The sequence below is a fragment of the Mytilus edulis genome, chromosome 10 (assembly GCF_963676685.1).
Source record: "Mytilus edulis chromosome 10, xbMytEdul2.2, whole genome shotgun sequence".
Lineage (NCBI taxonomy): Eukaryota > Metazoa > Mollusca > Bivalvia > Mytilida > Mytilidae > Mytilus > Mytilus edulis.
This window is the reverse complement of record NC_092353.1, coordinates 65,195,216-65,257,419: the sequence shown is the minus strand read 5'-3', so window position 1 is coordinate 65,257,419 and position 62,204 is coordinate 65,195,216. Positions and strand designations below refer to the sequence as shown.

Genomic DNA, 62,204 nt, shown 5'->3' with positions numbered 1-62,204 from the left:
GACCCAAAATTTCCCCCGGGGAAAAACTGACATTGGGGAAGAATGGCTATATAACACCGGCGTCAATGAGACAGCCAGCAAGTGACAGAAATAACCAAAAAGACATGCCCTTTGTTTGACTGTAACCAGATATACATGTGAGATTCACTCACGGGTGAAAGGAAGAGTGACCCTTCACAATCTGTCTTACATTTTTTTCTCTCTTTTAAAATAAAACTGTAAAAAAAACAACAAAAAAACTTTCGAATGTAGAATTCATAAGATAAAAATATTCCCTGTGGAACACCCCCCCTTTTTTTGTGCTCTCCAATTTCAACTCTCAAATAAGGATTTCGAATCTAATTAAGATTAAAACCTTGCTTTCTAACCGATCTATTCATGTACCGGACCGGGACCTTAGTTTATTTAAGAAAAAAAATCTACAGTGCTGTTATACACATGCATGTTGTTTGCTTTGAGTTCCCGCCCTAAAAGAAAGATGTAGCCCAGCTAACTCCAAGATACTATATTCCTGCATCATGTGATTTTTGCCATTTGATTTTTACATTAGAATGAATTCCGAATTTTGGTAAGTGTAACTATATATATATATACAATTCAAAACACCGAAACTACAACACAAAGTCCGAAGGCACATAAAAGGAAAAAAGGTTGGTTTTTTTTTTTTTTTTTTTTTGGCAAATGGTGCCAGGGTAATCTTCCCTGTGTTCGTAACATACACGAAGAAGATGTGATATGAGTGTCATTAATACAACTCATGACATTTACCTATTATGGTCCGATAATCTAAGTACATTGCTAGAATCACAATTTGTAGAAGTAAACCAGTATACGGTAGGTCAAAATACATTCTTCAACACGGAGCATAGGTGAAATATTTGCCACTGCCCCTTGACCGTCTGTTCTATAAATTCTAGCCCTGAGTTTTCTATCTGTTACATGCAAATTAATCCTCGCTAAAACTTCCGGTGGACCTCTTACTAGTCACGATATTTTAGTGTCTTTTTTTGTGTAAATTGCTTGAAGATTTTGTGGTAGGTTTGTTTGTTATTCTGTATAATTTAGTTTTCTGAATGCTATATACATGATATATAAAAACAATATTATTAGAATGTATTTTATTACATAACATTGTGTAGATAAAGTTGATAGATAAGTTGCAGATCTTTATTTGTTTGTGACAAATGAAAGAGAAATATTTTGAACTATTTATAATATTTGATTATAATTGAAAATAAATATACAGTGGGTAACATAATATTTAATTATTTTAAGTGGCTAAATCATATAATATATGCTTAATACTGTTTGGGCTTCCAGATTTGCAAATCCTTTAGATAATATTCTTTTTTTTTATTGCTGATTCTAGCAATGTACTTAGATTATCGGACCATAATAGGTAAATGTCAAACTTCAAATTTTTCAGTTCTTTGACCACATTTATTTTGTGCCACAAACCTATGCTGCATCAAATTTTTGTATGTGTATTCAATCACAATCCAAATTCAGAGGTGTTTTAATCTGGACCATAATAGGTAAATGTCAAACTTCAAATTTTTCAGTTCTTTGACCACATTTATTTTGTGCCACAAACCTATGCTGCATCAAATTTTTGTATGTGTATTCAATCACAATCCAAATTCAGAGGTGTTTTAATCTTAAATGATGTGTCCGTATTTTCTCAGCTGTTCAGGGTTCGACCTCTGCAGGGAAATCTGGTTTGTTGTCTCTCGGACAGCCTTTGTTTGTATATAGATTAGACCGGTGGTTTACATGTTAATTGTTTTACACTAATCACTTTTGGGCCATTCATTGCTTACTGTTCGGTGTGCGGCTAAGCTCCTTGTTGAAGAATGTACTTTGACCTATAATGCTGCGGTTTATTTTCAAAGTACAAATTGTGACTTGGTTAGATGAGTTGTCTAATTGGCACTCATATCACATCTTCTTATATCTATTCTGAAAATGCTTTGAGAATATCTGAAGAAAAGATAGGGTCATTTTTCGGCCAGGCTAGAATATAGAATAGCAAAATTTCATGTAGATCCCCTCAATAAATGCATTAATTCAGAGTTAATACCCCTTAAACTGCCAAGGTAAAAACATTAAAAATCAAGCAAAAGTAAATGCCGCATTGAGTTATCTGTATTCCTCGTTATTTTTTGCTATTTTGATCGACTTTACTTTTACAATCCAAGATGACGAAAGACATTGTTGCAATCTTATTGAAATCTCGTTCTTGAATTATTCCTAAAACACGCGACACGAATTTCTTAGACAAATAGTTTTTCAATCAACCAAAGCAAAGAAGTTGAATATATATGCTTTTTTATTTATCTAAATAGACAGAAAAATTCCAAATTTACAAATTTGGCAGCTTTGGAAAATTGACACGAAAAAGTAACAAAGTTTTTATGTTTGTTAAACCTATTGAAACGGTCTACTTCATCTTATCTGAGTATGAAAAAATGGATCAATTGTAGAACTGTGATTTATTTCGTGATGAAAGCCTAGCTAATCATTGGTAAAAATTGATGAAAAATAGGCTAAAATTTAATGATTATCAAAATTGGGTACTTTTAAATGGCCGCAGCAAAAAATAAGAAAGAAGTGCACCACCATGTATTTTTTCTATACCGATTATTATTTTTTAAGTTGTGGGGATAAACCCAAAAATAAAGATTTGTAAAAGGGCTATACAAATCCTTGCCTCCCCCCCTCTTCCTCCCCCCAAAAAGAAAGTTTAATTCTAAAATAATTGGCTCTTCAATTTCAAACTGTCAAAATAGAAGCAATTTGGGTACCCTCACGTTACGTCTCGTTTCATATATTGTTTTTTTTTTCCTGAGGAACCTCCACTCCTAAAAGATGCAATACCAATTTCATTTTTTGATTTTCAGTGTCGGGTCGGTTTTGGTGTACATTATTATAGCACTAGCAATGTAAAAGGGGAAGTAATATTGTTGTCTATTCGTAAATATGGCAGACTGGGAAGAGGTTAAACGTCTTGCAGCCGATTTTCAGAGGGCCCAGTTAAGTGTAGCGAAACAAAGGTACAAGCTTTACTATAAATTCAATCAAACGTTCAATAAAAATTCAAATTATGACTGTGTCATAAAAAAAAATCACCAAAACAAACGAAAAAAACACCGACGTATGTTGCTTGCCACGTACAGCCTACGGTAGCACACCACAGTTAGAAAATAAAATTAAAAATGAGCCACAAAATGTTTTATCATATCCTATTCCTGGATTTCTAATACATAAACCTAACTGTTTGTGTTGTACATGTGCATATGCTTGTAATTGGTATCTTCCATAGAGACATTGATTTTCAAAAGTTAAAAGGGTGAAAAATAATTCCTTTTATGTGTATCCATGGCAACATTCTGCATTTATTTACCATAAAATATTGCAAAAAGGGGGGTGAACATGTCACATATCCCCCCAAAATTTGGATCAAACTAGAATTTCAATGCCTTTGAGTGATACCTTTTTAGAAACTGTTGTCATACATCTTCCTAATGATCAAATAAAAAATGGGTGTCTTTCGCCTCATTTTTTCGTAAAATCTAATCACAAAGTTCGTGCGATAAAAAGTTGGAAAAAAACATTACAATAATTGCCGGACCAATGTATGGTACGGACATGCAAATACGGACTGTCATACAGAAAACAGCCTATATTACATACATTACATAATCTTGATGTTCATATAAACCCCATATGAAGGCTATTTTGACACTCAACTATCCAAAAATGAATTTTATTGCACACTAGCTCTCATATTTGAAAAATCCACAGGGGCCAAAATGTGAAACTGCACACCTAACTGTGGAGTGCTACCTACTACGACGTCAGTACAATCAGATGATTTATTTACTATAAATTTATTGTTTCAATAGTAAATTTACTTTCTTGTCCCTATCTCTTCTTCTTGTCACTAATATTTCAAACCATAATGATGTTTACCAATTTTTGTATGCAAAAACTATCATGACTATAAGTTATACCAATTTACAATGTATATCTACATAATGATCTGAAAAAGATGTTAACATAAATCATTTTTAGTATGACAATATTTACCAATAGTTCAGCAAAGCTGGAATTGTAAGTATTGCCATTGAATAATGAATTTTACACATTTATCTTTTTTTGGATTTTTAATAGGCAAAAACTTAAGTAAACTTGTAGAAAGAAACTGAAGAAGAAAAATAAACTGATTAAGCTAAAGGTATTCAGACATTTACATGTGTTTAAATGTAGATTTGATATGCATATCAAATGTGTATTAATAAATAAAATCTTTTTGTTTAGACTTTCAGAAAGGAATGTAATTGAACTGGTCTCAAAACTTGTGAATTTAAAGCTGATAGATGTTATCTACACATTAGATGGGAAAGAATATTTAACTCATCAGGAGTTGTATAAAGAAATAACAGATGAGTTACTTGTAAACGGGGGTAAGTTTTTCCAGTGTCCAGTTTTGATTCATCTGGCTCTTGTATAAACATGTTAATTCTGCATACTCCATAGTATTAGTTGATAAATGGTAAGAAACATGGCCTATTAATAGGAGATAATTAGATACAGCAGACCTGTTATGTTATCTCTGTTACATGATGTTGATAAATGGTAAGGAAACATGACTTAGACAGGAGAGAATTAGTTACAATACACCTGTGATGTTATCTCTGTTACATCATCATATTTAATTAAACTGTATCAGTGTTATCTAGTCCTGACTCATGTTAACTCATTCAACAATTATGTTAACAACAAATATGTAAACAACAAATATTGCCATTAAAAAAGAAAGTTGTATTAGATATTGTGCATAAATCATGTATAATAACATTTTTGTTGAGCCTTCAACTTTTGTTAAAAAAGCGAGACATAGTGATCCTTCATTCTGGAGGCGACAGTGGGGGAGACAAATATTCACTCTGTGGTTAAAGTTAAAAGTTAAAATCTTAAACTGTCCTGGATTTCTTCCAAACTTGGACAGAAGCTTGTGTATGATCTTAAGATAGTATCCAGAAATAAATTTGAATAATCAAAATTCTGTATTTTATTTATAAACAGACTTAGTTATTCTACCAGGAAACATAATATTCACTCTGTGGTTTAAAATTTAAAAATTTGAATAACTTTCTTAAACTATTCAGGATTTCTACCAATCTTGGACAGAAGCTTGTTTATAATCCTACGCTAGAAGAAAATTTTATTAAAATTTTGTACCTGTCTATCAGTATTTTACTTATAAATGGACTTTTCTTCAAGTTAACATTACATACAGTCTGCAGTTAAATTTTTTAAACATTTATTAAATTCATAAACTATCCTGAATTTTTACCAAACTTGGACAGAAGCTTCTTACAATCAAAAGATAGTATTGAGAGGAATATTTTTATTATTTATTTCCTCATTTTTGTCGAGCCTATGATTAACAGCAAAAGTAGATGAGACACTGATTTCCGTGGAGCCCTCACAAATTTTAATGACATACATCCACCTTTGAGATTTTAAAACTGAGGAGATTTCTTATACAGACATAATAATAATACCTCTTAAAAATGAGGGATGGATACACATTTTTTTATGCACATCTGTCTGAAAAATTTTGCATCTTTTTGTATTTGTTTTTAGGTAGGATAAACCTGGTGGATTTACAGCAGCTATTAAATGTTGATTTCAGTCATATAGAAAGTAAAGCATCAGAGATAATAAAACATGAAAAGAACAGAAGTTTAGTGCTTGGACAGTTAATTGATATGTACGTATATGTATATTACTCCATTACATTAGTCAAGCTGAAAGTATATATATAAAATAAGAAGATGTAGTATGATAGCCTATGAGACAACTCTCGACAAGAGACCAAAATGACACAGAAATGAACAACTATAGGTCACGGTACAACCTTCAACAATGAGCAAAGCCCTTACCGAATAGTCAAGCTATTTAAGGCCCCAAAATGACACTGTTAAACAATTCAAACAAGAAATCTAACAGCCTTATTTATGTAGTCTGTTAATGTTGTCTTGCTTGCAACAAATGTTGCAGAATGTTAGACGTAGAGATGCTTATCTGTAACCAACAGCAATAGCACAGTGCAATACCAGTAAAGCTTCATATTTCAGAAGGTAGAAGGTAATCCTTAACTTCACAGGTTTTCATCTGACAATTGTCTTTTAGATTTGGTACAAGTAGAACCATTATAAGAATTTATCTGACCTTGACATCTGTCTCAGTCAATTTTTATCAAAGTTTATTTTATTTATGGATGTCTTGGTCATTGATAATGAGGGAAAGATCCATATAATTATAATGTAAACAAACAAGATCATAATTTGGAGAAGCAAAAATGTACAATGTCTAACTGAAATCAACGCTATAATTAATCTCCAACCAATTCAGTACTGTTGATTCATTTATTTCTGTGGGTACCAATTTTCGTTCATTGAGGTTAATTTGCATTTTCGAGTATAATTAATCTGTGATTTTGGCAAAGTCTGTATATGTCTTTCATCATCTTGGATTGTAAAAATTGAATTCTGTAATAAAAGCTTACTGTAAGCAACCATGTAGAATGCATAACTATATATAAAAATAAGAAGGGGTGGTATAAATGCCAATGAAACAGCTCTCCATTAGAGTCCAAATGACATTAACAACTGTAAGTCACCGGACAGCTTCAACAATGAGCAAAACCCATACATCATAGACTGCTATTAAAGGCCCCAAAATGACAAATGTAAGACAATTCTTACAAGAAAACTAAAGGCCTAATATATGTAAAAAATGATCCTGCCTGTTCAACAAAACTTCATAATCCCCTCTGAAACGTGAGGACTACCTTGTGTGACAATATATGGTTTATGTACATAACATATTTGAAGTCACAAATCTGAGATATGCAATTTCATTAAAAGGTGAGCAGCGTGATATTGACCATGTTGGCAGTGGGACAGCCAATAATACTTTTTTTTTTCTTTGGCATATATACATTTTTTGTACATTGTTAAAATAGAAAAAAACACTTAAAACTGATGTTATATTATCTTTCAATTAGGTTCTTTTTTTTTTTTAGATCCTATCTTGACAAAATAGCTGAAGAAGTAAATGACAAACTTCAAGACCAAGGTCATGTGACCATACCAGAACTTACCAAGCTATACGATCTTCCTGCTGACTTTCTGTCTGAGGTATGACAAGAATGTTAGGATACCTTTGATTTAAGGCCTTCAAAACTAAATTTTTTTAAGGGTTGCATGGTCATTTATAAGATACCTTTCTTTGATCTAAGGTGGTACCCAACACCCTGACAATATTGAATTGCCTAGTTTAATTTTCAAAAATTTTTGACAAAATGTTTACTTTGACCATTTGACAAAAATGTAAAAATAAATTTCAAAAAATTTGAACCTACCACTTTATCAGAAAAATTTCATTGGTTATATAGCAGTTTGACAAACACTAATTTTGATCATTGAGAAACTTAATATTTCCTTAACAATACAATGTGATTAAAACGTTTAGCTGATTTTTACAGAGTTATCTCCCTGTAGTGTTAGGTATCACCTAAAGGCCCTCAAAACTGTAAATCTGTTAAGAGTTGCATGGTCATTTAGCAATAGATTTGTTAATCTTTTATTCCTCTTCTTTCCTATGTCATCAACTCCCCAACCTGGATGTGGCCAAATTAGCTATACAACATTAATACATGTACTACTAAATGTACTTCCCAGTACTTCTCATGTCTATATAAACTGTAAATTTAGAAATTATTGTTTGCATTTAGTATTGCTATTTATGAAGAATGGACAATAATGTCGGATTTATTATTGCGATTTAAGAAAATTCTACACACAGATGCAAATATTTGAATTAAGAATGCAAGTTCTTATAACTGCGATAATGTCAATCAATCTTTTTTGCAATAGGTCAAACAATTTTTACTGTACAAGTTGTTAAGTCAGGTTGGTAAAATACATTCACACAAATGGACTCATGCATCCAACCTTCTTCTTTTCTAACATTGATGCCTCCCAGCCAAATATAGGGGACAAGGGCATTAAGTTTAACCCTTGACTGACCAGCCTTCAATCTTTCTGTCTTCATGTCCTTTAGTCTTTTCTTCTTCCTGTCCTTCTGTTTTTTCATCTTTCTGTCCTTCCGTCATTCATTCTTTTCATCTCCATCCTTCAGTTCTTCAGTCTTTTCATCTTTCTTTCCTTCCGTCATTCATTCTTTTCATCTCTGTCCTTCAGTTCTTTAATCTTTTCATCTTTCTGTCCTTCCGTCATTCATTCTTTTCATCTCCATCCTTCAGTTTTTCAGTCTTTTCATCTTTCTGTCCTTCCGTCATTCATTCTTTTCATCTCTGTCCTTCAGTTCTTTAATCTTTTCATCTTTCTGTGCTTCTGTCATTAATTCTTTTCATCTCCATCCTTCAGTTCTTCAGTCTTCAGCTTTCTATCTTTCCCATTTTTGTTGCAAAGCTTTCTTTAAGTTAAAAGGATTTACTCAATTAAATAATTCAAATTGTAAAAATTGATAATTTATTTTTAGCATATACACCATCGTGTTGGGAAGATTATTCATGGACATGTAGATGCCTATGACAGGGATGTTATATTTACTGAATCATTCATTACACGCATGAAGGCACAAATCAGAGGAACATTCAGTGCCATAACCAGGTAAATACTATTCAGAAATTATTGCAATATTTTTATTAATGCAAAAAATGTGTCAGTGTTATAATCGCAATAATTTAAACTGGCATTTTGAAAGTTTTTATATGAATCACACAGGGTTTTGCTTAGTATCGTAAATATTTAAATCGCATTTTGGTCTAAAATGACAAAATTGTAATAATGAATGCATGCAATAATTTCTGCATTTACAGTAGTGCAGGATTTTAATAAAATAGCTTAAAAAAAATTAATTGAAAAAAAGGTCTATGGGATTAACAAATAGTTGTGTTTCTATTATAATCTAAATTAATCAATTATTATAAGATTTCCATCAAATAATTACTGTGGAGTTTATTTTTTGTTCTTAGATACCAATTTTCATGGATATTTGATTTTGTGTTTTTTTCATGATCTGTATACAATCCTATAGAAAATGTGTACCTGTTGAGTATTTGAATTAGTGGTTCAACATTACAATGAATTCCATGAAAGTTGGTATTCTATCAATAACAAAAAGGGATGTCCAGTATTGATCAGAAGTACAGAGTATTGAATTCCAAAACAAACATCACTTATGGGTTTCCTGTATATTGCTGTCTTCTTTATATTAAATGTCTCTTCTGAAGAACCTTTTTTTTGGAAAATTAAAAAAAAGCCATTGTGATATTCTCTATATGATATCATTGCTGGTGAGAAAACAGTGCTTTATAACAAATAGATTGTTTTACTTTCAGACCAACAGTTATACAAAGTATAATGTCCAGACATAGTTTTCAGGAAAGATTATTTTATTGTAAGTATGATATCTTTATAACACAGTGTGTTTGATTAGAACTGACCGAAACCATTTTAGTTGCCCCAATGAGGTGACAAGATTCAAGGGATTTGAGAACAAAATACCACATACAACAAAATCTTGCAACAATAACTATATACAATTGGGAATTTTAGAGCTAAAAATTGAGAAAAAAAATGAACATTTCTCTTTTGGACAGAGTTCAAAATTCAGACCCAAATATGAGGGTTGGAAATCCCTGGTATTTGAATTAAGTTACATGAATTCATTTGGTCATGGTGACAGAGACTTACGATTTAAGCTATTGAATAATTCCAGTGCAAATATTTCTGGTAATTCCATTAAACTATTTCTTTTACTTTGTGAACAGTAACACAAGGAACAGATTTAGGGAAGGGAGTAGAAGTGATCCAACAAAACAGCTCTTGCATCAAAATGTGCTTCAATTTAATTGATGTTTGTTTTCACAAGCTTTAGTATGCCTGGTTAAATGCAAAGTGACAGTGGTCATACATTAAAAAGTGTTGGTTATATCTGAGTTAAAACTATAGAGGCTAGAACTAGTGACTTTATTGCAGGTAGTTGACATTCTATACTTCAATTCCTATCATATTATTATGTACTATTATTATGTACCAGATGTATTTAAACTTTGAACAACTGTCTTTTTATAAACTTACATATACATTTTGGTCATTAAGATTAATGCCTGGAAATATTTTCATTTCATTAAAGCTTATATCCTAGGATTTAAGAATATTGTCTAATATCATTATTGCTAAAATTTAAGCTTAAAGCCTGCTCTTGTTATAATTGTTATATACATGTATGTATGTTAAATACAATCTGAATTGATGATTTGTCAGCCTTTATTTCTCACCTACTTTGATCAATTCCTTTCTTTAGCATGTTTAGAGAATAACGTGGCAAATCTTCAGATTGTTCATTGTACATATTTAGGTCATAATTTAATATGTATATTTTATAGCATTATTAGAAGATCTAGTAAATAAAGGTCGACTTGCAGGATCAATCTCTGGAGGGAGACAAGAGAAAGCTTTGTATATACCAAATATCTACACTAAATCTCAAAACGAGTGGGTAGATTCCTTCTATAAACAGAATGGATATTTAGGTAAGTATCAAACATGACTAAGGTACAGATCGACTACAGTGTTATTAATTCATAATAGTATGCTTGACCTCATATGAACATGATGAAATAAAACAAGACTTGAGATAAACTTTAATAGAATAACAATCCAATCAAACAAGATAACCAAAATAGACACTTTAAGGTCATCATACATGTACAGTTCAAATGGATGAGCAAATATCAACATGGTATGTCTAGCTTTGAATCAGCCTAAAGTTAGAGAAATTCTAATAACAATGAAAGTTGCCACATGTCAATGATAACTAATTAGCCTTCTCTAACTTTTTTCTCCTTATCAGAACATTTGGTACGTTAGAAATCTGCCTAAACTAAGAATGTTGTTCTGGAATTTATTGAAAACCAGATCTGATGAAAATAGTCTGACCGTCTGACATAGCTATCAAGTCACCCTTTGTCAGATTGGATCTTATAAGCCTGGTAAAATTGGCTTTTATACGCCCTTTTACGGGACTTATTATGGTATACCGTTGTTCGTCTGTCAGTCTGCCATCTGTCCGTCCATTCCAGATATGTCAGACATTAACTCAAAAACACTTTAACAATTTGAATAAAACTTTGGTGAATTGTTTATATCTATTGACATGAGCTCCCTTTTGAATTTTATAAATTTTAGATTTTATGTTTCCTAGTTGGGGTTTTATTCATTAAAAAAGGTGGATTTTCCAGTTTTTGGATAATTACTCAAAACCCCTTTAACCAATTTGCAAGAAACTTTGATGAAATGTTAATATCTATTGACATGAGCTCCCTTATGATTTTGACATTAAAAAGGGGGTGATCTTTAAGTCCACTGGTCCAGCCGGCCAGTACACAAAAAAGCTTAAATTTGAACCCTAGTTTATGGAATAACTAAAAGGTGAACATGTCTGTTTCCAGGTATCATCTTACTTTGACCTCATTGTCATGGTTCATTGGTCAATGTTAAATTTTTGCGTTTTGGTTTGTTTTTCAATTACCATATATTGTTACGGCCAGAAATCGCCTTTAAATTGTAGCCAACAAAAGACACAAATCAATACTAAAATTTAACAATATTTATTATACAAAAGTTTACAAGAAGTATTTTACAAATATTACTGATAACTTAACTGTCAAAATATGAGTCCACTCTTTTATCTTTATCTGTATCCGGAAATCTTTCGGAATCCAATCTGAATATTATGTTCACTACTAAGGTCACAATCCAGTATGATGTTGTTTGTAGAATAAAAGTGTCAATCCAAATGCTGTGAATACTAATGTCTATCAATGTCTATGTCCAAGTTTAATTATGAGAGTTTAACTTTAGTGTCTGTATATATAGTGTTGTCATGGAAAATTCTAGAACACTCTATAATGGAACATTGTGGAAAATCCTGGAAAGTTACAATGGAAGTTTCTGGAATAACGTAGAAGTTTAAATTACGCATCTTTTATAAGGATCATTCTAGAAAGTTCCAATCATTCTGTGATTGTTCCAGTGATTCCTAAACTGCACAGTTATAAGATTATTTGGTAAACAACTATCAGGCCATACAACACAAATTAGGCCAACATAAATAAACATAATAATTACAATATCATAACACCTCCCCCCTTAAAAGAAGTTTTAGTGTAACAAAAACTTATCATGAATAATATGAACAAAAATACATAATATATACAAAGTGATTTAATAAGCTCTAGATAAAGCATCAGCTATTACATTATCTTTACCCTTAATATGTTTTACAATTACATCATATTCCTGTAACAATAAACTCCACCTAGTCAACCTCTGATTCTTGTTTCTCATTTTATGCATGAAGGTGAGAGGATTATGATCAGTATAAACAAGAATAGGATATACAGTGGGATTCAAATATACATCAAAATGTTGAAGTGCTGACAACATTGCAAAACACTCTTTTTCAATAGTTGAATAATTTTTCTGATGTTTATCTAATTTCTTAGAAAAATATGATATAGGTTTTTCAACATTATCATCTGTCTCTTGATATAAAACAGCTCCTATTCCTACATCGCTTGCATCAACGGCAAGTTTAAATTGTTTTTCAAAATCTGGAGTAATCAGAACTGGACTATTAATTAAAAGTGATTTGCTATTTTCAAAAGCTTTTTGACAATTTCCGCTCCAGATAAATTTAGAATCTTTCCGTAAAAGATGAGTCAATGGTTGAACAACAGTAGCAAAATTTGAACAGAATTTCCTGTAAAATCCTATCATGCCTAAATATCTCATAAGTTGTTTTCTATTTGTAGGAGGTGGAAATTTGGAAATAGCTTCCACTTTAGCCATAATAGGTTTTACTTGACCTTGGCCAACTGTATGCCCTAAATAATCAACAGTGGCCTGACAAAATTCACTTTTACCAAGATTAACAGTCAAATTTGAATATGACAATCTATCAAAAGTATCATACAAATGTGTTAAATGCTGTTCCCAGCTATCACTACATACAATAAGATCATCAATATAAGCATAACAACAGTCTAAATCTTTTATAACATTATTGATCATTCTTTGAAATGTAGCTGGAGCACTTTTCATGCCAAATGGCATTACAGTATATTGAAATAAGCCATCTGGTGTAACAAAAGCTGATATTTCACGAGCTCTCTGTGTCAATGGAACTTGCCAATAACCTTTCAATAAATCAAATTTGCTCACAAATTTTGCTTGACCAATATTGTCAATACAATCGTCTATCCTTGGAATCGGATAGGAATCAGATTTTGAGACTGAATTTACTTTTCTGAAATCAGTCACGAAACGAAAAGTTTTATCTGGTTTTGGCACAAGGAGACAAGGAGAGCTCCATTCACTGTTACTCGGCTCAATAATATCATTGTCAAGCATATATTTAATTTCTTTTCTCATAACTTCAAGTTTGAGTGGATTGAGCCGATAAGGATGTTGCTTAATTGGAGAAGCATCTCCTACATCAACATCATGACAAACAGCAGTGGTTTTGTTTGGCACATCTGGAAAAAGATTTTTAAAAGAAAATACCAAAGTTTTTATTTCTTCTCTACGATCAAAAGACAGATGTGCAAGTTTTGAATCTACATTTGACAAAATTTCTGAATTTTTCAATCTAACTGTCTCTTCCATAGTTTTACAACTAAAAGTTGGTTCAATTACATCTGGTTTGTCATGATTGTTCTCAAATTTAACCATGCCTAAAGTGGCAACTGGTTTACTATCACATAGTACATTAGTACGCTCAAAATATGGTTTTAACATATTAATATGACACACTCTATTTTGTTTGCGCCGACCTGGAGTTTTTACAATATAATTCAAGTCATTGATTTTACTCTCTATTGTATAAGGACCACAATATTTAGCCTGTAAAGGATGTCCAGGGACAGGCAGAAATACAAGTACGCTATCACCAGGCTCAAAAACTCTGTCCCTGGCATCTTTATCATACCATATTTTCATCTTGTTCTGTACATTTTTTAAGTTTTTCTGAGCAATTTGACAAGCAGTATACAATTTTTCTTTAAATCTAGATACATAGTCTAAAAGATTCAAGTCAGTATGTTCAGTAAGCCACTTTTCCTTAATCAATTTTAACGGTCCCCTTACAGTATGACCAAATACCAACTCAAAGGGACTAAATCCAAGGGATTCTTGAACAGCCTCTCGAACCGCAAAAAGGAGAAAGTGAACTCCATCATCCCAGTCTCGGTCAAATTGAAGACAAAAAGTTCTAATCATGTTCTTCAATGTTTGATGAAAACGTTCTAAGGCACCTTGAGATTCTGGATGATAAGCACTTGATCTGTACTGAGCAATCCCTAACTGGTATACGACTTGCTGAAATAAACCTGACATGAAATTTGATCCCTGGTCGGACTGTATAGACTTAGGAAGTCCTACTAATGTGAAAAATTTGATCAAAGCTTTGACGATTGTAGGTGTCTTGATATTTCTGAGCGGAATAGCTTCAGGAAAGCGGGTAGATGTACACATGATTGTCAATAAATATGCATTTCCAGTTTTGGTCTTTGGTAAAGGTCCAACGCAGTCAATTAGAATTCTGCTGAAAGGTTCGCCAAAGGCTGGAATAGGCAGAAGTGGTGCTGGTGGTATTTTCTGGTTAGGCTTACCAACAACCTGGCATATATGGCATGATTTGCAGTATTCTGCGACATCATTTCGAAGTCTGGGCCAGTAGAAATGCTGCAAGATCTTAAGGCAAGTCTTCTTTATACCTAAGTGTCCAGCCAAGGGGGTGTCATGGGCAAGACCAATAATTTCTTGCCTATAAACTTTAGGCACCACCACTTGGTACACCACTCTCCATTCCTCCTCTGGAGTAGCATCAGGAGGCCTCCACTTCCTCATTAAAATGCCGTCCTGATGGTAAAAGCATTCGGCCACTTTGTCTGCTTTCTCCTGTGGTTGAGCTCTCTGGCTGAGCTCTCTGGCTGAGCTGAAGAACCTCAGGGTCTTTATGTTGTTCTTCAGATAAATTCTTTCGGTCTAATGAATGGCTGTTTACATCTGGCCATGGCATAATAACATTTTTGTTAACACTAGGTGGTTTTATAATTGCCTTTTCTGAGTTACCAGGACCTTCAATGTCAGCTATGAAAGTGTCAGAAAGGTCCATGTAATCAAACTGGTCTTCTTGCAAATTCTCATCTTGTTGTTTTCTAGCCATCGCCCTAGTAACAACACAAGCTGGATACAATTCAGCATCATCTTCAGGTGATTTAACATCCACCACCGGTTCACTGGTAACAATTGGTTCAGCAACCACTTTGTTCCTAGCTAGATCATTTCCTAGCAATAAGGTAACACCCTCAACAGGGAGATTAGGACGAACACCTACAACAACTGGTCCAGTTATTAAATCTGACTTCAGATAAATACGATGGAGAGGAACATCTATACAACCCAACTCTACACCTTGTAACAAAACGGAGGCACCAACAGAAGTATTCTCGGACAAAGGCAACACACCTTCTAACAATAAAGTCTGAGAAGCTCCAGTGTCCCGTAAAATTTTAATAGGCTGAAGAGTGGTATCATCAACAATAGCAACAAACCCATCAGACATAAAGGGTTTATATTCCTCCATATAATCACAAAAACTGGACTTAAAATCCTGACTCGCAGGACATTCCAATGTACTGGTAATATAAGGTGTCGTACAAGCACTGGTCTTCGGCTTATTATCTCGTTCATTCTTCTTCTGGAGTCTAAAACAATCAGCCATCAGGTGACCAATCTTCTTACAATAAGCACAAGTCAGTGACTTCTTCTCAAAAGTATCAAATTTTGGACTAGACATATTATAACTGGACTGACTCTTATTCTGTGGAACAGGCTTACTATCAGTACGCTCAGTGCTTTGATTTTTGTAATTTCCACTGGAAGTATTAACATTTTGACTCTTGAAACTTCTTTTATGTGAAAGAGTATAATTATCTGAAATTACAGCCGCATCATGTATTGACTCAACAGTTTTGTCGTCTAAATGTGTTTTTAATTCTGAATGAACACATTGTTTAAACTCTTCTAATAACATCAATTGTCTTAGTTGATCAAAATTGTTTTTTGTTTTCTTTGAAGTAAGCCATTTATCAAATAGATCTTCTTTTTCCCGAGCAAATTCCACATAGGTTTGCGAATCAAACTTTTTATAAGATCTAAATTTCTGTCTATATGCTTCTGGTACTAGCTCATAGGCTTTCAAAATTTCCTGTTTCACAGTGTCATAATCAGAACTTTTTTCTGATGGAAGTGCGGAGTATATTTCAGCTGCCTTACCCTCAAAAACACTTTGCAGCATCGTAGTCCAATACGGCATTGGCCATTTCAAATTATTAGCAATTTTCTCAAACTGTGGAAAATATTTATCAACTGTTTTTTCACAAAATTTCGGAACCAAACGTATATTTTTTGCTGCATCAAAATAATCTGATTTCGACTGGACTTTAGTGTTGCTTTCTTCTTTGATCATTTCAATTTTCAGTTTTTCCATCTCTAGCCTTTCTCTCATTTCAAGTTCTTTTAATTTTAATTCATCTTCTTTTATTTTCTCCCTCTCCTTCATTTCCAGTTCTTTTAATTTAAATTCATCTTCTTTTTCTTTTCTCTCTATTTCCAACCTTTCCTTCATTTCCAGTTCTGCTTGTTTTAATTTAAATTCATCTTCTTTTCTTTTCTCCATCTCCTTCATTTCCAATTCTTTTAGTTTGAGTTCATGTTCTAATTCAAGCTGTTTTAATTTAAAGGCGTCAATATTTTCGACCTTAAGTTCAAGAGCCTCTTCACCTAAAATTTCTGCGTCAACTAATTTGTCTATAACCAAATTTTTTATAATTTGTTTTCTCATAGATACTTTAAAAACTAATTTCAGTTCTTTAGCAAGCAACACTAATTCCTCTTTCTTTAAATTATCAAAACTCTCCAGGTCTGGCGTTTTCAAAAATTTACCAGCATCAAATGCCATTTTGTAGAATTTTGTTGGCTAGTTATAATAAAAATATTGAATAAATTTTGAAAAAGATATTTTCGTTCTCCCGGACGAGCCCCCAATTTCTGTTACGGCCAGAAATCGCCTTTAAATTGTAGCCAACAAAAGACACAAATCAATACTAAAATTTAACAATATTTATTATACAAAAGTTTACAAGAAGTATTTTACAAATATTACTGATAACTTAACTGTCAAAATATGAGTCCACTCTTTTATCTTTATCTGTATCCGGAAATCTTTCGGAATCCAATCTGAATATTATGTTCACTACTAAGGTCACAATCCAGTATGATGTTGTTTGTAGAATAAAAGTGTCAATCCAAATGCTGTGAATACTAATGTCTATCAATGTCTATGTCCAAGTTTAATTATGAGAGTTTAACTTTAGTGTCTGTATATATAGTGTTGTCATGGAAAATTCTAGAACACTCTATAATGGAACATTGTGGAAAATCCTGGAAAGTTACAATGGAAGTTTCTGGAATAACGTAGAAGTTTAAATTACGCATCTTTTATAAGGATCATTCTAGAAAGTTCCAATCATTCTGTGATTGTTCCAGTGATTCCTAAACTGCACAGTTATAAGATTATTTGGTAAACAACTATCAGGCCATACAACACAAATTAGGCCAACATAAATAAACATAATAATTACAATATCATAACAATATAAGCAACAGGTCAACTATATTTCGTATATTAAATAATTGTAAGATGTTTATGTCTGGCTGACAGGAGTTATCCAACCTTGACCTCATTGTTATGAATCTTTAGAAATGTTAAGATTATCTAATACTTATAATGAAACCTTCAACTTTTTGACTTGCCATATAAAATCAATAGTTTATTATTCAGGTTTATTTAAATTGCTAAGACAAAACTCTGTGTCAACAGTTTTTATACGACCGCAAAAATTAAAATTTTTCGTCGTATATTGCTATCACGTTGGCGTCGTCGTCATCTTGCGTCGTCCGAATACTTCAGTTTTCGCACTCTAACTTTAGTGAAAGTGAATAGAAATCGATGAAATTTTGACACAAGGTTTATGACCACAAAAGAAAGGTTGGGATTGATTTTGGGAGTTTTGGTCCTAACATTTTAGGAATTGGGGCCAAAAAGGGCCCAAATAAGCATTTTCTTGGTTTTCGCACTATAACTTTAGTTTAAGTGAATAGAAATCTATGAAATTTTGACAAAAGGTTTATGACCACAAAAAGAAGATTATGATTGATTTTGGGAGTTTTGGTTTCAACAGTTTAGGAATTAGGGGCCAAAAAAGGGCCCAAATAAGCATTTATTCTTGGTTTTCGCACAATAACTTTAGTATAAGTAAATAGAAATCAGTGAAATTTAAACACAAGGTTAATGACCACAAAAGGAAGGTTGGGATTGATTTTGGGAGTTGAGGTCCCAACAGTTTAGGAATTAGGGGCCAAAAAGGTGCCCAAATAAGCATTATTCTTGGTTTTCGCACCATAACTTAAGTATAAGTAATTAGAAATCTATGAAATTTAAACACAAGGTTTATGACCGTAAAAGAAAGGTTGAGTTTGATTTTGGGAGTTTTGGTCCCAACAGTTTAGGAATAAGGGGCCCAAAGGGTCCAAAATTGAACTTTGTTTGATTTCATCAAAAATTGAATAATTGTGGTTCTTTGATATGCCAAATCTAACTGTGTATGTAGATTCTTAATTTTTGGTCCCGTTTTCAAATTGGTCTACATTAAGGTCAAAAGGGTCCAAAATTAAACTTAGTTTGATTTTAACAAAAATTGAATCCTTAGGGTTCTTTAATATGTTGAATCTAAAAATGTACTTAGATTTTTATACGGCCGCAAATTTTGAAAAAAATTTTCGTCGTATATTGCTATCACGTTGGCGTCGGCGTCAGCGTCGGCGTCGGCGTCGTCGTCCGTCGTCCGAATACTTTTAGTTTTCGCACTCTAACTTTAGTAAAAGTGAATGGAAATCTATCAAATTTTAACACAAGGTTTATGACCACAAAAGGAAGGTTGGTATTGATTTTGGGAGTTTTGGTCCCAACATTTTAGGAATTAGGGGCCAAAAAGGGCCCAAATAAGCATTTTCTTGGTTTTCGCACTATAACTTTAGTTTAAGTTAATAGAAATCTATGAAATTTTGACACAAGGTTTATGACCACAAAAGAACGGTTGGGATTGATTTTGGGAGTTTAGGTTTCAACAGTTTAGGAATTAGGGGCCAAAAAAGGGCCCAAATAAGCATTATTCTTGGTTTTCGCACAATAACTTTAGTTTAAGTAAATAGAAATCAATGAAATTTAAACACAATGTTAATGACTACAAAAGGAAGGTTGGTATTGATTTTGGGAGTTTAGGTCCCAACAGTTTAGGAATAAGGGGCCAAAAAGGGACCCAAATAAGCATTTTTCTTGGTTTTCGCACCATAACGTTAGTATAAGTAAATAGAAATCTATGAAATTTAAACACAAGGTTTATGACCATAAAAGGAAGGTTGGTATTGATTTTGGGAGTTTTGATCCCAACAGAATAAGGGGCCCAAAGGGTCCAAAATTAAACTTTGTTTGATTTCATCAAAATTGAATAATTGGGGTTCTTTGATATGCCGAATCTAACTGTCATGACTGTGTATGTAGATTCTTAACTTTTGGTCCCGTTTTCAAATTGGTCTACATTAAGGTCCAAAGGGTCCAAAATTAAACTTAGTTTGATTTTGACAAAAAATCAATCAGTTAGGTTCTTTGATATGCTGAATCTAAAAATGTACTTAGATTCTTGATTATTGGCCCAGTTTTCAAGTTGGTCCAAATCGGGGTACAAAATTAAACTTTGTTTGATTTCATCAAAAATTGAATAAATGGGGTTCTTTGATATACCAAATCTAACTGTGTATGTAGATTCTTCATTTTTGGTCCTGTTTTCAAATTGGTCTACACTAAAGTCCAAAGGGTCCAAAATTAAACTTAGTCTGATTTCAACAAAAATTGAAATCTTGGGGTTCTTTGATATGCTGAATCCAAAAATGTACTTAGATTTTTTATTATGGGCCCAGTTTTCAAGTTGGTCCAAATCAGGATCTAAAATTATTATATTAAGTGTTGTGCAATAGCAAGTCTTTTCAATTGCACAGTATTGCGCAATGGCAAGAAATATCTAATTGCACAATATTGTGAAATAGCAAAATTTTTTTTAATTAGAGTTATCTTTCTTTGTCCAGAATAGTAAGCAAGAAATATCTAATTGCAAAATATTGTGCAATAGCAAGATTTTTTTTTAATTGGAGTTATCTTTCTTTGTCCAGAATCAACTTAAATCTTTGTTATATACAATATACAATGTATATTCACTTTTTACTACCAACTGATAAATTATAATAAATAACATTCAGTGATAACAAGCAGTTTTTTTTACATCTTAATATTTTATGATGTATTTAAATGAGTAGTTATTGTTGCAAACTCCATTAGAAATTTTAATTGAGATTAGTTTTGGAATAAGGGAAAGGGGGATGTGATTAAAAAAATTGGGTTCAATTTTTCTCATTTGAAATTTCATAAATAAAAAAGAAAATTTCTTCAAACATTTTTATGCCCCACCTACGATAGTAGAGGGGCATTATGTTTTCTGGTCTGTGCGTCCGTCCGTCCGTCCGTCCGTCTGTCCCGCTTCAGGTTAAAGTTTTTGGTCAAGGTAGTTTTTGATGAAGTTTAAGTCCAATCGACTTCAAACTTAGTACACATGTCCCCTATGATATGATCTTTCTAATTTTAATGCCAAATTAGAGTTTTTACCCCAATTTCACGGTCCACTGAACATGGAAAATGATAGTGCGAGTGGGGCATTCCTGTACTGAGGACACATTCTTGTTTTGAGAGGATTAATATTCAACAGCATAGTGAATTGCTCTAAGAGAAAACAAAAAATTTAAGTTCATTAGAACACATTCATTCTGTGTCAGAAACCTATGCTGTGTCAACTATTTAATCACAATCCAAATTTAGAGCTGAATCCAGCTTGAATGTTGTGTCCATACTTGCCCCAACCGTTCAGGGTTCAATCTCTGCGGTCGTATAAAGCTACGCCCTGCGGAGCATCTGGTTCTCATTTGAAATTTCATAAATAAAAAAGAAAATTTCTTCAAACATTTTTTTGAGAGGATTAATATTCAACAGCATAGTGAATTGCTCTAAGAGAAACAAAAATTTTAAGTTCATTAGAACACATTCATTCTGTGTCAGAAACCTATGCTGTGTCAACTATTTAATCACAATCCAAATTTAGAGCTGAATCCAGCTTGAATGTTGTGTCCATACTTGCCCTAACCGTTCAGGGTTCAACCTCTGCGGTCGTATAAAGCTACGCCCTGCGGAGCATCTGGTTGATTATTGGCCCAGTTTTCAAGTTGGTCCAAATCAGTGTCCAAAATTAAACTTTGTTTGATTTCATCAAAAATTGAATAATTGGGTTCTTTGATATGCCAAATCTAACTGTGTATGTAGATTCTTAATTTTTGGTCCCGTTTTCAAATTGGTCTACATTAAGGTCCAAAGGGTCCAAAATTAAACTTAGTTTGATTTTAACAAAAATTTAATCCATGGGGTCTTTTAATATGTTGAATCTAAAAATGTACTTAGATTTTTGATTATTGGCCCAGTTTTCAAGTTGGTCCAAATCAGTGTCCAAAATTATACTTTGTTTGATTTCATCAAAAATTGAATAATTGGGGTTCTTTGATATGCCAAATCTAACTGTGTATGTAGATTCTTAATTTTTGGTCCCGTTTTCAAATTGGTCTACATTAAGGTCCAAAGGGTCCAAAAGTAAACTTAGTTTGATTTTAACAAAAATTGAATCCTTGGGGTTCTTTTATCGGTTGAATATTAAAATGTACTTAGATTTTTGATTATTGGCCCAGTTTTCAAGTTGGTCCAAATCAGTGTCCAAAATTGAACTTTGTTTGATTTCATCAAAAATTGAATAATTGGGGTTCTTTGATATGCCAAATCTAACTGTGTATGTAGATTCCTAATTTTTGGTCCTGTTTTCAAATTAGTCTACATTGAAGTCCAAAGGGTCCAAAATTAAACTAAATTTGATTTTAACAAAAATTGAATTCTTGGGCTTTTTTGATATGCTGAATCTAAACATGTACTTAGATTTTTGTTTATGGGCCCAGTTTTCAAGTTGGTTCTAATCAGGATCCAAAATTATTATATTAAGTATTGTGCAATAGCAAGAAATTTTCAATTGCACAGTATTTAGCAATAGCAAGAAATCTTCAATTGCACAGTATTGTGCAACAGCAAGAAATTTTCAATTGCTCAGTATTGCGCAATAGCAAGAAATCTTCAATTGCACAGTATTGTGCAATAGCAAATATTTTCAATTGCACAGTATTGCGCAATAGCCATAATTATCTAATTGCACAATATTGTGCAATAGCAAGAAATTTTCAATTGATTGGAGTTATCTTTCTTTGTCCAGAATAGTAGTTGAGTCAACTTAAATCATTGTTTTATACAATATACAATGTATATTCGCTTTTACTACCAACTGATAAATTAAAACAATCTTTACCATTCAGTGATAACAAGCACCTTTTGTTACATTTTAATATTTTATGATGTATTTAAATTAGTAGTTATTGTTGCAAACTCCATTAGAAATTTGAATTGAGATCAGTTTTGGAAAAAGGGAAAGGGGGATGTGAACAAAAATGTGGGGGGGGGGGGGGGGGGGGGGTTAAATTTTTCTCATTTCAGATTTCATAAATAAAAAGAAAATTTCTTCAAACATTTTTTTGAGAGGATTAATATTCAACAGCATAGTGAATTGCTCAAAGGCAAAAAAAAAATTTAAGTTCATTAGACCACATTCATTCTGTGTCAGAAACCTATGCTGTGTCAACTATTTAATCACAATCCAAAGTTAGAGCTGTATCCAGCTTGAATGTTGTGTCCATACTTGCCCTAACCGTTCAGGGTTTAACCTTTGCGGTCGTATAAAGCTGCCCATGCAGAGCATCTGGTTTTATTATGTGAAAAATAAACTGTAAAAGTTTAATTGCAATCAGTCAGGAATTTTAAGAATATAAAATTAATTATTCTTTCAGAATATGACTCCTTGATCCGACTTGGAATAGCAGATCCAAAGTCTTATATAAAAAGAAGATTCAAAGATGAAGCAATGACATATCTTGGAACATGTTGTATTGGAGCTGCTATTAAAGATCAGGTTGAGGCTAGTGTAGAGGAAGCTGATACTAATGATACATGGATTGATATAATGGTTTGTATTTATAATTGGATATAGGAAGATGTGGTATGAGTACCAATGAGACAACTCTCCATCCAAGTCACAATTTATAAAAGTAAACCATTATAGGTCAAGGTACAGTTTTCAACACGGAGCCTAGGCTCACACCAAAAAGCAAGCTATAAAGGGCCCCAAAAATTACTAGTGTAAAATCATTCAAACAGGAAAACCAATGGTCTAATCTATATAAAAACAAGAAACAAGAAACACACTTATGAATCACATCAACAAACAAATGTTAATGTCTATAAGTGTAGTTAGAAATGTAGAAATCAATACATGCACAAGATACCATTCCCCTCCCTGTCATACAACAAAATAGTGTTTACAATTATTAAACTCTCTCTAAGCTATCTCAGAATAAATGTGTAGTCTGAATTTCATAGTACATATATTAACTTTAGATGACAACCTACATAAGGGGAAATAATAGGAGTTAAAATACCGGCTCAGATTCCTTTATAAATCTGATTATTTATGTATATATATTTCCAACTGAAAAGTTCAATTGTTTACTGCTGTATGTTTTATGTCCAGTATTTTATCAAGGATTTTAAGATATTCTCATTTAAAAATAATCTACGATATGTCAGTTTTTTAAATCACAAAGTTATGGTATACTTGTAAGTCCTTTACCAATTTGTTTCCATTTGTAATGAACTGTACAAGAACTACAATTTTTGACAGTTATTGTTAGAATTTCAAATTTTATGTATGTATTGACTTACTGTGGATTCATTTATTTTCATGGATATCAATTTTCATGGTTGAAGGAAAACTTGCATGTTCATGGATATTTAATTTTGTGCTTTTTGCTGAAGTCTTCATACAATATAAAAAAAGAAGATGTGGTATGATTGCCAATGAGATAACTCTCCACAAGAGACCAAAACAACACAGAATTAGCAACTCTAGGTCACCCTACAGCCTTCAATAATGAGCAAACCCCACACTGCATAGTCAGCTATAAAAGGCCCCAAAATGACAATGTAAAACAATTCAAACGAGAAAATTAACAGCCTATTTTATGTAAAAATTGAACCAAAAAAAACCAAATATGCAACAAATAAACAAACGACAACCACTAAATTACAGATCCTGACTTGGGACAGACACATACATACAGAATGTTGCGGGTTAAGCCTTTAGAAAATTTGTCATTCATTGAACATTTAATTTCGTAGCTCACCTATACCCACGAAATCCACGAAAATTGGTATCCAACGAAAATAATGAATCCACAGTATACATTTTGTATTTTTCAAATTTGTAATCTCAGAATTTTTAATGATAGACTTTGTTGATTGTAACCTTAACTGCCTTCCATATTTAGTATGTTTAATGATAGACTTTTTTGATTGTAGCCTGTACTGCCTTCCATATTTAGTATGGAAGATGTTAAACAGATTTTAACTGAATGTTCAAAGAAGTATCCACACACTGCAGTATGCTGTGATACAATAGTAACCAGTGATAAATTTATACAGAAGTGGAATGAACCTTTCAAAGATTTGGTTATCAAAAAGGCTGAAATGGTAAGAATTGAAAATGAACTAACGTCTTTTGGTTTTATAAAAAACACTCATGGATAGTAAGCAACCTCTTTTTTTTCCTTGAAATTTGAGAAAAACGTTTCCTCTTGCGCGTAACATGTAAGGTCTTTCTTGAACAATCCTAGCTTGAAACTTGGTAAAATGAGAAATCTTTTTCAGACACAATTTGAACTCCAGTCCTGATTTAAAACAGGATAACGAAAATATTGTTGGAGAATAAATAATTTAGCATTAACAATGTTTGATTGTTTATTGTTTCCATGGATATGGTTGATTGAAAAAAACAGGAAGTGTTAATTGGAGAAGTTGTTTAAATACAAATCTTAGTCTATCAATCTTGTATGGAATACATCACGCACCTACACAATAAATACACTAATTGTATTATCATGATAAATTGGTGCTGAAATAAATATTAATCTCTGCTAATGTAATTTGTTGTTTGATGGTACATTGTATCATTTAATCTTGTGCAAATGCGGCGTAAAGCAACCAACATTTAATCAATCATTTAATCTTTATTGAATATCAACTAGTTGTTGTCTTAATTAACAAATCAATTGACAGATTAATTTTGTTCCCTAATCAAATTGGTACAGTAGCATTGACATATCTGCAATTATAAGTTGCATGAATTTTTTTTAAATGTTTCAAAGTAAAAAGGTGCTAAAAATCATTCACATGACATGCCTAATACTACTAAAGTTAAAAAAAAAAAGAAGACAATTGCTATCAGCTAACAGGCATGTTTTAATCAATTTTTATACATTTACCTTCTGTATTCCTCGTTATAGCACATATACATTTAGTAAGTAATAAACTGTAAAACTCCTTACACAACAGTAGAATCAGAAATTATCACGATGTTTTTATACGACCGCAAATTTTGAAAAAATTTTCGTCGTATATTGCTATCACGTTGGCGTCAGCGTCGTCGTCGTCGTCGTCGTCGTCGTCGTCGTCCGGCGTCCGAATACTTTTAGTTTTCGCACTCTAACTTTAGTAAAAGTGAATGGAAATCTATGAAATTTTAACACAAGGTTTATGACCACAAAAGGAAGGTTGGTATTGATTTTGGGAGTTTTGGTCCCAACATTTTAGGAATTAGGGGCCAAAAAGGGCCCAAATAAGCATTTTCTTGGTTTTCGCACTATAACTTTAGTTTAAGGTAATAGAAATCTATGAAATTTTGACACAAGGTTTATGACCACAAAAGAACGGTTGGGATTGATTTTGGGAGTTTTGGTCTCAACAGTTTAGGAATTAGGGGCCAAAAAAGGGCCCAAATAAGCATTATTCTTGGTTTTCGCACAATAACATTAGTTTAAGTAAATAGAAATCAATGAAATTTAAACACAATGTTAATGACTACAAAAGGAAGGTTGGTATTGATTTTGGGAGTTTAGGTCCCAACAGTTTAGGAATTAGGGGCCAAAAAGGGACCCAAATAAGCATTTTTCTTGGTTTTCGCACCATAACGTTAGTATAAGTAAATAGAAATCTATGAAATTTAAACACAAGGTTTATGACCATAAAAGAAAGGTTGGGTTTGATTTTGGGAGTTTTGGTCCCAACATAATAAGGGGCCCAAAGGGTCCAAAATTAAACTTTTGTTTGATTTCATCAAAATTGAATAATTGGGGTTCTTTGATATGCTGAATCTAACTGTCATGACTGTGTATGTAGATTCTTAACTTTTGGTCCCGTTTTCAAATTGGTCTACATTAAGGTCCAAAGGGTCCAAAATTAAACTTAGTTTGATTTTGACAAAAAATGAATCAGTTAGGTTCTTTGATATGCTGAATCTAAAAATGTACTTAGATTCTTGATTATTGGCCCAGTTTTCAAGTTGGTCCAAATCGGGGTCCAAAATTAAACTTTGTTTGATTTCATCAAAAATTGAATAAATGGGGTTCTTTGATATACCAAATCTAACTGTGTATGTAGATTCTTCATTTTTGGTCCTGTTTTCAAATTGGTCTACACTAAAGTCCAAAGGGTCCAAAATTAAACTTAGTCTGATTTTAACAAAAATTGGAATCTTGAAGTTCTTTGATATGCTGAATCCAAAAATGTACTTAGATCATTTATTATGGGCCCAGTTTTCAAGTTGGTCCAAATCAGGATCTAAAATTATTATATTAAGTATTGTGCAATAGCAAGTCTTTTCAATTGCACAGTATTGCGCAATGGCAAGAAATATCATTTTTTTTTTAATTAGAGTTATCTTTCTTTGTCCAGAATAGTAAGCAAGAAATATCTAATTGCAAAATATTGTGCAATAGCAAGATTTTTTTTTAATTGGAGTTATCTTTCTTTGTCCAGAATCAACTTAAATCTTTGTTATATACAATATACAATGTATATTCACTTTTTACTACCAACTGATAAATTAAAATAATCTTTACCATTCAGTGATAACAAGCAGTTTTTTTACATCTTAATATTTTATGATGTATTTAAATGAGTAGTTATTGTTGCAAACTCCATTAGAAATTTTAATTGAGATTAGTTTTGGAATAAGGGAAAGGGGGATGTGATTAAAAAAATTGGGTTCAATTTTTCTCATTTGAAATTTCATAAATAAAAAAGAAAATTTCTTCAAACATTTTTTTGAGAGGATTAATATTCAACAGCATAGTGAATTGCTCTAAGAGAAACAAAAATTTTAAGTTCATTAGAACACATTCATTCTGTGTCAGAAACCTATGCTGTGTCAACTATTTAATCACAATCCAAATTTAGAGCTGAATCCAGCTTGAATGTTGTGTCCATATTTGCCCTAACCGTTCAGGGTTCAACCTCTGCGGTCGTATAAAGCTACGCCCTGCGGAGCATCTGGTTGTTATTGCAAACAATGCTACAGAGTTACAATCACAATAATTTGTACTCACATTTTGGTCTTAAATGACAAAATCGCAATAAGAAATGCACACAAAAATTTCTGAATTTACAGTATATTAGCCAAGGACAACCATTCATCTCTTATTTGGACATGATTGTTTATCAATTTACTGTGAAAGTACTTTTATTCGTGGGGTACCTATTTTCGTGGTTTTCTTGGAATTACTTTATCCACGAATTTAAGTGTTCAACGAAATAAAACAACCGTTGTCCAAATAAAGACATGAAAAGATCCCATTGTAGGTTTGACTTCTGATGTGTTCTACAGTATATATTAAATAATCGCCAAATCTGAGAATTACATTATAGTATTAACAGGGCACATGAACTATGAACTACAACATCAGGCTGGACTATACCCATTTAATCTTGAAGAACTTTAAGTGTGCAACTTTTGATCTTTTAATTATCTTAAAAAAATATTTTTGAACGATGAAAGTCAGATTTCCGGTATTGATATGCTATGATAAAGTGTTCATTTTATAATCTAATAATTCTCGTATGTTTGGGAAATAATAATTTTATTCTAGGCTTGCTTTTGATAAGAATTATTTTACAATTTAAAATATGTTTATAGCACTTGTTTATGTAACTGTTTTCTTTAGGTGACATGTTTATGGCCTAATTAACACCTTTGGTCACTCTATATAGATGGGAGAGATCCATTTGCGCCAAAAATGCGTCCTTTTGCGACACAACTTTTTTCTCAAATGCCTCCTTTTGCGCCACAACTTTTTTCTCAAATGCTACGTTTGCGCCACATGTTTTAAAAATCCATGGTATTATTTGCCCCAAAAATAAAACATTTGATTGTGCCATTTAGAAGAAAAATTACTTCCCTACTCCTTTTTTGGGACTTGGAACCAGCAGTTTACATGGCAAATGTTTCCTTTTCTGAAACATATCTACTTCTTACTGCTGCTGCATGAGTACTTCCCAATTTAATATATGTAGTAGCTTGTAACTTCACTTTATTGTCCAAAAACACAAACATTGAAGGATGAAATGCATAAAACAGTTCATAATAATTCCTAATAATAATAAAGCCCATACACATGGTGGGAACAAATCACTGTGTTATCAACTTTTGTGGCTAAAACATAATCAGCAAAAGTTCTATTTTCCTCTCTTTCGGCATATCTTGTATAAAATATCCAGCAAAGCAATAAGTTTTATTCTCTCTCTGTACATTTACTGTCTAATGAATTTTAAGTCATTTCTCTACAGATGCTCATCTTCATGGTGAAATATCTCCTAACATATGATACTTTTTAAGCCAAAAAAACGTATATATCAATCATTAATATTTATGATAGATATGTGTACAGGTAAATTGACACATATGAGTTCCGAATACTGGGGCAATTGATACATTTGGAAAACAAAATTTGGCGCAAACAATACCCCTGAAAAACAGTAATATGCGCAAAAGGACTGCTGCCATATAGATATAGGAAGATGTGGTATGAGTGCCAATGAGACAACTCTCCATCCAAATCTCTGGTTAATTAGTGCCATCACTACAATTTACACGGATCAATGTTTACTATGCAATTTCCTTCAATTCAGACAATTTGTAACCTTTGTTTGTTTCTTACGGCTTAAACTTTTCATTTTTTTTCTTTGAAAACTCGAATCCACGAATTTAAAAACACACGAACATAGAAATGTTGCTCAAACCAAGAAAATTGATACCCATGAATTAAAGTACTTTCACAGTATAGTGTTTTTGCCTATATTCATGAGAATTGTAATAAAAAGATAGACTTTTTCAATAGCAAAACTGACAAGCAAGATAAGATCTACAACTATGTCAAGATTGTTTTTTGACTTGTTATTAAAGCTTTTGCTCTTTAAAGTCATATGAAACATGTTTTATATACTTGGATAGTTAAGTTTTACTCTAAAAGAAGTGTCCATGAACTTTTTTTTCAAACAAAACCTTTATATTATCAAAATCTTCATAAATGTACCAAAATTAAATTATTGACATCCCAGACACTAATTCCCTGATATTTTCCCATATGCTGAGACCTTAACAATACAGCACGTTATAACTTAGATAAATAGAAGTAACAGATTCTTAAAGAACAAATTAAAAACAACAAATCATTTTAACAACTGTCAAGGAATATTTGAATTAACAATGGGAACACATGGAAAATATAAGAAAAAAAGAAAGCAATGTCATGGCTCTTTCAATTCGCTTTAGTGTCATGTTTTCCTTTTGCTTCTGTTATTTATCAATGTCACAATCAGATAGGCTTAGGTAACAAACTCAAAAGTGAATTAGCTTGCTATCAATATTTGTAGATCCTACATTATAGACATTTAATAAACATATAAAAAATTTTGATGTTTTTGGCTAAAATATTAAAAACTATAAATTATTGATAAAAAAACCTTCCACATAACAAAAATGATAAGCACAACAAATAATTAAATATTTGCGATAATAATAAGACTCTTATAGCAGGGATTGCCATTAAATAGCAATTTTTATGCGCCTGCCATTGCAGAGTTGGCGTTAAGTTTTCCCTTGTCCGATGGTATGTTATTGTTCGTACGTCCAATTGCTGGTTTCAGTTTCCTAACTTTAGTTTGCCTAAGCCAAATGTGAAGAATTTAAACGAAAAAAAAATTATTAGCAATAAAAGATCAACAAAAAAGAGATTTTTGTCATGAATTGTTTTCTTTACAGTGTTGGGGAGTGTCAATCTTTGAAGATGTTCCTAGTTTTAGATTGAAGAATATGTTTCTCTTTTTAGGATGTAAGAAACAATCCTTCCTTATTCTCCAATGAAGCATCAAAAGGAAGTGGGAAATTCTCAAAGATAGACGAGGGTGGTAAAGAGGATAGAAAGGATCAAAGAAGAAAAAAGGCTGCAGGTACACGTTCATTATACCTCAACTAGTATACATTTTTGTTTAGGGGCCAGCTGAAGTAGGCCTCTGGTTGCAGGAATTTCTTGCTGTATTGAAGACCCATGGATGGCCTTTGGCTGTTGTTTGCTCTTTGGTCAGGTTGTTGTCTCTTTGACACATTCCCCATTTCCATTCACAATTTTATTAATGTTTCAATTATTTTGTTAGTCTCAAAGGGGAATATGAAAGCTTCATACATTTTAGCTTTGGGACTTCATCTATGTTATCATCCAACAACAACAAAAATATGTGTTTTTGCAGTTGCCATGTGAATAGGCTATTGATTTTTATAGTAATTTTTATACACCCGTCAAAATTTTGACGGGACGTATTATGGTATACAAATGTCCAGTGTCCGTCCGTCCGTACGTCTGTCTGTCTGTCTGTCGGGCGTAAACATGTCGCACCGTAACTTGAGAACGACTTATCTAAATTTCATGAAACTTATTGCGAACCCTATCATAGTTTTCCATAGATTCACCTGCAAGCTACCTGTCCATTTAAACTTTTGTAAGTTCTATTGTCCCATTGAACAAATACAACAGATATTGTTCTCTGTATAGTTTATTTGATGGGACCTTTAAATTTCTTCCAAGAGAAATCTATCACTCATTGATTAATTTACCTGAACAAAAAATTGAACTGTCAATGATAAATATACATGTACAAATAATAAATAAGAACTCCTGCAAAACTGCATGTGGCATTGTATTTATTCAATATCAATAATACATTTTTAATAGTTTCAATATAAAAACTAATTCAAAAATTAAAAGTTGATTTCTGATCAAACTTTTGTATAATTTTAACCTTATAACCTAAAGGAGGGTAAGCTTGTCTAAGGGGGAATTAGTTTGTTCATACTTCAGTATTTATGATAGTCAAATGAATCTCAGCCAAGTGTGCATTGCTATTATTTAGTTAAGTTAGTTTGCAAAATAAATTTCAAAGTCATTTTCAAGATTTCAAAATTATTCAAGATGCAAAATTAAAGCGTTTTTTTTTAATCAAATTAATCATGTAATTTTTAAAATATCTTTTTATCTAAATTGGTGTAATGTGTAAATAATGTATCCAACGCAAAATTTGCACTTTGTATGAATCAAAAGAACTACATAATACATGAACAGTCAGAATCAACTATAACCAGGGGAGATAATTTTAATGAATATATCCACAGTGTTTAAAAATGTTCTCAGATTTTTCAAGCGTTATTCCATCTATAACTGCATATTGCAGCTCTTGTATGGTCATCAGATAATAACAGTGATTTTATAAAATAAGAGTACAAATAAATCATTGTACAAATGTTACTTTTTGGTCTTCCCTTACATAAAAACAGCAAGAAAATTATTAATCTATTCAGATACATAGCTAAGAAATCAACATAAAAGGAATAAGTTGAGATGAATAACTATTTGTGAAAATAAGTTGGTTTACAGAATTTGAAAAATAAACAAAAAACACACATTCATACACCTTGGGCATCTATTATATTGATTTCTGTCCTAATAATTACACTATTGACATCTTTTCATGGAAACATAGCAAAACCTCAGTTTTGAATGAAGAATAAAAAACAACAACCAGGGTATATTGAACAATTACAAGTGTATTTTCATTTATTTGGAAGAATTTTTTTTTTACTCAGGTAAATTAATCAATGAGTGATAGATTTCTCTTGGAAGAAATTTAAAGGTCCCATCAAATAAACTATACAGAGAACAATACCTGTTGTATTTGTTCAATGGGACAATAGAACTTACAAAAGTTTAAATGGACAGGTAACTTGCAGGTGAATCTATGGAAAACTATGATAGGGTTCGCTATAATATAGTTGTTTTTTATGATGGTCAAATGATCTGTATACTTTTTGGTGAAAATAAGATTTAAACTTTTTGAGTTACGGCACTTTGTAACTAAAACAGGGGTGTGTTTTTTTCACATGTCGCACTGAGTATTTTGTAAAAAAGGGGAGGTTGTTTTTTACATGTCGCGCCGTATCTCAAAAACAATTTATGATTATTGCTTGAAACTGTACACACTTCTTTGTTATATTAATCTAAAGATCTGTATACTTTTTAGTTTGATTCAAATTTTATTTTAGTGATATTTGTAAAAAAAAACAGGGTTGGGGTTGGGGGGGGGGGGGGGTTTCACATGTCCCGCCATGTCTCAAAAGCAATAAATGGTAATTGCTTAAAAACTTTCTCAGAAACTATTTATGATTATTGCATAAAACTTCCACACAAGACGTCGGGAGTATCATGCGCTCATGGCGCAGCTGTTTATTGTGATATCGATTTAAGATTAGATTCAATTCAGAAATCAAGAATCTGAAAATTACTTTGTGGTGTGGCTGTATGAAGTAAAAAAATCCTTATACTCATACAAAAATATCTCTTAAAATTTAGTTTTTGCAAACATTTAAGAAGTCCATAGTCTTAATAACATCCATAGGCGGATCCAGGGGGGGGGGCCTGCCCCCCCCCCCCCCCCTTTCGTGGGAAAAATTTGGTTAACAATATAGGGAATCACTGAAGCATGACTGGAGAGGGCCCCCCTTAGGTCAGTCAGTTTTTGTGGCTGTATAATGTTAAGACGATGTTGTCATCACCTTTGTCAATACACCCTGTATTCAGATTTTTGATTTTAGGTCCCGTTTTCAAATTGGTCCACATTGAGGTCTAAAGGGTCCAAGATTAAACATTTTAGATTTCATTAAAAATTGAATGAATGTGATTCTTTGATTTGCTGAAGTTAACTTGTGTTTAGATTTTGGCTTTGGGCCCTGTGATCAAATTGGTCCACATTGAAGTCCAAAGGGTCCTTAATTAAACTTTGTCTGATTTCATCAAAAATTGAATTGTTGTGGTTCTTTGATGTGCTGAATCTTACCATGTATGTATTGGGATTTGGTATATTGGACCACAATATTTCAGAAATCTATGCTTTGTCAAATGTCAAATATTTAATAACAATCCAAATTCAGAGCAGTATCAATCTTGAATTTTGTGTCCATACTTGCTTTAACCTCAACCTTTATGGTTTTATTAAACTGCTCTGCAGAGCATTTTGTTATATGATTTTGCTTATCAACTTAAAACTATGACAGAGTTTATTGTGTTTATTCTATTGACTAAATGAATAAAGTAAGTTTATTGTGTTTATTTTATCATGTTTATTGACCAAATGAATAAAGTGAGTTTATTGATTCATTTTAAGGTGTTTCTAAAAGTGGTGGTGGAACTCAGGGTAGGGAAGTTAAAACCCGGTCAACCAAAAAGAAGTTCAAAGCTCAAGAGAGAGATGATTCAGATGATGATGTTGCAACGAATTCAATGAAAGAAAAACAACAAGCATGCCAGTTTATGTCTCTGGAAGAATTAGAAAATCATCTTAAAGAACAGACAGAATTGGAAGATTGCCCTGACAGCTTTATAGCTGAAATAGCTCTACAACTTCATAGGTACTATTGTGAAGCTAAACCTACAGAACTCGGTTTTCTGCTCTGATTAGGGGCATTATGTTTTTTTCTGTCTCTGCGATGTTCGTTCATCTGTCCATCCCTCTTTCTGTCCATTCGTCTGTCCTTCTGTCAATCTTCATATTAAAGTGTTTGGTCAAGGTAATTTTAGATGAAGATGCAGTCCTATCAGTATCAACTTGAAACTTAGTACACATATTCCTTATGATAAGATCTTTCCTATTTAAATGCCAAATTACAGTTTTGACTCCAATTTCACAGTCCACAAAACATAGAAAATGATTATGCAAGTAGGCCATCCATGTACTATGGACACATTCTTGTTATATATGAATGCTGTCAGTGGCCTTGGTGCTAGAGTGGTCTACATAGTCAAATAACTGTATCATTAGTTTATCCACCAGTGGCCTTGGTGTGAGAGTGGTCTACGTAGTCCAATAACTGTATCATTAGTTTATCAACCAGTGGCCTTGGTGTGAGAGTGGTCTACGTAGTCCAATAACTGTATCATTAGTTTATCAACCAGTGGCCTTGGTGTGAGAGTGGTCTACGTAGTCCAATAACTGTATCATTAGCTTATCAACCAGTGGCCTTGGTGTGAGAGTGGTCTACGTAGTCCAATAACTGTATCATTAGTTTATCAACCAGTGGCCTTGGTGCTAGAGTGGTCTAAGTAGTCCAATAACTGTATCATTAGTTTATCAACCAGTGGCCTTGGTGTGAGAGTGGTCTACGTAGTCCAATAACTGTATCATTAGTTTATCAACCAGTGGCCTTGGTGTGAGAGTGGTCTACGTAGTCCAATAACTGTATCATTAGCTTATCAACCAGTGGCCTTGGTGTGAGAGTGGTCTACATAGTCCAATAACTGTATCATTAGTTTATCAACCAGTGGCCTTGGTGTGAGAGTGGTCTACGTAGTCCAATAACTGTATCATTAGCTTATCCACCAGTGGCCTTGGTGCTAGAGTGGTCTAAGTAGTCCAATAACTGTATCATTAGTTTATCAACCAGTGGCCTTGGTGCTAGAGTGGTCTAAGTAGTCCAATAACTGTATCGTTACCTTATCCACCAGTGGCCTTGGTGCTAGAGTGGTCTACATAGTCCAATAACTGTATCATTAGTTTATCAACCAGTGGCCTTCGTGTGAGAGTGGTCTACATAGTCCAATAACTGTATCATTAGTTTATCAACCAGTGGCCTTGGTGCGAGAGTGGTCTAAGTAGTCCAATAACTGTATCATTAGTTTATCAACCAGTGGCCTTGGTGTGAGAGTGGTCTACGTAGTCCAATAACTGTATCATTAGTTTATCAACCAGTGGCCTTGGTGCGAGAGTGGTCTAAGTAGTCCAATAACTGTATCATTAGTTTATCAACCAGTGGCCTTTGTGTGAGAGTGGTCTAAGTAGTCCAATAACTGTATCATTAGTTTATCAACCAGTGGCCTGGGTGCTAGAGTGGTCTACATAGTCCAATAACTGTATCATTAGTTTATCAACCAGTGGCCTTGGTGTGAGAGTGGTCTACGTAGTCCAATAACTGTATCATTAGCTTATCAACCAGTGGCCTTGGTGCTAGAGTGGTCTAAGTAGTCCAATAACTGTATCATTAGCTTATCCACCAGTGGCCTTCGTGTGAGAGTGGTCTAAGTAGTCCAATAACTGTATCATTAGTTTATCAACCAGTGGCCTTGGTGCTAGAGTGGTCTAAGTAGTCCAATAACTGTATCACTAGCTTATCCACCAGGGGCCTTGGTGTGAGAGTGGTCTACATAGTCCAATAACTGTATCATTAGTTTATCAACCAGTGGCCTTGGTGCTAGAGTGGTCTAAGTAGTCCAATAACTGTATCATTAGCTTATCAACCAGTGGCCTTGGTGTGAGAGTGGTCTACGTAGTCCAATAACTGTATCATTAGTTTATCAACCAGTGGCCTTGGTGTGAGAGTGGTCTACGTAGTCCAATAACTGTATCACTAGCTTATCAACCAGTGGCCTTGGTGCTAGAGTGGTCTAAGTAGTCCAATAACTGTATCATTAGTTTATCAACCAGTGGCCTTGGTGCTAGAGTGGTCTAAGTAGTCCAATAACTGTATCACTAGCTTATCAACCAGTGGCCTTGGTGCGAGAGTGGTCTACATAGTCCAATAACTGTATCATTAGTTTATCAACCAACGGCCTTGGTGCTACAGTGGTCTTAGTAGTCCAATAACTGTATCATTAGCTTATCAACCAGTGGCCTTGGTGCTAGAGTGGTCTAAGTAGTCCAATAACTGTATCATTAGCTTATCAACCAGTGGCCTTGGTGCTAGAGTGGTCTACATAGTCCAATAACTGTATCATTAGCTTATCAACCAGTGGCCTTGGTGCGAGAGTGGTCTACATAGTCCAATAACTGTATCATTAGCTTATCAACCAGTGGCCTTGGTGCTAGAGTGGTCTACGTAGTCCAATAACTGTATCATTAGTTTATCAACCAGTGGCCTTGGTGCGAGAGTGGTCTTCGTAGTCCAATAACTGCATCATTAGTTTATCAACCAGTGGCCTTCGTGTGAGAGTGGTCTACGTAGTCCAATAACTGTATCATTAGCTTATCCACCAGTGGCCTTGGTGCTAGACATGTCTAAGTAGTCCAATAACTGTATCATTAGCTTATCAACCAGTGGCCTTGGTGCGAGAGTGGTCTACGTAGTCCAATAACTGTATCATTAGTTTATCAACCAGTGGCCTTGGTGCGAGAGTGGTCTACATAGTCCAATAACTGTATCACTAGCTTATCAACCAGTGGCCTTGGTGCGAGAGTGGTCTACATAGTCCAATAACTGTATCACTAGCTTATCAACCAGGGGCCTTGGTGTGAGAGTGGTCTACGTAGTCCAATAACTGTATCATTAGCTTATCCACCAGTGGCCTTGGTGCTAGACATGTCTAAGTAGTCCAATAACTGTATCAATAGCTTATCAACCAGTGGCCTTGGTGTGAGAGTGGTCTACGTAGTCCAATAACTGTATCATTAGTTTATCCACCAGTGGCCTTGTAGCTAGAGTGGTCTAAGTAGTCCAATAACTGTATCATTAGTTTATCAACCAGTGGCCTGGGTGCTAGAGTGGTCTACATAGTCCAATAACTGTATCACTAGCTTATCAACCAGGGGCCTTGGTGTGAGAGTGGTCTACGTAGTCCAATAACTGTATCATTAGCTTATCCACCAGTGGCCTTGGTGCTAGACATGTCTAAGTAGTCCAATAACTGTATCATTAGTTTATCAACCAGTGGCCTTGGTGCTAGAGTGGTCTACGTAGTCCAATAACTGTATCATTAGTTTATCAACCAGTGGCCTTGGTGTGAGAGTGGTCTACGTAGTCCAATAACTGTATCATTAGTTTATCAACCAGTGGCCTTGGTGCTAGAGTGGTCTAAGTAGTCCAATAACTGTATCATTAGTTTATCAACCAGTGGCCTTGGTGCTAGAGTGGTCTAAGTAGTCCAATAACTGTATCATTAGTTTATCAACCAGTGGCCTTGGTGTGAGAGTGGTCTACGTAGTCCAATAACTGTATCATTAGTTTATCAACCAGTGGCCTTGGTGCGAGAGTGGTCTAAGTAGTCCAATAACTGTATCATTAGTTTATCAACCAGTGGCCTTGGTGTGAGAGTGGTCTAAGTAGTCCAATAACTGTATCACTAGCTTATCAACCAGTGGCCTTGGTGTGAGAGTGGTCTAAGTAGTCCAATAACTGTATCATTAGTTTATCAACCAGTGGCCTTCGTGTGAGAGTGGTCTACATAGTCCAATAACTGTATCATTAGTTTATCAACCAGTGGCCTTGGTGCTAGAGTGGTCTAAGTAGTCCAATAACTGTATCATTAGCTTATCCACCAGTGGCCTTGGTGTGAGAGTGGTCTACGTAGTCCAATAACTGTATCATTAGTTTATCAACCAGTGGCCTTGGTGTGAGAGTGGTCTAAGTAGTCCAATAACTGTATCATTAGCTTATCCACCAGTGGCCTTGGTGCTAGAGTGGTCTAAGTAGTCCAATAACTGTATCATTAGTTTATCAACCAGTGGCCTTGGTGCGAGAGTGGTCTAAGTAGTCGAATAACTGTATCATTAGTTTATCAACCAGTGGCCTTGGTGTGAGAGTGGTCTAAGTAGTCCAATAACTGTATCATTAGTTTATCAACCAGTGGCCTTGGTGCTAGACTGGTCTACGTAGTCCAATAACTGTATCATTAGTTTATCAACCAGTGGCCTTGGTGCGAGAGTGGTCTAAGTAGTCCAATAACTGTATCATTAGTTTATCAACCAGTGGCCTTGGTGTGAGAGTGGTCTAAGTAGTCCAATAACTGTATCATTAGTTTATCAACCAGTGGCCTTGGTGCGAGAGTGGTCTAAGTAGTCCAATAACTGTATCATTAGCTTATCAACCAGTGGCCTTGGTGCGAGAGTGGTCTACGTAGTCCAATAACTGTATCATTAGTTTATCAACCAGTGGCCTTGGTGCGAGAGTGGTCTACATAGTCCAATAACTGTATCACTAGCTTATCAACCAGTGGCCTTGGTGCGAGAGTGGTCTACATAGTCCAATAACTGTATCACTAGCTTATCAACCAGGGGCCTTGGTGTGAGAGTGGTCTACGTAGTCCAATAACTGTATCATTAGCTTATCCACCAGTGGCCTTGGTGCTAGACATGTCTAAGTAGTCCAATAACTGTATCAATTGCTTATCAACCAGTGGCCTTGGTGTGAGAGTGGTCTACGTAGTCCAATAACTGTATCATTAGTTTATCCACCAGTGGCCTTGTAGCTAGAGTGGTCTAAGTAGTCCAATAACTGTATCATTAGTTTATCAACCAGTGGCCTGGGTGCTAGAGTGGTCTACATAGTCCAATAACTGTATCACTAGCTTATCAACCAGGGGCCTTGGTGTGAGAGTGGTCTACGTAGTCCAATAACTGTATCATTAGCTTATCCACCAGTGGCCTTGGTGCTAGACATGTCTAAGTAGTCCAATAACTGTATCATTAGTTTATCAACCAGTGGCCTTGGTGCTAGAGTGGTCTACGTAGTCCAATAACTGTATCATTAGTTTATCAACCAGTGGCCTTGGTGTGAGAGTGGTCTACGTAGTCCAATAACTGTATCATTAGTTTATCAACCAGTGGCCTTGGTGCTAGAGTGGTCTAAGTAGTCCAATAACTGTATCATTAGTTTATCAACCAGTGGCCTTGGTGCTAGAGTGGTCTAAGTAGTCCAATAACTGTATCATTAGTTTATCAACCAGTGGCCTTGGTGTGAGAGTGGTCTACATAGTCGAATAACTGTATCATTAGTTTATCAACCAGTGGCCTTGGTGCGAGAGTGGTCTAAGTAGTCCAATAACTGTATCATTAGTTTATCAACCAGTGGCCTTGGTGTGAGAGTGGTCTAAGTAGTCCAATAACTGTATCACTAGCTTATCAACCAGTGGCCTTGGTGTGAGAGTGGTCTAAGTAGTCCAATAACTGTATCATTAGTTTATCAACCAGTGGCCTTCGTGTGAGAGTGGTCTACATAGTCCAATAACTGTATCATTAGTTTATCAACCAGTGGCCTTGGTGCTAGAGTGGTCTAAGTAGTCCAATAACTGTATCATTAGCTTATCCACCAGTGGCCTTGGTGTGAGAGTGGTCTACGTAGTCCAATAACTGTATCATTAGTTTATCAACCAGTGGCCTTGGTGTGAGAGTGGTCTAAGTAGTCCAATAACTGTATCATTAGCTTATCCACCAGTGGCCTTGGTGCTAGAGTGGTCTAAGTAGTCCAATAACTGTATCATTAGTTTATCAACCAGTGGCCTTGGTGCGAGAGTGGTCTAAGTAGTCCAATAACTGTATCATTAGTTTATCAACCAGTGGCCTTGGTGTGAGAGTGGTCTAAGTAGTCCAATAACTGTATCATTAGTTTATCAACCAGTGGCCTTGGTGCTAGACTGGTCTACGTAGTCCAATAACTGTATCATTAGTTTATCAACCAGTGGCCTTGGTGCGAGAGTGGTCTAAGTAGTCCAATAACTGTATCATTAGTTTATCAACCAGTGGCCTTGGTGTGAGAGTGGTCTAAGTAGTCCAATAACTGTATCATTAGTTTATCAACCAGTGGCCTTGTAGCTAGAGTGGTCTAAGTAGTCCAATAACTGTATCATTAGTTTATCAACCAGTGGCCTTGGTGCTAGAGTGGTCTACGTAGTCCAATAACTGTATCATTAGTTTATCAACCAGTGGCCTTGGTGTGAGAGTGGTCTACGTAGTCCAATAACTGTATCATTAGCTTATCAACCAGTGGCCTTGGTGTGAGAGTGGTCTAAGTAGTCCAATAACTGTATCATTAGTTTATCAACCAGTGGCCTTGGTGCGAGAGTGGTCTACATAGTCCAATAACTGTATCATTAGCTTATCAACACTGAGGTTGTGGGTTTGAATCCTGTGGCAGGTATAATTAACTTCAATCTGAATTGACTAGAATTTTTACTTTTCCTACCAAACATTCTTTATGGTCACTCTTTTTAGTCCCCTTACCTCGAAGTTTTGCACTCCTTCAGTCTCTCTGAATGTCCATTTGTCAGGCTTTAAGATATTGACTTGATATTTGGTTTATTGTTTTATCATGACAATTTACAGACAAGATTTGTCTTGGTCTGATGATTTTGTGCAGGGTTCTGACCTTTAGACTTAGAAAATTCACTTAAATAATCAGTTTTCCTCATTTTTTTTCATCATGCTTGAAGACATTGATTTGAAAATTGATATATAGTTATGTTCCGGACCATATGAGTATTTGGACCATACGCGTATGGTCATGACCATATGCGTATACTCATATGGTCTGACCATACGCGTATGGTCCGACCGTACGCGTATGGTCGGACCATATGAGTATAATACTCGTTTGGTTTTTAACGGGCCGGACCATATGAGTATTTGGACCATATAGGTATTTATTTCAATTTACATTATAAACGTTTCAATAATACAAAAACTTTATCTAAAAACACTATGATGGTAACATAACAATTTGTTAATTCAAAAACTACGTAAAAATCAAATATTGATACCATGGTTAGTTTTCATCTCTAGATACAATTTCTTACATGTAGGCTTGGGTGACATGTACTTCCACACGGTATCATGGCTTTTTTGCATTCGCAAGTCTTGGTTGTGCACGATCCTTTTCATGTACACCTTTTGTTTGCGAGTGAAAAGCTAGCCTTTTTGCAGCTGCGTACAGTGAAACCGAGGTCTTTGGCCATTTTGATTTCTATGGTGTTTTTAAAAAGTTCTAGATCTCAAATTTCCTAAAAATGACTGCAATACACCATATTCACAAGACATTTTAAATAAACTATGTTACTTTCCAGTGACTTCTTGTGTAACAGTTGATAAAGAAATTTTTAAAATTTAATTTCTAAGTCGACATATTCATAGTGCCATTCACTCGTAATAACAAATCGGTAATGACCATCGGTAATGACCAAAGGTATAAAATGTGTTTATCATAGTTTTGACGATTAAGTAAAATTAACTTTGTGAAACTTCTATTTTTTCTTTAGCTAATCTTTTTATTATAAAATAATTATAAAATTACCTATATGATAGCGTCTTTTTAATGAACGATCATACCATATGAAGAGTTAAGAAGTATTAAAAGTAAACTGTAACAGAATGTTAATTACCCCGACCATACGCGTACGGTCGGACCATACGCGTATGGTCGGACCATATGAGTATATACCCATATGGTCATGACCATACGCGTATGGTCCAAATACTCATATGGTCCGGAACAGTTATATCATAACAAGTTACAGATCAAGTTCAAATATGTGCAAAGTGATGGTACTTGGTCTTAAAATTTAACTTAATATTCAGTTTTAAATTCTTTTTTTGTCATGATTGCAGATATTGGCGTGATATTTGTTAAATAGTTTACACCATGACAATTTATACATCAAGTTAGAATTTGGTCCAAAACAATGATTATTTAACTGGTATCTTCTAGGGGACTATGTATTGCCATGTAATACTCACATAATGCTTGTTCATATTACTTTTCATAATTCAAATTATAAGCTGAGATAGCTTGACACCTTAATGAAAGACATACTTATTATTGGAGAACTCAATCTGTATGACTAAAAATATATTACGTCACTGGGCTTCCAAAATGTTGTAAATTACAAATTTTTCAACAAAAACATATCTCACAAACAAGCTTTGAAAATTTGGGCAAAATGTTGTATGTGAACTTGAACATTTTTGTAATTAGCAGTGAAATAAAAACTTTTACATTTCTGGATTATCTGAGAACTTAATTTATTTTCACAGAAATAAAGAAATGTACAATTACCGCTAGTTTATTCCCAAAACCATTATACAACGATTTTCAAGTTTACATACAACATTTTGGAAGCAAAATTTACCAGCAACTGACATTGGCAATTTTGTAATATGTCTTATTTCAAATGCTCAGGTGGGTCTAAATGTATGCTATTTTGGAATATCAAAGAATTCCTCCCGCAAAGACTATTTGTTTCAAAAAGTATTTTTAGCCAAAAAAAATCATATACAACATATTGGAAGCCCTGCGACAATAACTTGATCCTTGGTTATATGCATGGCTCCTCCTTTTTGTGTGTCAACTGATCAACAAATAACTGACCACCGTTTAGAAATAACCTATCATACATGTAATAAATCATAAACATGCCAATAAAATCATCAATATGTCAGTAAAGTCTTACTTGATAGAGAAGTTTCATCTGTTCCCATAGTTAGTGATTTGTCAAATTACTTGAACAAAACAATTTTTCGGAGGGGGGGGAGCTCTTGATTAACAATCTCAGGTTAGTTTGTGGCTTTTTAGTTATTGGTCAATGAATTTGTGTTGATCTGTGTACAAACACTGATTCAAATGTCTCTAATGATAGATACTGTGGATGCATTAATATTCATTTCGTGGAGTTAATGGGTACAGTTTAACCATGAAATTAAATGTTTAATGAATCACCAATTTCCTGTAGTCTTACATGCAGACTTCAGCAGAAACCACAAACTTAAATTTCCACGAACATGTAAGTTTGCCCTAAATCATGAAAATTGGTACCCACGAAATAAGTGAATCCACAGTACTCTATTCTCGTAGTAATAAGTTTTAGGAATGAAATTTCAAATGGAACAGAAGCGAGGGGAAATGTTTTAAGATTTATAAAAGGAAAATAAGTATCTAAGTACGAAAATTGTACTAAAGTACTCGGTCTTTCAAGTGGGTACTTGAGTACTCGAGTACATGTTGCCATCCCTAATTTTTACGAAAAATATGTATTTGAGGTCCAATTAATGATGATAGGGTTTTTGCTTTCAGACCATTGACAAGGCAATATCAGGAAGCTGCTAAGTCTGTGTTCCTCACTCAATCTGGTACCGGTACTGCAAGGAAGAAGACTCATGGGGAACTACAAGAAAAAATATCAGGTCTTTGGACTAGCTGCTGTTTGTTTGAAAAAGGAATGAAGCAATTTAATGGTTAGAACATCTTTAAATTTTTAAAATTATTTGTACTAGCTCATTTTCATGTTACCAATCCAAACAATGCATCAATCAGTGAGAGAATATAACCATTTTTCCATATATGTAGTGAACTCAGCGTGACCTTTGTCATAAAAATCCAATGATCACAATTTGCATGGATCTGTCATTGAAATAAACTAATATCTTACTGTACATGTTATTCACATGCTCAATATCTATGCTTCTTTGTTGATTGTTTACTAAGATGACAATTTGTAAACTACGGCTTCAAAACACGCCAATTAATTAGCTGCCATATTTTCCCATCATAACAAACTGAGAGAATTTTTTTGGACGATTACAGGATATGGATGTGTAAAAAATTAAAAGATGTGTTCAGAAGACTAAGTTTATGATATATACATGCATTGGTTCAAGAATTGGATAAACACTTATTTTTCACCAGTCACTTGTTTCTAATGACTTTAAGGCCTTAATTGGCTCATATCTAACTATTTATAATGACAAGATATTGAAATGTTTTTTGGGGGGCATTTTTGGCAGTCTTATTTTCAGTAAAAGTTTGATTGCAAAATGTATAAATTTTAATTATTAAAACAGCTGGGGGAAATGTATGCGAAAAGATACAATATCTGATATATACAACAGGTTAAAAATTGAACAATTATGTAACAAAAGATGCTAGACCTTAATCTTACTATGAAGCAATGTTATTTCCACTTTGTAGAGGAAACATCTGCACAGCTTGTCAAGCATTTATTGAAGACTGTTTGTTCTGATATTACCAACATAGTTGTCAGTGCAGTAGCAACAGAACACATGATGTCAGTCCAAGAAGATACGCAGTTAACACCAGAAGTAAGCTTTGTCATCTTCAAATACAATCAAACCTTATCAGGGCTCACGCTACCAGGCGACTTGGGCGAAGAAGTCGCCTTCCCGACCGTCACTTCGCTTTCCCCGACCCTCAAAAGCGAAAACAAGTCGCCCTGTTCTTGACGATAGTCGCTTTCAGTTGCTTCCGTCATCCGACATTTTCAATTTTTATACGACCGCAAAATTTGAAAATTTTTTCGTCGTATATTGCTATCACGTTGGTGTCGTCGTCGTCGTCCGAATACTTTTAGTTTTCGCACTCTAACTTTAGTAAAAATGAATGGAAATCTATGAAATTTTAACACAAGGTTTATGACCACAAAAGGAAGGTTGGTATTGATTTTGGGAGTTTTGGTCCCAACATTTTCGGAATTAGGGGCCAAAAAGGGCCCAAATAAGCATTTTCTTGGTTTTCGCACTATAACTTTAGTTTAAGTTAATAGAAATCTATGAAATTTTGACACAAGGTTTATGACCACAAAAGAACAGTTGGGATTGATTTTGGGAGTTTTGGTTTCAATAGTTTAGGAATTAGGGGCCAAAAAAGGGCCCAAATAAGCATTATTCTTGGTTTTCGCACAATAACTTTAGTTTAAGTAAATAGAAATCTATGAAATTTAAACACAAGGTTTATGACCATAAAAGGAAGGTTGGTATTAATTTTGTAGTTTTGGTCCCAACAGAATAAGGGGCCCAAAGGGTCCAAAATTAAACTTTGTTTGATTTCATCAAAATTGAATAATTGGGGTTCTTTGATATGCCGAATCTAACTGTCATGACTGTGTATGTAGATTCTTAACTTTTGGTCCCGTTTTCAAATTGGTCTACATTAAGGTCCAAAGGGTCCAAAATTAAACTTAGTTTGATTTTGACAAAAAATGAATCAGTTAGGTTCTTTGATATGCTGAATCTAAAAATGTACTTAGATTCTTGATTATTGGCCCAGTTTTCAAGTTGGTCCAAATCGTGGTCCAAAATTAAACTTTGTTTGATTTCATCAAAAATTGAATAAATGGGGTTCTTTGATATACCAAATCTAACTGTGTATGTAGATTCTTCATTTTTGGTCCTGTTTTCAAATTGGTCTACACTAAAGTCCAAAGGGTCCAAAATTAAACTTAGTCTGATTTTAACAAAAATTGAAATCTTGGGGTTCTTTGATATGCTGAATCCAAAAATGTACTTAGATTTTTTATTATGGGCTCAGTTTTCAAGTTGGTCCAAATCAGGATCTAAAATTATTATATTAAGTATTGTGCAATAGCAAGTCTTTTCAATTGCACAGTATTGCGCAATGGCAAGAAATATCTAATTGCACAATATTGTGAAATAGCAAATTTTTTTTTAATTAGAGTTATCTTTCTTTGTCCAGAATAGTAAGCAAGAAATATCTAATTGCAAAATATTGTGCAATAGCAAGATTTTTTTTTAATTGGAGTTATCTTTCTTTGTCCAGAATCAACTTAAATCTTTGTTATATACAATATACAATGTATATTCACTTTTTACTACCAACTGATAAATTAAAATAATCTTTACCATTCAGTGATAACAAGCAGTTTTTTTACATCTTAATATTTTATGATGTATTTAAATGAGTAGTTATTGTTGCAAACTCCATTAGAAATTTTAATTGAGATTAGTTTTGGAATAAGGGAAAGGGGGATGTGATTAAAAAAATTGGGTTCAATTTTTCTCATTTGAAATTTCATAAATAAAAAAGAAAATTTCTTCAAACATTTTTTTGAGAGGATTAATATTCAACAGCATAGTGAATTGCTCTAAGAGAAAACAAAAATTTTAAGTTCATTAGAACACATTCATTCTGTGTCAGAAACCTATGCTGTGTCATGTATTTAATCACAATCCAAATTTAGAGCTGAATCCAGCTTGAATGTTGTGTCCATACTTGCCCCAACCGTTCAGGGTTCAACCTCTGTGGTCGTATAAAGCTACGCCCTGCGGAGCATCTGGTTACCAAGTTGATGAAACATCAATTTTTTACTGATAATTAAAGAAATTCAGACATAAACAATTCATTATCTTTAGAAAAGAGGTTGAAGCATTGTCTTCGCAGTGTGTAGCAGGATATTTGATAAAAATACAACTTTTTATCACTTCGTGCATTTCCGCAAGTTCCGACGCTTGTTACTCGAAAACGTACATCAACCTAAATTTCGGCGGCAAAATAAGTTTGTTACTTCATTTAAACGTGATAAAAGTTGCCTCCAGTAAATGTTTAATCCATTTATTGCATTAAGGTTTATGTACCCTTCTGTAGCCATTTTTGTACGAACTTTTCAAACTTCAATTGTATCAAAACTACAGATATAATGAATAATAGAGATAGGCCATTTTGTACATATTCCAAGGGGAAACTTGATGCAAAGCATTATTTATTACTGTTCCATTGCATTTAATGGAAAAAGAGGACTTTGTGGCAAATAAATCAAGATTTTTATAGAAAATCCACAGCCTTTATCCTTGTACTCTCATACTTGGCAATTTGATGACTGCTAGATATAGGATTATTGCATGCAGTGCTAGCATTGATTTCCTTAAAACAAGTTTATAAATGTAGTTATTGGTTAAGACAAGTATAAATATGGCAAAAATCAAGTACACCTTTTAGGGTGCGCTCTACTTTAGTGACTCAACACGAGGAGTTTTGGAATTTACAGGTTACTTAGAACTTTTTGTAAAAAATAAACACTAGCACATCATAGAAAATCAAGTGAGTAATTTATGTTTCAAATTTTATAACAAAAATCTCTGTATTAAAGGCTGTGGATTTTCTATAAAAATCTTGATTTATTTGCCACAAAGTCCTCTTTTTCTATTAAATGCAATGAAACAGTAAAAAATAATGCTTTGCATCAAGTTTCCCCTTGGAACATGTACTAAATGGCCTATCTCTATTATTAAGGTCTTTCCTTTTTCTATAAGGAAAGACCTTACTGTATTTCTTCTGTTTATTATTATTCTTTTTCCGCCAAACTTTGACGAAGTTAGCAGCCTAAACCGTAAGACGTGTCGCTTTCATGTTCTCACTTTGTATCGGTGTCATGAATACCTATCCGGAACTCACCCTGTTAGTCGAAATATTTTGTCGGTTCGGAGTAATCCCTCCGAAACCAAAAAACCTTGTTATCGTTCCAACACCGTAACCGTAATAGATAGAAAAAAAACGAAGGGTGAAATTTGTTCAGGACCAGACCCCGGTTCTTCGTTACATTTGATTCGAAAAGATTCAACGACTCATTGGTAGGGTTATGCCCCTTTGAAAATTAACCGGTGTCGGTGGACCACCAAAACTCAGAAACCGTAAATCGTAGAGACCTAGGATCTTCACCATTCATCAACAATTCATGAGACTTTCAAAAATTCCTCAAGGTCAAATGTGTATGTTGACCTTGACCTTTGACCTAACACCTTGTTATCAGAACAACTCAAAAACCATTATACTTACAGAAGTTTTAAATAGTGGAAAATGTTTGGGTCATTACGGCACAACTTTGTTACATTTTGACCGAAGAGATTTGACCTTTTTTTAAGGGGCATAACACCTGTTTTAGGTTTCTGGAAAGACAAAATCATCTTTTACTATATAACCAAAGGTCCTAGACCCATGGGGTCTTCGGCAATGACATTGGGGACTAATGACCTTGACAAAGGTCAAAAGGTCAAAGGTCAAGGTCATGTCCCATATAGCGAATTTGGTGTTTTTAACCTTATTTAAAGGTTTTTCAGTGTGTTTTAAAGCTTTTCAATACATTCTACGTCTATTTGAACATGTATTTTACATTACAAAAGGAAAGACCTCTCAATTGTTCAAGAACAATTGACAGTTTAATTTATTATATCTTTAGTTTTGATACAATTGAGGTTTGAAAAATTCGTACAAAAATGGCTACAGAAGGGTACATAAACCTTAAAACCGTCATGTTCCTTTCCAAATAACTTGTCAAACATCGTTTATTTTTGTAAATTTTCTTGCATTCGTCCGCCATTGACCGATTTCTAAACTACGGATCTGAACCGGACCAGCTACATGTATGACAGAAATCCGTACTTTTACAATAATTACTACGGACGCACGGATGGAACAGCTGACAGAAGAATATTGATCCCAAAGGGGAAAATTACGCATTCCACACGCATTAAGAGACTTTTGGTTACATCTAATTGATTGGTGTATATAATTCCCTATATTTTTTATGGATTGTTTCAAACTATTGATTAAAGTTGCTTAACTCTGAGACTATTATACTAATATCAATATATTATGGCCCAGCTTAATAACTTTTATATTTTTTTATGAGAAACACTGAATTGCATACACAAGATAATTTTTAATTAAATTGTAATTGATATATTATAATTTCTTTACATTTTTTTAAATAAATTTTTTTTTTAGTGCTAGATATTTATTTGGTAGTTTCTCACAAGAACCTTAGTAAAACTTAAACAACTTTTAATTTCAAATGTTACTTTAATTGTAATTTTTTACTCATGAATTGAACAACATAAAAAGAACATTATTTACATATGGCCCTTTATACTATTGTAAAATCCAAACATTGTAGCGCACCGCGCGAATGAGCACTTCTCTTTCAAATCTCACCACTTCTCCCTATCAGTTTCAAAAAGAGAAGTCACTTCTCCCTATAATTCTGAAGTAGTGTGAGCCCTGCCTTATGATAGCTTGCACAATGAGAAGTACTACATATGCTACAAAAAATTTGTCATTTTTATGGTCAATTGATACTGAGTGATAAGATGTTTTGTCTAGATAGTGTTAATATTTTCCATCATTGTTGTTTTTATTAAGAAAGAACAAACAAAATTTGACTCTTATCCATTTGAGTTCATACTTTTTTTTTATTATTGTGAAAATTCTAACATTTTACAAATTAAATTTTCTTTTTAGCTCACCTGGCCCTAAGTGTGCTTTTCTCATCTCTTGGCATCTGTTGTCAGTCGTCGTCGTTAACTTTTACAAAAATCTTCTCCTCTGAAACTACTGGGCCAAATTTTACCAAACTTGGCCAAAATCATCAATGGGATATCTAGTTTAAAAATGTGTCTGGTGACCTACCCAACCAACCAAGATGACCACCATGGCTAAAAATAGAACATAGGGGTAAAATGTAGATTTTGGCTTATATCTCTGAAACCATAGCATTTAGATCAAATCTGACATGGGATAAAATTGTTTATCAGGTGAAGATCTATCTGCCCTGAAATTTTCAAATGAATCGGAAAACTGGTTGTTGGGTTGCTGCCCCTGAATTGGTAATTTTAAGGAAATTTTGCCGTTTTTGGTTATTATCTTGAATAGTATTATAGATAGAGAAAAACTGTAAACAGCAATAATGTACTGCAAAGAAAGACCTACAAATAAGTCAACATGATCAAAATGGTCAGATCCCTTAAGGAGTTATTGCCCTTTATAGTCAATTTTTAACAATTTTCATAAATTTTGTAAATTTTTACAATATATTTGAACTACTGGGCCAAGTTTATTATAGATAGAGATAATTAGATAATTGTAAGCAGCAAGAATGTTCAGTAAAGTAAGATCTACAAACACATCACCATCACCAAAACACAATTTTGTTCTTAAGGTTAATGGTGAACATTAGTCAATATTAGTCAATTCAAAATGATTTTTTTGAAATTTATTTCTATCAAATGAAAGCAATGGCCGAGACTGAAGAAAAATTAGTAGTAAATCTGCAGTATTTAGTTTATATCTCTTAAAGACACAAATGAGCAGTTGATATTGTATCTTGTCTAGATGCAAAAAGAGGGAAAATCAGTTTATCATCATATTTCTGGTCTTTTCTTAACAGTTTTACACTTGAAAAAGTAAGATTGATAACATCTCCTCACATATTGTAATGTAGACAATAACTTCTACTTGACTATTTTGACACTGCTTATAAGTTCTCCTCTCATATTGTAATGTAGACAATAACTTCTCCCTTTTTAAGTTTAAGGAAGGCAACAGTTTAAAGTTGCAAGGACTCCAAATGGTAAATTTCTCAGACTTGGCGAAGTAAAAACCAAAAACCAAAAGTTTTTGCAAAAGTACGAATAATTTTGGATTCATTTGTGGGATTCGTTCTGTTTATCAAATTGACTGGAAATCACCTGTTTTTATATTTTATTACCTTTAAAAGTGTTTAAATATAACAGATAATAGTTGCATTGGTTTAATTACGCATGAAATCAAAGACTCTTGAGATAAGTATACTGCATAGTTAACTAGACATTGTGTTACTCCGTAACAACCATGTTATTTTGACAACAGATACTTTTGATAAACTTCTTGACATTTACCAACAAGATTTGATATATTTATTTGTAGCGAATTAAGACTTATTGTATGTCTTATTTCTTTAATAGGGAAGAGCTGCAATAATTGTTAAACTTCCAGATAACATGCAGCAAATTTTGAGTAAACTTCACACATCTCTCAACGGCAAGGTTTGTTACTCTTATGTGTAATATTATATTACAGTATTACAAAAACGTACATGGGCTTTATTTAAACAAGCATTTTTAGATTGATCACTTGTATATGATATATATTTGCACCATTGTCACGACAACATAAAATTAAGAAAGGAAATGGGGTATGTGTCAAAGAGACAGCAATCCGACCATAGAGCAGACAACAGCAGAAGGTCACCTATAGGTCTATTCATTTGACTAAGGCTTTTTCTAGAATCAACACTTCCTGAATTTGTTGCTGAAATGGGCTCAACAAATTATATTCTAGTGTTTCCTTTGTGTGTCTAATAACATTAAGTTTCAAATAGTTAATTTACTGATTTCTGTTCACTAATAGAATAAGTTTTAAAACTTACTAGTAAACAGAAATCAGTAATTTTTTGTAATTTTTATTTACCTTTACTAGGATTTGAATCCCTGCTTGAAATCTGTTATGTACAACTTGCATGCAATTTTTTTTTCATTTTGAAAATAAGATTTTAGTCGTAGAATATACTTTAAAATATATCTAGAAATGCTTACTGTAAATTCAGAAATTATTGCGTGCATTTATTATTGTGATTTTGTCATTTTAAACTTAAATGCGATTTTAATTTTTATGATTTTGAGAAAAATCCTGCTTAATTCTGATAAAATATTACAAAATGTGAGTTTTAATTATTGTGTTTACAACTCTGTCGCATTATTTTTCATAATAATAAAAACCTCTTAATAATCTCTGAATTTACAGCATTATAATAAATGCTGTAAATTCAGAGATTATTAAGAGGTTTATTATTGTCATAATTGGATAATTTTGGAAAGATACATTAAAAAACTTCTTCATTTATTTCAAGCTATTTAAAACTGTCATTTTGCAAGATTATAGTTTCTAGAGTAATTATTATCCTACTTAGATATAGGAAGATGTGACATGAATGCCAATGAGACAACTCTCCATCCAAGTCACAATTGCAGGGGGATTAGTACAGTTATGCATAAAACCCAGGGGACATTTACATGTTATATTATGTAGTTAACATTTACTTTATATTTCAGCAAGAAAAAGTCAGCCACCAAATTGTAAAAAAGTATTATATGTTCATACTGTATATGTTTATAAGTATTGAAATTATAGTCACCAACTTAAACCTAAAAGTCTTAAACATACTCTCATATTGTAGTGGTTTTAAATGGTGGGGAAAATTGTATGTTTTGCAGATGTTATATACTTTCTTTTTTTTTCTTATAAGTCTCTAGAAGAGTTTAACAACCAGTTAAATATAATCTGTAGTCCAGAACATCTTGGAGTAATGCTGAAAAAACCAGACAAGAAAAAAGAAAGGTAATATATGCAAATGTAGAAAAATTAGAATAAATTGTACATTTGTAGGTGCACAAAGTTGAATTATAAGTTTTATTCAAAGTTTATTACACTAAGCAACTTACAATAAATTTAAATTGTTAAGAAAATCAAAGCTGACAGGGATTACACCATTTTAGGGGGTTCGTATAATGCTATGATGTCGTCATTGTTGTTGTCGTCAAAAGAAATTTGGTTTCCGGACAATAACTTTAGTTTAAGTGAATGGATCTCTCTGAAATTTTACAGAAAGGTTCAATACCACAAAAGGCAGGTTGAGATTGAATTTAGAGTTATGGTACCAACAGTTTAGGAATAAGGGGCCAACATCCAGCATTTTTGTAGTTTCAGGACAATAACTTGTGTGTAAGTGTATAGATTTCTCTGAAATTGTATTACAAGGTTCCATATCACAAAAGGAAGGCTAGAATTGAGTCTTGGGGGTAATTGCCCCAAACATGCAGGAATTAGGGGTAAAAAAGGGGCCAAAAACAAGCATTTTTCTAGTTTCTAGACAATAACTTGTGTCTCTATAAAATTGTACTACAAGGTTCATACTACAAAGAGAAGGCTTGAGTTTTGGGGTAATCGTTCCATAGTCAAAATTCAGACAGTATCAAGCTTCAATATTGTGCCCAAATTTGCCCCAACTGTTCAGGGTTCACCCTCTCTGGTCGTATCAGGCTGCATTCAGCGAAGCATTTTATTTAATTTTGATGAGAATTTTTTTTAAAGAACCAAGTATTTATCTTGTTTATCAAGAAATCATTTTCTTATTAGATGTTAAACGTGGTGTGGACTTTGCTAATTGTTGAATCCTTATGGTGAATAATTTCTGTTTTATTAAGTCTATTGTGGGTACTGTATAGAGGGTAATTTCGCGAGGTGTAAATTCTCGCTTTTTTTTTTTTGTGCATGGAACAAACTCGCCAAATAAATTTTTTATTGACATTTAAAGAAATTCAGACATAAATTATTTATTTTCTTAAGAAAAGAGTTTAAAGCATTGACTTTACAGTGTGTAGCATGTTACAACTTTTTATCACTTCATGCACTTCCAGTACTTTACTCAAGTTACTTGAGATTGTATATCAATCTAACTTTCAGTGGCAAAATAAGTGTTCTACTTCATAAGAACATGATAACTGAAAATGGTATCTGGCAAATGACAACATTGTTTACGTTCATATAATGGTTTAAGTTGTGTTGTGTCTGGTTGAGACAGCTAATCTTTCTGGTGCAATGTAAAGTATGATAATATGAGGAATCAAAAATGTTAATGATAAACAAAATAATTACAAACTGATATGTTTTAAAGAATTGTTTTCTTTTCCAGGCAGTTGGTGTTTAACCAGAGACAAGTTTTACTGGAACAATTAAAGTCTGAGACTGATCCTGCAGTGGCATTACATTTGTCATCAGTTATTTTAATCCATACATATACACAGAATATTGTCCATATTCCTGGAAAATGTGTTCCTCTACTCATAGAGTTTCTTAAATCACACATGGAGGCTGATAAATATGATTTACTACATAACCAGCAGGGTATCTATAATTCATTTTATTTTGTGGCATGTTACTGTGGATACATTTATTTTCATGGGTACCAATTTTCGTGGATTAAGGAAAACTTGTATGTTAGTGGATATATAATTTCATGGTTTTTCCGAGGTTTGCACACAAGCCTATAGTAAATTTGTCATTCGTTGAACATTTAATTCCATCATTTAACTATACCCACTAAGTCCACAAAAATTGGTATGCAAAGGATCAAAATGACTCCCCAGTATAATGGCTGTTTTTAGTTTGGAATCATTGTGTGGCTTGACAACTTCCATCTGGGGCTGCATAGCCACACAACTCCTCAGAAACTTTATGACAGAGTTCAACAAAAGAGGGACGAAAGATACCAAAGGGACAGTCAAACTCATAAATCTAAAACAAACTGACAACGCCATGGCTAAAAATGAAAAAGACAAACAGAAAAACAATAGTACACATGACACAACATAGAAAACTAAAGAATAAACAACACGAACCCCACCAAAAACTAGGGGTTATCTCAGGTGCTCCGGAAGGGTAAGCAGATCCTGCTCCACATGTGGCACCCGTCGTGTTGCTTATGTGATTACAAATCCGGTAAATAGTCTAATTCGATAGGTCACATTCATGAAAGGAACTGTAGTTACGACGTAAGGAACATATCCGATATCATTTGTGAAACGGTTATTCCATAACGGTCAACCAACTCGTGATGGCGTCCGTAAAATTTACGAAGGGATGATTTCAACTTCACCATTTGGAACTCTTGGTTTAATAGCTTCCTTGTGAGCAGTAACCCTCTATCAAGAAAATCATGATAGGAAACGCAAGCACGGGAATATCGTATCAATTGGGAGATATATACCCCGTATGCAGGTGCTGCTGGAATGTTGCTACTTAGAAATGGAAAGTTCACAATTGGAAAGCTGAAATCATCTCTTTTGTCGTAAAGTTTTGTTTTCAACCGACCCTCATTGTCAATTTCGAGATGTAAGTTGCATAACTGAATTCGTCTACAGGACACAAAGATTTGTACATGATACTTTGGTATGAGTAAATTTTTGGGGTTTCAATACCAAAACACAGACTTGGTTGTTTCTGGCAAGAGTATATTACACTTGGTTAATCCCAAATACTTAAAATTGGTTGACATAATTCAAACTTTGCTGTGTGTGATTTTTTTATTGTTCTGTTTTAAATCTTATGGAAACAAAGCTGACATCATTGAGCCTGTAACATTTATTTTGCAGAAGGTTAACAGCAATCATACATTCTGTTGTCGTAGGCAGCGTCAGAAGTTAATCCTACATTCTGATGTCGTAGGAAGCATCAGAGGTCAATCCTACATTCTGATGTCGAAGGAAGCATCAGAGGTCAATCCTACATTCTGATGTCGTAGGAAGCATCAGAGGTCAATCCTTCATTCTGTTGTTGTAGGCAGCATCAGAGGTCAATCTTACATTCTGATGTCGTAGGAAGCATCAGAGGTCAATCCTACATTCTGATGTCGTAGGAAGCATCAGAGGTCAATCCTACATTCTGATGTCGTAGGAAGCATCAGAGGTCAATCCTACATTCTGTTGTTGTAGGCAGCATCAGAGGTCAATCTTACATTCTGATGTCGTAGGAAGCATCAGAGGTCAATCCTACATTCTGATGTCGTAGGCAGCATCAGAGGTCAATCCTACATTCTGATGTCGTAGGAAGCATCAGAGGTCAATCCTACATTCTGTTGTTGTAGGCAGCATCAGAGGTCAATCTTACATTCTGTTGTCATAGGCAGCATCAGAGGTCAATCCTACATTCTGTTGTCGTAGGCAGCGTCAGAGGTGTAAACCTTAAGGTGTGAATCCTGTGGTTAATGTTGTTTTTAGACAGTAAGAACTTTTTCCAACCTTGCTTTAATTTTATGAAATGTGAATTGAAGCTATTTCAATTTTGGCCATGGTTATTCCCAATAGTTAGAATAAGATATTTTATTGCAATATGAAATATTATTTAAATCTCCATGACCAAAAAGAGCAATGAAATGACATTAAATTCAGATTATATACATGTGTATTCAGTTTATACAAAATATTTCAATCTTGATGCATCTTTGGACTCAGTTTTCAAAATGGTGAGTCCAAACAGATTTTCATAAGTCCAGTTCTCATTGACTTGTCTTATTGATAACCCTGTAATTTAGAGAACATTGAGGACCTTACATTTCATAAGGTTTTGCCAAATACAGCTAAGTTAATCTATTCCTTTGGACGAAAATCCTTGATATTTTGAACAATTCAAATTTTGTATACAGCAACTGTGACTTGATTGAATTTAGTGTTGCTCTCCACTTTTTTTCAGTTTATTTAAATTTTTCTTCCAATTGCAACTTGTTTTATCTTATATACATCCTTAATTTTTATTAAAATGTCCAAACTAACCTTTCATACTTTTTTTCTTTTGAAAAAACTTCTATTTTCATAATAATCAGTCATAAATTTAAATTAAAAAATGTTAATATGTATATATATGAAATTACAATATGTTTCCATGGGAGATAATTTTAAAATAGATCTTTTGATTATTTAGATCTTAATTTAAAAAGTTTTGAATTATGCATAGAACACCATTTTTAACATGATTTTTGTAGGAAAAATGGTTATTAATTTGGGGATGTACAATAACTTTAGTTAATGGATCTCTATGAATTTTACAGAAAGTTTCAATACCAGGCAGTGGCGGATCCAGAGGGGGTGTAGAGGGCGTCACCCCCCTTTGCTCGGGCTTTTTATTTTTTTTTGTAAAATGATTAATCAGACTAGACTTCATGAACTTTGCCATTTCCGTGTACTCTAGTATTTAATTTTTATGCGACAATAATTTACTCATAAAGGAGTCATAAAGATATTTTTCGCTGTGATTTACTGATTGTCAAAGTCATGTGATTTGCTATTTTGGAGTTGACCAGTGCGTCGAAAAAACATCAATCAGTCATTTTGAAATCCAAATTACAGTAACACATTGCTTAGGCTGAGGATGACAATCATGACATCTCCAAAGCAACATAGGATTGAGCAAGAACGTATTGACTTCTATTTCACTATTCCACCAAACAGAAGGTACGAACCATTTGATTTGAGGAGACAATCTGAGATATTTGAGAGAGAATAAAATGACTATGATTTTTGCCTTATATAAAAAAATTGACGGTACTGGATTGAAAGCAATAATCTTGTCCACTGTTTTTGCTATTAGAAATGAAAATTTCCAACAGAATTATTTATCATTAAATGAACATGATGAATAAAAATGGGCATATTTTTTTTATGGCAGGGGTTTGCATGTCTAACAGGAATGTCGCCGAACTGATATATCAAACACTTTTTTTCAAGACCAGACTGCAACCTGCCTGCTGGGTGTGGCCTTTATGTCTCCATTTGTTGACTGTCATTCATAAATTTGTTGTCATTTCAGATTCATTCGTAGCTTTTGGTTGATTTGGAAACCCTGCCTTCCCTTAATTTTGTTAGTTGAAACATATCAACCAAACATTTGGATAAAAATTGCTTCTTTGTCTTTTTTAACTGGTGTCCGTCGTATTTTAAATTTCATTGAATAGCTAGGCGTATATCTTATTTACAACAAGAAATCTGTGAGGTTATGATAACTTAACTTACAACAAAACGGGTAGAATTTTCCATGTCTGATTTTTTACTGACAAGTCCCACATCAAATTTATCAGTACATAGCTTTGGATCTATACTATTATTTTATGATAGGCAATTAATAAAGAGAATACAGCATCAAAAATGTTCAACCCTTACACTTTACAGCAACTACAAAATGTACACGCCCAACGACAGGAACCGTTAAAAAGTGCATATTATACGTATTTTTATATTTTTAACCCCAAAAAGGTCCCCAAAATATTTCGCCTCCATCCACTCAGCAATCTTTAAAAACTTCGCTCCCCCTTTCCAAAATCCTGGATCCGCCCCTGCCAGGTATTGCGTAATAGCAAGAAATCCTGTTTAACAAGTATCCCAAAGCTTTAAACAACTATCATGATACTGATCGAACATACTAATCACAGATCATTACAGCTGTACTTTAATATCAACCTATATGTAATCTATACCCTTTTACAAATTGTCAGCCCTGCTACTCTTACATATTTTTTTTAATTTTTTTTAGATTTGATAATGAAGATGATGAAAGTCCAGGGAAATGAAGAAAAGAAAGATGAGTTTTCAGCCTTGGAGTCAGAAGCTAAATTACAAATGGATGAAATAAAAAAAGTTGTGGTTATGGGAAAGAAATCTACAGTGGCAGAGACCTAAAATATATACAAAAAGACATCCAATACACTCAGATTTGAATTATTTGTATAATTGAAAATGATATAAAACAGATTTAAATTTATGTTCAATATAAATATCTTTTGTACATATTTGGTGAACAGGCTTTTCAAAAGTTACCATGGTTATTAACAATAGAATTTCAGTGATTTGAATGCCATGTCTACTCTGCATAAATAAAATTGTAAATATAAAATATCCTGTAAGAAGTTACTTTTAAGGTGAAATACCATCATTGATTTCCCCCTATAAGTCTCTGTTAAATTTGGACTTCTCAAAAAATTGTGCAGAAATTTATCTTTGTGTCAAATAAAGAAATACTTGGCATGAGTAAAGTTTAATTCTGTCCAGTACTATAGACAAAGTTTCACAAAACATTTCATTGCTTATGAGAAAAAAAAAGTCACCAGAACTTCTGGAAGTTAACCAATCAATTGTTCACCCCTTTTAACCTGGGTACAACCTTAAGTAACCATGCAACCTAAATATTATATAGAAACACAAAATAAATAAATAATGGTGCTTTGAAACACCCAATATATATATATATATGTGTTTATGACCCTAAATTTTTTTACTGCAATGAATTGCAGGATTAATTTCCTACAACTTGCAAATTTAATAAATACCACTAAAGGACCTCTTTTAACTTTTTAGGCCAATAAATAAAAATGATAGGGTAACTTTCATTCATCATTGAAAGAAATGTGATAATAAATGAGTAATTAAAGAATTCAAGCTCAATGAACTTTTCTCATTGTTGAAGGTTGAAGGGTGGCCTAAAATTGTTAATTTCTGTGTCATTTGGTCTCGTGTGGAGAGTTGTCTCATTGGCAATCATACCACATCTTCTTTATTATATTTCAATATAAAAGTTATCTTGACTCCATGGAGGTTTCTATAAGTTTTTACGTAAAACAAAAATTTACGCCACATTCCAGATAGGGACATAAAAAGCTTCCTTTTCAGTAATAATTTGTTGTTTCTACTCAGAAAAAGCTCTCTAAAACACTGAGTATGGATTGCTATGTCTGCTAATAACCATATTAGGCCAAACCAATTTAATTTCTTGATCATCCACACATAATTTTTACTAAACAGGAAAAAAATTAAATTTTATATTCCCGCTTCCCCTATCCCCAAAAAAATCATTTCTATTTCCTGCACTGTTATTTTTTATCATGTTTATGAACTTATTTACTTTAATGTACTACTGCAACAGTTTGTCATCGCAACTCCTCTCAAACCACACAACAGAATTTCACGAAACCTTTTCAGATAATAAGGACATACTATGTAGTTGTGCATATCGACGGAAAATTGCGATTCAATTAATTTTCTAGGAGTTACGTCCCTTTGAACTTATTTGCCTCACTATACCGAAGTGAGATTTTGTTTCTCCAGTGACAATATGAAGACGTGGGGTATGTAAGCGTGCTCACAAAGGTTCTTTAATTTTTTATGTGAACATTGAAAAGATATCAACAGTGTTTTCCTTCACCATGTTTTCCTTCACCATTCCTTACATTCCCTAGCAAAATCTTGCCGATTTTTGTTGTAATTGAATGCTTGTCATTTCGTAACCTGGTCGATTCGTAACTATGTTTTGTACCTGATGCAACTATATATATCTATAAAAATGGCACACACCCTAAAAAACACATAATTATTTTCAATTTTTTTAACATTTTTACATGGGATCGTCAGACTAAAAACAAGAAACATGAAAGAAACAACTTACAAATAAGATATTTTAAAGAAAGTTCCTGTAGATTCTTTGGATTGATTTAAGTCACTACATAAATTAGAGATGGAAATAATATTAAAATTATTGTCAGTAAATAAGAGATACAATAAAGCTGATGTAATACTAAATCTCTTAAACAATACAGAAAACGATACATTCTATAATTTGCTTAACAAAACTAAGCTTCATATGGAAATTGAATTTTTGCACTTCTCTATACATATCTCGGTTGTGCATAGAATATAAAAATAAGACGTGGAATGATTGCCACAGAGACCCCTCTCCACTGGACATGAACAATGAGCAAAACAAAAGACAAATGTAAAACAATTCAAACGAGAAAACTAACGACCTGATTTATTTACAAAACAATGAATGAAAAAATGAATATGTTAAACAAAAACAATCATCGGAAGTACAGTTTCCTGACTTACTGTCAATAACAGAGAGTGAATATATTGCAAGTCAGACCAGTTCCAGTTTGGGTTTAGGGTTTAAAAAAACAGGTAAGGGTTTAGAAACAACAGTTTGTAACTACACCATGGTTTCCTTAATTTAGGTGAAAATATGGGTTCATGTTTGTTTTTTGTTCATTTTTAACCGGATTTTTGTGACAAAAATGTCGGTTATTGATTTGGGGATGTAAGGCGGGCGGGCGGGCGGGCGGGTGGGCGGTCGGCAATCAAATGTTGTCCGTGCATTAACTCATGAACCGTTCAACCAAACCTTTTAAAATTTTAATATGTTATTACTGACAACTATACGAAGGTCAAGTTCAATAATGGCGATTTTGACTTTTACCGTTCAGGAGTTATGGTTCTTGAAAGATTGAAAAATGGAGTTGTCCGTGCATTTACGCATGAACTGTTCTACCAAAGCTTCCCAAATTTTAATATGTTGTTACTAATGAAAGAATGGAGGTCAAGTTCAATAATGACGAATTTGACTTTTACCGTTCAGGAGTTATGGTTCTTGAAAGATTGAAAAATGGAGTTTCCAGTCGTGTCCGTGCATTTATGCATGAACTGTTCTACCAAAGCTTCCGAAATTTTAATATGCTGTTACTGATGACAAAATGGAGGTCAAGTTCAATAATGACGATTTTGACTTTTACCGTTCAGGAGTTATGCTTCTTGAAAGATTGAAAAATGGTTTTTCCCGTCGTGTCCGTGCATTTTCTCATGAACCATTCAACCAAAGCTTTTGAAATTTTAATATGTTGTTACTGATGACAAAATAGAGGTCAAGTTCAATAATGACGATTTTGACTTTTACCGTTCAGGAGTTATGGTTCTTGAAAGATTGTAAAATGGCGTTTCCATTCAGGTTGTTGCATTTACTCATGAACCATTCAATCTAAGCTTTTCAAATTTTAATATGTTGATACTGATGACAAAATGGAGGTCAAATTTGATATTGACGATTTTCACTTTCACCATTCATCAGTAATGGTTCTTGTGATATTGCCAGGACACAAATAAATGTTAATAAATCCGGTTTGCTGTCGTTGTGACAGCCTCTTGTTTTGTACATTAATTAGGCTGTTATTTTTATACGACCGCAAAAATTGAAAAATTTTTGGTCCTATATTGGTATGACGTTGACGTCGTCCGAAGACATTTAGTTTTTGCACTCTTAACTTTAGTATAAGTAAATAGAAATGTATGAAAATTTAACATAAGGTTTATGACCACAAAAGGAAGGTTGGGATTGATTTTGAAAGTTTTGGTCCCAACAGTTTAGGAATTAGGGGCCAAAAAAAAGGTCCCAAATAATCATTTTCTTGGTTTTTGCACAATAACTTTAGTATAAGTAAAAAGAAATCTATGAAATTTTAACACAAGGTTAATGACCACAAAAGGAAGATTGACAGATTTTGGAAGTTTTGGTCCCAACAGTTTAGGAATAAGGGGCCCAAAGGGTCCAA

General features: G+C 33.5%; 1 protein-coding gene across 2 annotated transcripts; it reads left to right on the top strand.

Annotated features, from left to right (window-relative positions):
- Positions 1-2,908: 2,908 nt before the first annotated feature.
- On the top strand, positions 2,909-58,857 carry LOC139492253 (E3 UFM1-protein ligase 1-like). Of its 2 annotated transcripts, XM_071280453.1 has the most exons (17): positions 2,910-3,053; positions 4,321-4,466; positions 5,653-5,779; positions 7,097-7,211; positions 8,578-8,708; positions 9,440-9,498; positions 10,490-10,636; positions 23,268-23,443; positions 24,835-25,005; positions 30,696-30,816; positions 34,078-34,321; positions 43,739-43,899; positions 44,633-44,763; positions 51,193-51,273; positions 52,533-52,624; positions 53,979-54,190; positions 58,367-58,857. In XM_071280453.1, the coding sequence occupies exons 1-17, from the start codon at positions 2,980-2,982 to the stop codon at positions 58,510-58,512; spliced, it is 2,334 nt and encodes a 777-aa protein (XP_071136554.1). In that variant the 5' UTR covers positions 2,910-2,979; the 3' UTR covers positions 58,513-58,857. The 2 variants fall into 2 exon arrangements, with proteins under 2 accessions (XP_071136555.1, XP_071136554.1); XM_071280454.1 differs by lacking the exons at positions 51,193-51,273; positions 52,533-52,624; positions 53,979-54,190; positions 58,367-58,857 and adding an exon at positions 49,486-49,885 and having other exon boundaries at positions 2,909-3,053; positions 44,633-44,804.
- Positions 58,858-62,204: the final 3,347 nt, after the last annotated feature.

Coding starts and splice junctions, on each gene's coding strand:
- LOC139492253 (XM_071280453.1), top strand. CDS start 2,980: ATGGCAGACTGGGAAGAGGTTAAACGTCTTGCAGCCGATTTTCAGAGG. Junction 10,637..23,267: donor TAAACAGAATGGATATTTAG/GTAAGTATCAAA, acceptor TTATTCTTTCAG/AATATGACTCCTTGATCCGA. Junction 54,191..58,366: donor TTTACTACATAACCAGCAGG/GTATCTATAATT, acceptor AATTTTTTTTAG/ATTTGATAATGAAGATGATG.